The following is a 72,089-nucleotide window of genomic DNA, read 5'->3' as shown; positions in this document are numbered from 1 at the left end:
CCTAAGCAGAGTTTTAACCCTTCTAAACCACTTGATTTCTATATCCTGTTTGTTGGTCTTCCAAGACAACTGGTTGGCCAGAATGGGAAACAGGATGCTGGACTAGATGGACCACCGGTTTGATCCAGCAGAACTCTTAGGGGAGTCTGACTAAGAGAAGAACTGTAAGAATTTTTACTTTATCTGCATAAATATCATATCTGCATTGTTTATATAGCCAGAGATTTATACAGATCGTTATACACAAATTTGCATGCAGATATTTATATAAATTGTTTTTTTACACAAATTGTTTTCACTGGGTTCGTGAGGCAGACATATACCAGCAGAAGCTTGAGAAGAAGAGACCTTCTGGATCAAGACAAATGCTTCGTCTAGGATAGAACCGGTCAATCTTTGGCCTGAATACAACAACAAAAGCAACATTTACACGGGACAATATTTTTTTAAAAAAAAATTGTATTGCTTTCCTTTCTCCTGGAACACAAAGTAAGGAATTGTTGCGCCAGCAAACAAGGGAAAAAGAAGAAGAAGAAGATATTGGATTTATATCCCGCCCTCCACTCCGAAGAGTCTCAGAGCGGCTCACAATCTCCTTTACCTTCCTCCCCCACAACAGACACCCTGTGAGGTAGGTGGGGCTGGAGAGGGCTCTCACAGCAGCTGCTCTTTCAAGGACAACCTCTGCCAGAGCTATGGCTGACCCAAGGCCATGCTAGCAGGTGCAAGTGGAGGAGTGGAGAATCAAACCCGGTTCTCCCAGATAAGAGTTCGCACACTTAACCACTACACCAAACTGGCTCTCCTAAGGAGAAAGGAGGTTTGTACCTAGCCATATACCAAGCCCAAACAACATTGCCCGTACGTGATGGACTTGCTGCTGTTACTTGGGCAGAAAACTGGCCCTGCTATGGTGTGCTACCGTTCAGCAACAGACCAGGTGGTGCTCAGTCCTGATGCATTTCCCACAGTGGCCAGTCAGATACCTTGTACTCTAAAGGCCTCCAAACAGGGAGAAATTGTTGCACAGCAACTCGTTTGAGGAATGTTGCATCCTTAACTGAGAGTTAATCTATCAAAAACATAGTTAAGAGACTTTGGATCAGTTCAGATCTCGGCCTCAGCCTCTCTGTGATGGTACAAACTGGATTCATGGCTACGTTTGAGCTCTTTCACCCTTCTCACTTAGATCTGTGTGCCAAGATTGAAGGCAGAGTTTTTCAGCTAATCAATTAATCATGTTGTATAATTGCAGGCACATTAATAAACTTCTTTCCCACTAACCAGAATTCTTTCCCACAGTTTAGCCTGGTTAAGAATTCCACTTAATGGAAACAAACTATCCTCAGTTTATCAAGGTATTTGCATTGGGATAAACTGACATGGGCTAAACAGTTCCATCTTCATTTTTGACATACTGTGCAAGAGGAAGAGGGAAGGAGATTTACATTTAACCAGGCTCTTGTGACATCTGAATGCAATCTTTGCATGGGACCAGAGACTTCTTGTATGTTCATTAAATATACCCCTCTCCGTTTCCAGCATAATGTGTGGAGTTCATGGACAGCCTTTTGAAAACAACCGCATGACTTTCCTGATGCAAAATATCCCATGGGTGTTAGTCTTCCATCCAGCTTTTCCAAAGCTTTATCTATGAATAAGAGTCAGTTAAAATCTAGGTGCTTATTTAGAGATGAACGCAGGAAATGCAATGTAATATTTGCATGTGGAGGGGCTTATACAAGAGTGTTTGAAAATCTTCCTCAGGTTTTTAAGCCTGACATTACATTACAAACAGCCGTTAGTCTCAGCCTGTCTTGGCTTTGTTGCAGGTGGATTTGCTGAATTAGCACAATGACTACTGTGGAACAATTCAGGAGAGCTTTGCCATATCAGCCCTTGAGCTAGCTGATTATGTGGTTCAGTGGCGCCTTCATGTGGAAACCAGGGAGATCTGCAAGATAGGAATGGTGAAGTAAAGAACAAAAATCCTTCTTTTCTATATCTTAGTATGCTCCAACAGTCAGCCTTCCTTCCTTCCTTCCTTCCTTCCTTCCTTCCTTCCTTCCTTCCTTCCTTCCTTCCTTCCTTCCTTCCTTCCTTCCTTCCTTCCTTCCTTCCTTCCTTCCTTCCTTCCTTCCTTCCTTCCTTCCTTCTCATCATGTCAACCACAGCTCTACTTTCACAACGATTTAATTTCCCTCTTAATATTATATAGAATCAGGGCTTTTTTTGAGCAGGAACACAGTTCTAGCTGGCTTGGCCAGGGCTCCAGTTAAAAAAAAAAGGCCTCCAGCAGAGGGAAGGGACTAGACAGCCACACACTCCCAGACTGCCTGTTCTGCCTTCTCTGCTGCCTCCAACCTCCAATGGACTTGCAAAGAGACTGAGAGACAGAGCCGTCCATGAGCACCCCCTCCCAGGAGAAGTTGGACCTGCTGCTGCCTGCTCCATTGCATGTGGCTCTCTCTCTCCAGCCATGTTTTTTTTGGGGGCAAAACAAGGTCTCTCATTGGGCTGTGTGAGAACACACATCCATGAGATGCAGCTGATGGCACTGCGCTGCACTGTTCTGTGTCAATATGCGGAAAGTAACCTACTGAACAGTCTCTTCCAATGACTTCAGGGGGCGTGGACTTATATGAAAACGAATTCCTGCCGTGCTTTTACTACAAAGAAGCCCTGAATAGAACTCTTACGTACTTTGCTTCAAGGCCATTCGGGGTCTTACTCCCTGATCCATTCCTGTCCCATCTTGCCTCTTACCCTGTCCTTCCTACATTAACTGCGCAATCCTAAACAGAGGTACACTCTTCAAAGGCCATTTGCTTCAATGAATTTAGAAGGGTGCAGCTCTGCAGAGAATTTTACTGCTAGCTTTTGTTTTGCAGTTCCCCGTTTCTAATCACAGTGTTTTCTGCCCTCTGACATTGGAATATTTCATACAGAGATCATAAGAATATAATGATGCCCAAAGCTCTGCCTTCGTCCACTAGCCCAAGTCTCAATCCACTACCACAAAGGATTTTTACTCAAACACCACCTTCCCAGTCTCTATTGTGCCCAACCACTCAATACACAAAGCACATTACCTATTTTCGTCTCTGCAGTGTATGAGTCCTCCACCCGTGGTCCTGGCAGCCTTATCCCTCTAGAAGAGCACACTTTAGCTCCATTAACACAATTGATAACTTCTTGGTACTTTAGCAAACTTGGTTCACTTTCATACTGCAAGCCTGAGAGCTTAGGTTTCCAATCATTATTGAACAGGCAGTAAAATAATCATAAATACAAATCATCGGAGGCCTACAACAATAAAAATAAAACTTCATGTTTTGTCTGATACAATCAGAAGTTAACTTTGCCCAGGTATTCTGCAGCCAGGACGCTGACTTTAACGTAGGGAAATGACGTTCAAATCCACACTAGAGCATCGTCCGTGCACTTGCTCAGTCTTTGTCTTTGAGATAAATTTATTTTACTGGATTTTTTTTTTTTGTCGTCTAAATTTGACTTTGAAGCTGCCTTATGAAGAATCAGGCCACCTAGACCAGTGTGCCTACTTTGATTGGCAGCAACTTCCCAACATCTCAGGTAGGGGGCGTTCCCACCTAAGCCATTTGAGATCCCTTTAAACTGGAGATGCTGAGGACTCAACCTGGGACTGGCTGCATGCAAAACATGTGTTCTGTCACGAGACTATGGACCATTCCCTCGGAAGCAGGGAAAGAAATAAATGTGGCAGAAACATTAAATGAATGGCAGTGGATGTCACTGCACTATAATGAGAACTGACTTGTCCAAGACAGGTGACCTAAATGGGGTGCATCCTCTGGAATGCCAGTAAAAATGGCCTGTGCCTGATTTCCAAGCAGCAAAACAAAGGACAGCCCGGATCTTCTTGGCAGCCTTATTCCCTTTCCCAGTTGCTTTAGAACTTTGTCTTCCCCGACACCACCCCCCCCCCCCCCAGTATCCATTTTGTTCATAGGATCATGTGAATTATTACAGTATGGGCTGTAAATATGTTTGGCAAGATAAATAAATGCACTGACTTTTTAATCTTCTTTCTCAAGACTAATTTGTTAGTCTTAAAGGCACTACTAGACTCTTTACTATTTCTCAAGGCAAGCTGATACCTTGGAAAGATCATCATTTTAAAACTGCTATTCCTACAGTTACTAAGTTTAGTGGAAATTACATTCTGGTAGGATTGTCTTGCTAAAATGACTCTTATTTCCCTTCCATTTTAGATTAAATGTATGCCACAGGGTCATTTTTACAGCGCTGTGCTGGTCCAAAAGGTGCTCTCCTCAATATTGCAGCAAGATGGCGATGGAGAATAAGGAAACAGATGATTCATTCTAGAAAAACAGGAACCGACGGGACAGTGGATGCTATATGACCATAAATGTAATAAGCAATGGATATTTCCATCGTGCGGATAGAAATATCTGCAAGGGAAGGCCACCTGGGACCAAGATATGTTTCTGTAAATCCTTAACAGTAAAATATTGGAGAGAAAGTTTGTGTGGTTGTGGGGTAAATACTACCAAAGCAATAACAGTGATATCTTAAATAAGAAAGGAACAAAGATAGACACTGAGGCAGCACATTGGCTGCTATAGAAACTCAATATTTTGTGCACAAACACAGCACGTGCCACCTCAAACAGACAATGGAGGAAGCTTCTCAACTGCCTCTTCACATATCCTTTTAGGGTTACGAACCTCCTGAATAGGGTTGCCATTGGAGGCTCTCAGGGTTACCAGAAAGCAAGGAGGGAAATGTCCACTGAGCATTCCATTATATCCTCTGGAGACCAGTTCCTCATAGGATATAATGGAGAATCAATCTGTGGCTATCTGGGGCTCTGTTTTTGAGGTAGAGTCCACACACTTAACCACTACACCAAACTAGCTCTCATTTTGGGGATGGAGGGTCCCCCCCACCCACTTTCTGGGAGCAAGTAAAGCACAGCTAGAGGTTGATTGGCAAACTATGTGATGGAAGAGTGGTTAAACTCCCTCTACCCTGCACAGTGATTCTGTTCTGAATCAGGGCCCTGTACTGGCCTTTGAAAAACACTGGAAAGATTTGTGGTTTCCCAGTGTGGTGCCTGTCTTGGTCCTAAAGAGCTTGTTCACACAGCTCTTTTGCTTTTGGCAAGCGATCATTTTCAGTACAGCCTGAAAAGGAGAGTAAGGAAGTGTGGTGAGTGGTTCATGATAATCTCAGATTATCGGTGTACCTCTGAATACCATTGCGCGATGATTGGCTATTACATACTGGGTCAAGACAAGGCTAACACGAGCCTATTGCTAAGAATAAATCTTCATTTTGACTAGGTAGCAAAGGATTTTTAAAGCACTGATAACAGCTTCTAACAATTGGAATGCAAGAGATTACTAGGTTATCATGATGAGAGCCTGGTTGTACAGCTATAGTTAGCAGTCCCAGTGTTATTGTTCACCTGAATGGAGAGCCTTATCATTCAGTCTTTCTTGGTAATGAAAAGACAGAGACATACGTTTCATAATATATATTAGAGGATTTTGGCATTTCATTCCACTTTTCAAGAATTCCTCCCTCTCTCCAGTCTTCTGTTCTTTATTCATTTCAGTCCTCTCATTTTGATATGTGTGTCCGTCTAATGCAGAGGAGGCTGTGGAAGATTTCCAAGGAATGGGACAGTTGCCGGGTACTTTAGGAAAGATGCCATATTTTCCTGGCAAAGGCCAATATTTTTGCCTGTAAAAGACAAAACCATAATGAAATCCTGCCAGTCATATACTTCCTTTGCCTCTCACAGATTAACAGATACGCCAGGATACTGGAGATACAAAATTGGCCAATAATATTTTTTTCTCTGTAATGTAAATCTGTAAACCTGTCGTCATTGTGAGCTGGGAAGTGAAATGTGTGCAATGTTTTTTTCTTCTTTAAAGTTATTTGCTATTGTAGCGTTTCATCTTGAAGTCTGTTATGTATTGAACTGGGATATGTAGTTCCTACCTGGCTTATTGGAGACAGGAGAGCAGAGCTTGGGGACTTGGGGACAATGGGCAGCAGGATCCAAAATACCTGCTGCCCTAAACCAATCACAGCCCCCCTGCCTGTCTGAATGGCCCAATGGCACGTTAGCACGGGAACCAAAGCTGTATATATGTTGGGGCCGCAGGCCCCTGAGTCAGTCTTGTTGGTGTAGCCAGTTACCATGCTATTTCCAATAAAGTGTTGTTCTTATTGTGGCTTCAATGCATTGAACCCACAGGGGTGGCCAACGGTAGCTCTCCAGATGTTTTTTTGCCTACAACTCCCATTGGCCATTGGCCATGTTGGCTGGGGCTGATGGGAGTTGTAGGCAAAAACATCTGGAGAGCTACCGTTGGCCACCCCTGCACTATACTATAAAGTCAGTACCCACCCCGTTAGACATGCAGCTGGAATTTTGTTAACAGAAGACAAAGGAGAATTGCTTGCCCTTTCTTAAAGCCGGATTAGCTTCTTGAAAGTCTGAGAGAGGTAAATCAGCAAATAACTTTTGTTTATGTAAATGTGAAGAGTTGGTCCGACATAGAAGAGAGTCAATCTATTTTTACCTAATCTTTTCTACTGAGTGGAAAGTAGGTCTGATGAATATTTTTACTTAAGAGGAGCCTGCTTTCTGGAACTGGGCCAAAAACAGGGCCACATTTGTAGTTAAGTGGCTTACTCCAAGTTATGCATTTCAAGGTTTCCTTCCTCCACTTAGTCCTTTCTTATATTTCTCTATGCTGAATGCTCAGCTGCAGCCGCTGGTCCGTATCTCTCAGGTCTCCAGAGCCTGAGCTGTGGTGTTATGTTCAGCCTCTTTCCTGTCCTCAGGAACTGGATCTGTCAGCAAAGAACAGCTAAAAATACCCTCATTTCCTTAAGAACTCAGGGATGCACGTTGCTTGAACCTGGGATCTTCACACTTCATAAATGCCTAATCCTATCAACAGAGCACACTTCTAGTATGATAGCATTATTTATTTATTTATTCCACTTAATGAATCCCCCCATCCCAGCTGGTGCCAGTCTCTGGGCAACGTAGAACAGATGGATAAAAGGAAATTCATTTAAATTGATAAAGTTAAATTAAATTAAAACAAATTACAAGCCCCAGTGGCATCTCATTGAAGAGCTATTACAAGATGTTGCATAGGGGTGGGGGGCAAAGGAGAGAGGTGCCAGCATGGCAACCATCACTGTCCTTATACAAAGGCTTGAAGGAACATCTCCACCTTACAGGCCCTGCAAAAATGTTATGTCCGGGCTTGTTGTATTGAGAACTGTGCGAGCTTCAACCCTGTAGACAATGGAGACGTAGGATTGAAACCGCTGCAGTCTGGTTGTCTGGGCTGCCATGGACTACCTATACGGGGACTAAGGTGAAGTTTGAATGCACCTACGGGTCTACAGTGGGGTGGAGTCTCACAGTATATAACCAGGCCTGGTCTGCAGGATTACTATTATTATTGTTGTTGTTATTTTAACTTGATAAATACAACATAAAACTTGATGTACAACATAAAAACAAAACACATATATTGATACCGATAAGATCAGTTACATTAAAAAAAAAACTATAAACCCTGATGGTGTCTCATTTAACGTACGATTGTTCAATTTCAAGTTCCAGTCATTACATGAAATTACATTTCAATTTCCAGTCATGCTTGTACATAGTTGAAATCCCTTGAATAAGAAATGCTGATCGCTACTCGGAGAGTCCTCGTTCTTTCCACTGAACCCAGTATTTAATACAAAACTGTAAAAGATCTCGCAGGGCCCTGGTGTCTTCCAGCAGAGCATTCTGAAAAGGTCCTGGCCCTCACTGAGGACAGCTGGACCTCTTTAGGGCTGGGGATCACTGGTAAACTCTCTCTCTCTCTCTCTTTTTTACTGCATGGTAAACAAAACATTCGAGAACTGGAAATAGGCTGCGAGGCTTTTGCGAGTTTTTTTGCAGATAAAGTCTCGTCGCTCCGACACGACCTTCCCGCCATAATTGATACAGTGAAAGAACTTGGGGCACCGAGCGCGTCTTCTGGTCTAGTTCTAGATTCCTTCAGTCCACTCAGCCTGGAGGAAGTCGACAGGATCCTTTTAGCTGTACGCCCTACAACTTGTAGGTTGGACCCATGCCCGTCCTGGCTTATAAAAGCTAGCCAGGCGTTGCTAAGAGAACCACTATAAGGTATTATCAACAGATCCCTGGTAGAAGGGATCTTCCCCACACCTCTTAAAGAGACTGTGGTCCGTCCCCTCTTGAAAAAACCATCTGCAGATCCGGCCGTAGTGGCGAACAACCGGCTGGTATCAAAACTTCCCTTCTTGGGTAAGGTTATAGAGCGGGTGGTGGCAATTCAGCTACAAAGATTCCTGGAGGACACTTCTGCACTGGATCCATTCCAGTCCAGCTTTTGACCAGGTCATGGGACGGAGATGGTTCTGGTTGCTCTCATGGATGACCTCCTGCGACATCTGGATCGGGGTGGCTCAGAAGTGCTGTTATTATTAGACCTGTCAGCTGCTTTTGATACGGTTGATCATCAGCTACTGACTAGCTGCCTTGCCGACGTGGGGATTCAGGGGTCTGCCTTACAGTGGTTGACCTCCTTTCTCCAAGATCGGGCACAAAGGGCGGTGATAGGGGAGGAATCATCCCAGAGGCACTCACTCATATGTGGTGTGCCTCTGGGTGCGGTTCTGTCCCCGATGTTATTTAACATCTATATGTGCCCCCTTGCCCAGATTGTCAGGAGGTATGGACTGGGTTGTCATCAATACGCAGATGACACCCAGCTCCATCTATTGATGGGTGGCCAGTCCGACTGTACCCCCGAAAATCTGGACCTGGCTCTTCAAACTGTAGCATCTTGGCTCAGGCTGAGTCAGCTGAAGCTGAATCTGACGAAGATGGAGATTCTCTATCTGAGCCGGGGTGGTCCAAGGGGAGGTGTCCATCTGCCGGCTCTTGACTGGGTGCCATTGATACTGGCCCCTAAGGTCAAGAGCTTGGGCGTGCTTCTTGAGTCCCCCCTTACAATGGAGGCCCAGGTAGCAGCCACTATTAGATCCGCCTTTTTCATCTTCGGCGGGCGCGGCAGTTGGCTCCTTTCCTGGAGCACAGCGACTTAGCAATGGTGATCCATGTTACGGTCACCTCAAGAATATATCACTGTAATGCTCTCTACATGGGGCTACCCTTGACGCTGACTCGGAAACTACAGCTAGTGCAGAACACTGCGGCACGGCTGTTAATGAGGCTCCCCCGATGGGAGTACATTCAGCCAGTGCTGAAAGAGCTGCGCTGGCTACCTATTGTGTTCCGAGTCCGTTTCAAGGTGTTGGTATTGACCTTTAAAGCCCTCTATGGTCAGGGACCTGTCTATCTGTGGGACCGCCTTTCCCCATATATTCTCCAGAGAGCACTGCGTTCAGGGACAAAAAATCTGTTGTCCATCTCTGGACCAAAGGAGGTCAGGTCGCGTTTGACATGAGCCAGGGCCTTCTCGGTGGCAGCACCAGAATTATGGAATGCTCTACCAGAGGCCATAAGGGCCCTGCAGGACCTTCCTACATTCCGCAGGGCCTGTAAGACCGAGTTGTTTCGACAGGCCTTTGATGTTTAAACTGAGAGAGAGCTGCCACCTGACATAAGTAGAGTACTCGGTGATCACCGTCTGAAAAGCAGAACCGACAATATAGTAATGATACAGCACCATGAAATAGTTTTTAAAATTTTTTAAATTGTATTAATGTTTTATAGATTTTATTGACTTATTGTTCTTAATTTGTGTAATTGAGTGTTGTAAACCTCCCTGAGTCCGCTTACGGAGAGGGCGGGATAGAAGTTTAATGTAATAAATAAATAAATCTCTCTCTCCTTCAAACAAGAGCATAACACCCTTCCAGGGACATAGTGGAGGAGGCAGTCCCATAGATATGTCAGTCCCAGACCGCTCAAGGCTTAAAGGTCATAACCAAAACCTTGAATCTGACCCCTTCTCACAGCTGGTAAGTATAATTGCTGTTGCAGAAAATTCCAGCTCTGCTTAAATTTATACTAAACTCAATGATGAGCTATATTTGCAAAGATTGTACATGGAATAGATACCAGGAGTCTTATTAGGAGCATGTTTCCCGTACAATGTACTAGCTTCCAAAGATATCAGTAGTAGCATTTAAGGGACTGGGATAAAGTATGTTAGAATCTTCTGTGCGTCACCTGGGCTTCCTGACAAGTTGTCCTGCTTCTGAGCAGACAAGAATCCTTACTGTGTTATCTACAGGAGTGTTGACATGGTGGTGTCTTATGCATGGCTTTAGTATCAAAACTGGAAGACCAGATAAATTGTCTGAAAAAGTAAGTGTAATGATGTGGGAGTAGTCTCAGGTCAGAATTATATTTTGTCTACACATAGTGGAGAAGTGAAAGCCTTATTGGACACTGTCCTTTGTGACTTCACTAAATGCATCTCCTAATGAGCAAGGGTCCAGCTCCATCTTGCCGAATAATAGGCTGAATTTGTTGTTTACTGAGGTTGAATGTATGTTGATTTCCACTTAGCCCCTTAAAGATGTAAAGTGGTACCAAGGATATAGGGACTATTTATAGGCCACTTAGCCTGTTCTGCTCAGAGCATCTGAAGGGGGCGGAAAGTCTCAAAGATTCATAGCCAGCTAGCAAAATGCCTGCTGATATAAAAATTTGGTAGCTGTTGTCTGTGGTTATCTGAACAAAATTCTGTGAAGCAGAAAGAATATCTCCAGATAGTTTATATGCATGCCTACCATAGTCCAATGGCAGGGAGTTACAAGGGGACCTCCAGTACAAGACAGAGAAGAAGAAGAAGAAGACTGCAGATTTATACCCCGCCCTTCTCTCTGTATCAGGGACTCAGAGCAGCTTACTGTCTCCTATATCTTCTCCTATATCTTCATGGTGTGCATTGAGCATCTTGGGTTGAATGTTTATGAAGACCACAGTTGGAGATATTGCATGCTGAGAAAGCCTCAAGGAACCATGAATGTGACTGCCACCATTAGGCCAAGATGAAGATAAATGACATGGAATGGATAGACATCTCTGATGCAATTGGCCCACCTCAGTGAGTTGAATCTACTGAATGGATACCACTCCACTGACTGGAGGAATTCTAGCGGATTGACGGAGGAACACTGAGGAGGCTGTTGCAATTATTTGCCGCAGGAAGACAACCATCTTATGTGAAGAAATACTATAATTTCTAGATGACAAAGACAGGCTGCCATGACTAGTGCATATTCTTTCACTGCCATGGTAAGACAACCAAGGAAACTAGCTTGGTCTACAAATCTTTGGCTGTTTCAACGAAAGTTGCAAGCATAAGCAATATCCTGAGTTCATAATCTCAGAACATGAAGATTGTGTGGTCCATTCGAGGCATGGCTTGCTGCATCTCAAGTCCAAGTGACACAACAATTCTCTGTAATTGCTCAACAAAAAGATGAAGCTCCTCCCTTGGAGAAGGCTACCACACTAGCCAAGGAGGGCCGAAATTGTTCCATTTGGCATGGTATACTTTTTGGGGTGTCAGTTTTCCTAACCTTATTCCGAGTCTGCATTTAACATATTTATTTTAGCCACTGAATTACAGAAATGTGTTATAGCCTCCATGTTTATATGGTAGGTATTTCTGCATCTTAAGAGATAGCTATATATCCCCCGTTGAGGTGGATTAAAATGCTGGTTTTCTCAATAATACAAGAACGCCAAGATTCCTTAAACGGTGCTGCTCTAGACCACTTTCCCTTTTTGTACTGAAAAACATCACAACAGCTTTTTGCAAGGGAGGTAGCCTCTGTTTTTAATTGAACTTCCAATTCAGTTCCAAACCACAGTTTCTTTAGTAAGAGGCCTTGGTTTTTGTAGAAAATGTTATAATTCAGGGCTATCGCTTTGACAGAAGTAGGAATTCCAGTCCCTTGTGGCTTCTCCATAATGCCTCATCTTCAGTTCCCAAGTCATGCTTTTCAGAGTTCTTGGTTGTGAGGTTTGGATTTGTGGGTCATATCATAAACTAGCACAGATACTTCAAGACTACTTTTTTTATAGCAAAGAACGGGATTTTACCTATTCTTTGTTTTTAGGCAACTAGGATATTTGAAATATTTATATTACTCCAATTTTATTCAATTTCCCAGGTAGAACCAACCAGTTTTATATTTCTCTCCTTGGAGACTTTGTGCTCAGGCATGTTTAATTAGACAGAAGTGTATGATCTAATGTCATGATGCTAGGCCTAGTGAGGCCTACCAGATCCAGGGAAGCCTGTATCAGAGTAGCTACGGGGCCTAGATTTCCCAGGATCCCTTCTGTGCCTCTGATTGGGTGGGCACTGGTTTTGGAGGGAAAAGCCTGCCCAGTGGAGACCAGAGGGATGGGACCTGGAAGGGAAGAAATAAAAGGCCAGCTAGAGAGGGAATTTTGTTCTCTCTGGAGAGTCTGCAGCTAGGAGGGTTCCCTCATCCAAAGAGTGGTGAGTCAGTAGGAATTAGAGGAAGGGAACGTAACGTTAGTTGCATCAGGGCTTTTATTTTCTTTGCACCACCTTTACCTTTTTTTTCACTTTCACTGTTGCACTAATAATTAAAACCAATTCTTTTTCTTGAGCACTTAAATAAACTTATTGTTGTTATACTGCCTGGGTCCTCATGTCTCTTCAGACATGGACAGAAGGTATTTATTAAGAAGGAAGACACAGTGGTTGGGTGGGTGCTCTGGGCTCTCCCAGACAGACTCAAATAACAGTGGTGGCAGCTAGTAGAGGTCCCCCCGGTCTCCTACTTGTGACACCCAGTCTTAATATAATAACCCAGTGTCAGATTTTTTGTTTAGTGTATTTAGTGTATTTAAGATATGTAACCAATGTAAATGTTTGCTGAAAACTTTGATTCTGAACACTGATCTCAGATCACAATAAACTTAGGGCGTTTTCCCACAGAGCTTACCTCAGAGCGATGTCCCTCTTCACCATGCAGCATCTGCGCGGATTTCCCACCAACTGCTCCGCATAACCAGAAAGTGCCGGACCTTTTGTGTCGCAGATGTAAACTGCTAAAAACCAGTTTACGTTAGCGACGCAAAAGCTGCGGCTCTTCCTGGTTATGTGGAGCAGTTGGCGGGAAATCCACGCAGACGCTGTGCGGTGAAGAGGGATGTCGCTCCGAGGTAAGCTCTGTGGGAAAACGCCCTTAATTTAACTTGACTAGGCAGCCCATTCTTTCCCCTAGCATTAGCTTCCATGGCACTGAAGGAAAGTCTGGTATTTTGTAATTGTTAGCCAGCTGGAGCCCATGACTTTACCACCGTTAGGAAGAGCAAAATAGCTGTCAAGAGCTGCGATCACACACACTAAATAATGCACTTTCAATCTACTTTCAATGCTCTTTCCAGCTGAATTGAAAATGCATTATTTAGTGTGTGTGTGTGATCGCAGCCAAGATATGGATTGAAGGATGACAGTGGTGAGCAGATGTACATCTTGGGGAGCACCCATGGTAGCTGATTGCTCAGAGACCTGTCTGTCCACTGGATGGATTTTCACCATTCCTTATTCATGCCTTTGAATCGGTATATTAAGGGCACTTCTTCTATTTAAACAAATGAAGTTGCTTTATATTGACTCAGCTCATTGGTCTATCCAAGCTATTATATTCTATGCTGAGCATCACCCACCATCCAGGATTTTAGGCAGAGATCTTTCACTTCCTACTTAATTGTTTTACCTGGAGATTCCAGATATGCCTGAGACAAGCAGATTTCCTACCACTGAGCGATGGCCCCTCACTAAATAGAAGAACAAAGTGCATGTGAAAATCCCACTCCATTTGTTGGCTTGTGTTAGTTTGGGGGGGGGGAGAGAATTGGAGAGATTTGGAGAGAATGTGATGTCACTTGAAGGTTATGGTCCATCTCCTCTAGTCTCTATAGCCTTTACTACAGTCACTAGGAGAAACTCCGACCTAGGGCATCACTATGTGGAGACTATTTTTTCCTGTGCCTCAGTTCCTTGTAGGTAGAAAAGTGGGGCTGGAAGTGGGTATTTCTCACTTGTGCTGGATAAATGGAAGGGCTAATTAATGCTTTGAGGTGACAACAAAGTACATTAACATTGTTGCAGGCTTATAGAGTCAACAGACAAAAAACCAGGTTGCTTACCTGTAACTGGTGATCCTCAACCCATGAGATTAGGGCACCTGGCACCAACCTCAGTTGGTAGCCTACTAAACTAGAAGGATTTTTGCACCTTTCCCAGTGACATGTGCAGGAACCTCACCACACATCCTCACTGGGTCAGGTGTAGACATCCTGCCTGTTCCTTCTGACCATGTTGTGATCTCCAAACAAGTCTGGAGGACCAACAGCAGAGGGGGATGAGGGTGGTGTGAATGCACAGATGACCACACAAAGATCACCAGTTACAGGTAAGCACCCAGTTTATCTTCTTTGTGGTCTTTGTGCATCACACCCATGGGAGAGTAGAAAGCTGGTCCTACCTGTAAGTGGGTGTTGGTATGTGCTCAGATGCAAGCAGATTACAGAATGGACCATCCAACCACTGTTTTTTGATGTAATCAAATGTTCAGGGCATAATGTTTAATAAAGTAGCAGCCTAATACTGTGTACAATTCTGGTCACTGCACCTCAAAAAAGATATTATAGCATTGGAAAAAGTGCAGAAAAGGGCAACTAGAATGATTAAAGGGTTGGAACAGTTTTCCTATGAAGAAAGGTTAAAATGCTTGCGGCTCTTTAACTTGGAGAAACGTCGACTGAGGGGTGACATGATAGAGGTTTACAAGATTATGAATGGGATAAAGAAGGTAGGGAAAGAAGTACTTTTCTTCCTTTCTCACAATACGAGAACTCGTGGACATTCAATGAAATTGATGAGCAGTCAGGTTAGGATGGATAAAAGGAAGTACTTCTTCATCCAAAGGGTGATTAACACATGGAATTTACTGCCACAGGAGGTGGTGGCAGCTACAAACATGGACAGCTTCAAGAGGGGATTGGATAAACATATGGAGTAGAGGTCCATCAGTGGCTATTAGCCGCAGCATATTGATGGAACTCATGTCAGTGGCTATTAGAAGAAGAAGACTGCAGATGTATACCCTGCCCTTCTCTCTGAATCAGAGACTCAGAGCGGCTTACAGTCTCCTATATCTTCTCCCCCCATAACAGACACCCTGTGAGGTGGGTGGGGCTGAGAGGACTCTTGCAGCAGCTGCCCTTTCAAGAACAACTCTGCGAGAGCTATGGCTAACCCAAGGTCATTCCAGCAGGTGCAAGTGGAGGAGTTGGGAATCAAACCTGGTTCTCCCAGATAAGAGTCCTCACACTTAACCACTACACCAAACTTAGCCACATCATATTGATGGAACTCTCTGTCTAGGGCAGTGATGCTCTGTATTCTTGGTGCTTGGAGGGTCACAGTGAGAAGATTTCTAGTGTCCTGGCCCCACTGATGGACCACCTGATGGTGTCTGGTTTTTTTTGCCACTGTGTGACACAGAGTGTGGGAATGGATGGGCCATTGGCCTGATTCAACATGGCTGCTCTTATGTTCTTATAAGAAACCAAGAGTGTAGGGTCCTTGTGGTATGGCTGAATCCTCTGCAGGAAGAAAAGCAAGGCCATCTTTACATCAAGAGAATGCAAGTATCTCTTGTGTTTGTCCTTAGGTGGGGGCAGGACTGGGAGTGAGATGTCAGTCTGAAGGTGGAATTAACTACTTTAGGCAAAAAGTCCATAGCAGGTACCAATGACACACCATCGTCATGGAATCTCAGGTAAGGAGGGTCACAATGAAGTCCACAAGTTCCCCCACCCTCCTGGTGGAGTGATATCTACTAAGAATGCTGTATTCCAAGACAAATGTTGAAGAATACAAGTAGCCATAGGTTCAAAGGGTTTCCCTGTCAACTCATGTAGGACAAGGGGAAGATCCCAAGGTGGAGCAGGGTGCTGCAATCTTTTCAAGAACTGCTTAGTGTCTGGATGAGTGAACATGAAATAATCATCAACCATACAATGATGTACTGAAATGGCAGCCAAAAAGACATGGAGGGATTAGTGGCTCAGGCCTGAATCCACCAGAGAGAGAATAAGGTCAAAAATAATTATCAGGTCAACTTGATCTGGGGGTAGCATCATTGACTAAAAATGTTGTGTAAATCTAGTCCATTTATAAGAATATGAGCAATGTATGCATAGCTTCCTACTAAACGACCACATAATTCAGATTTGGGTGAGAGAAAAAAGGAAATCAGCACCTTCCACTTGTACCTGGTACTTGTAGTTGAGCTGGTGTGAAGAGACAGGGGTTGAGGCTGATTTTGTCCAGGAAGCTTTTGCCATTTGTAGAATGACATTTGTTATGAGGAATGCCATGGATGTATCCAACTGGACTATGTCAAAGACAGTGTCATTGACAGTGGCTGTGATCACACACTAAATAATGCACTCTCAATCCACTTTCAATGCACTTTCCAACTGGATTTTACTGTGTGAACTGGCAAAATCCAGTTGGAAAATGCATTGTTGTAAGCCGCCCTGAGTCCGCTTGCGGAGAGGGCGGGATATAAATTGAAAGTAATAAATAATAATAAATAAATAAATAAATTGAAAGTGGATTGAAAGTGCGTTATTTAGTGTGTGTGATCGCAGCCAGTAGGCTGAAGCTGGATGGTAGACAGAGCTAGAGTATGTGCCATATGCTTAACCAACTCAAGATAGGACTTCAGATACTCTGAGGGAGAAATAGGGAGATTGTCAGTGACATCTTGTGAAGGGGATGTATCAGTGTTGAGGGTTCATTGGTCCAAATAATCATTTTCAGAATCCCCATCTGAGGCACTGGCAGATTCATTGGCATCAGAATATTCTGATAAATGTGGTGTTGAACATCCTGAGTCAGAATTGGAGTTAGGGGTTGTGACTCATCTGATGGAACTCAACTGGTGTGTCCTGTTGAGTGATTGGGGTGGTTCTACTTTGGCTGAGCAGTTGGTACTGATGGCTTGGAGATAGTGGTCAAGGTCGAGTGGTGAGTACAGTGCTGGAATATTCTGGAGTTGGACCTATGTGAAATTTTGGAATACTGGTCCCATTCTGAAGGCGGCTGAGGTGGGAGTTAAGGCATAGTTGACTGTAGGGGATATGCCCTGTATAAATATTGCCATTGACACTGGTCCCAAGGGATGGGTGACAGTAAAGGCAGTTGGAATGATGGAGATGAATTGCAATCATGCTCTGGAGTAACTTGACATCAAGGAGAACAGCTCCAATCTTGGGGTTTTGACAATTGTCTCCTATGTGGTGTTGTTGAGATGGTGTTAGATGATGGTCTAGTGGAAGGCTGCATCTGCTTTGAGATCAAGTGCAGGAATGTGAAGATCTCTGAGTGAGGCCTATTTCTTCCATCTCAGACTCCAAGAACCTGATTGCCTGAGATGAGAGAGTATTCAGTGCCAGAGGGCTCTCTCAATGGATGAGCGATGAAAGTAATTGTTGCAGTGTTTTTGTCTGTGTATATGTCAAGTCTGGTACTGATAACTTCAGAGAGGCAGCCCCTGATTGTTGAGACATCATACCACCGGCTGTTAGGCTTCTCCACATTCTTCCTGTGGTGTTTAACCTTTTCTGTTCTTGTACCCTTTTCCTCCTGGTGTTTTTTGGCAGGTGTTGAGGATTCTGATTTAGAAGCTGAACCAGAACATTTTGAGGAATAAATGGGATAAGAATGGGTCTGAGTTTGGGAACACAGTTCCCCTGATGTCAATCTCCCTGTCAATGTTGATGGTTGGTCTGAAGCATTGACTTCGGTGGATGAGGTCGATGTCATCAGTGTTGGTGAGAGTGCCAATACTACCAGTGCTGATTGAAGATGGGCTGCTAGGTTTTTTTCTTGCTTGTTTTGATAAGTTCGTTCAGTGCAGGCATGAGTTGGTCCGGTGTGCTTTTCTGAGGCACAGCAAGCAAAGAGAGTGGCCATCAGGTGGAAGGACTTTACTCCCAGCATGTTCCCATAAACCAGGCAATGGGGAAAAAGTAAAATGAAGAGAAGGGAGGGGACAAGAACTATGCCTTGGCGGGTGAGCCCTAGACATGGTATCTACACCCCCTGGTCAAAAAATAAACTACCCCTTTCTCCGTTTTTTTTGAAGAACAAAAATAAAAGTAAAAAAGAGAAAAGGGTCATTGAAAAAGATGAATAACTGAACGGTTAAAGGCCAAAATGGTAGGAACACTGACCATTGTGATGAGGATCGATCAGTGCAGTGGTCAGAAAAGAACTGGCAGGATGTCCGTGCCTGTCCCAATGAGCATATACAGTGGGGCTCCTGCACATGTCACTGGGAAAGGTGCTAAAACCTTCTAGCTTGATAGGCATCTGACAGAGGTTGGCACAGGTGCCCTAATCCCATGTGTGTGAATGCTCAGAGGCTATTAAGGTCTCTTATTTTTCCTTGACCACAGTGATTTTCCTACTCAACTGACTCATCCCCCCTCCAATGCACAAATTATCTCTGCTCCTGTGTTTGCCCTGCCTATTTATCAGCTACAGCAAACAAAGTAGGCACATGAAGATGATCACCATTTGGGTAGCACATTAAAAAAAAGATGGTTCAGTTTTTGCCATTTTCCCATTCTGTCCACTAGATGAGCGGTTTGGGCACTTGTCTACATACAGCAGAGGAAGGCAGAAGGTCACTCGGGAGCTTTTGGTCATTCTCCAAGCAGTTAAACTCAGTCTATCTTTCATTTTAAAGCTACTACAGCAGCTTCTCTCCTCTTTCTCTTTCTTGCAGAGGAGGCACATGTGTGCACACACACACTTTTGCTCTGGATGGGAAAACTGCAGCATCAGTATCCTTTCTCACCTGCTTCTCCTCCTCCTTGCTCTGGAGGGGAAAGGAATTGACTCTTTTCCCTTGAATTCAAACTGCTATTTGCCTTTTCTAGGGAAAATATAAAAGTAACTATGGCTGATTCCGTATTAGCCTTTGCTCTGGTTCCAGCGTTGTGTTTCCCCCGGGGCAGATGTTGGTTTCCGCATATCTTGACCCGGAGCGGCAGTTTGATCTGCCTCCAAAGCGGTGTCGCCCCGCATTTAGGAGATCGGCAAAATGTGAGAAGTTTATTTTTGATGTGGTTTCGGGGCTCGAAATTTATGTGCGGAACTCACACCAATGCGCTGTCAAACTTCTCGCATCAGTAGAACACACCCACATAACTCCACGCCCATGATTCTGCTCAGTTATTTCGTCATACTTCCTTAATTTTACTCCCTTTGAAAATTATCCAATATTTTCCTGAAATAAAGTAATTTTTTTAAGCAAATCACGTTTTGTATTACAATGCGAAAAATATATAACGATGTAATGCGATTTTCTTTTACTGAATACATCCCTTGCTTCCACTAACCCCCATTCTTTATGGTATTCCACGTGATTTTGATAATGTGTCATTGCATTGTGATTACTTTCTTCCCCTCTCCGATTAAAATCACTTCTATTATAATTTTTTTTCCAAATAAGATCGTTACAACGCAACTAAATAAATAGCAATGTTACACGAACTACTTTAAAGATGCACAATTGCCACCTTTATCGATTTCCCCCCCTCCATGGCCTCAAACGGGAACGGGAATTTGATTATGTTTATAGGTTTATATTTTTGATAGGTTGGGGAAACTTTCTCCCTTAACCCCTCTGCATAAATCTCCCCCCCGCTTCATGCATCTGTTTGTAATTCGTTATAGCTTTTAATGGAAAACTGTGTGCTTAACATTCAGCATGTGTGGATAAAAATGGTGGATTGCCAACTCAGATTTCCTGGGGCTTAGATAACCTGCCAATGGCAGGGCGAAAGGAAAACACGTGACTTTGCCAGTATTATGCCTCTGGCATTACATTGTAACGCAAACAAAGACGATTGTGTTGTAACGCAAACCCGCATGCATGTTTAAAAAAAAAAAAGGGAAACATATGAAGGACGGGAAAATTGCTATGATTGTGGGGGAAACTCTGGGAGCAGCAGTAATGCGGAATCAGAACACATGGAACAGATTGGGAATTGAATCCGGGAGAAATCCTCTAGTGCGGAATCGGAAAATCACGCCTGCATGGAACAACCTCGGAGAAAAAGGGAGGCAAACGCCAAATGCGGAATCAGCCTATATTTTTTTCCTGTGCAAAGCCAGTTACAATTTGGGGTGGCGGGTAGCAATCTTGTTCTAGGTGATGAATAGTCATTTAGACATCCTGAAGCCAGTGTAGTGTAGAGGTTAATCTGTCAATCTAAGAGGTGTCCCCATTGTGCCACAAATCTTGCTGGGTGACCCCGGACCAGTCACTCTCTCTTAACCTCACCTATCTCACAGAGTTATTGTAATGTTAAAATAAGTAAGAGAGAACCATGCAAACAGCCCCAAGCTCCTGAAAGGAAAAGAATGATAAAAACACGCTCAGTTGATATCCAAGAATATCTATTGAGTGCATTTTTATCCTGGGGGAGCTGACCTGTCCTGAGTAATGCCCATTCAAGATCCCAGTCATTTTCTACATAACCCAAGCAAGGAAATATGCCTCTCTTTCCATGCTGCTGGATTTGCATAGGTTAAAAAAAAAAGTGTGTGTCTCAGCAAATCTTATCTCTGGAAGCAATAGGAAGTGGAGAAGGTTGCCAGTTCTGATGACAGATTTGAACAATTTCAGTCTTTTTTACATTTTCGTTTCCAGGACCATAAACCTAAGCAGGGAAATTTGCTATTCTCTCACCAAATGTTTATAGCTTGGGAATACTTTACTACACATGTTCCCATATGCTGGGCTGTTAGCAGTGCAAATGAAATAGATAGATGTATATTCTAGGTGCTTTACAGTTGTACTAACTTGTGTTAAACGCCTAGTACAGACACCTTGATTTTGAGTCCTTGATAGTATTTATTTATTGCTGTATTCCCATTGTGCCCACTAGAGGAGCTGTTTGTGCATTTGTCTGCATGCTGGGCTTGTTTTAAGTTCATTATTATTGAGAGGACTGGAAGGAATAGAATAACTGCTTTAACTAAGGTGTTGTGAAAATATATGATCAATCAAGGCACTGAAGATATGCAGTTGCTCTACTAACCACTGATCCAGCCAGCTGTGTATTGTCTGCACTGACTGGCAGCTTGCTCTCCAAGCACAGGAATTCCATGAGATTCCTTTTTTAAATCGGAGAGATCAAGTGTTAAACTTGGTCTTCTGCATTCAAAGCATGTATTCCACAGCCCTGCCCCATCCTTAGCAACAATGACTACATTGATCTGTCCTGGAGATACACCCCGTTTTGTAACTCAGAAAAAGATTTTCAAAGACGCTTAAGACATGAGAACAAATTTTGAAAAGAGCTGGTAGAGCAAACAAACAAGCAAGTAAATAAATAAACTGTTAGCTCTGGGAGAGACTGAACTATGATTCATTAAAAAAAAAAACCTGGGCAGAATCTTTCATCTGCCATGAATGCACTAGGTAGCCTTAAGAAAACCATTCCAGTTTGGCCCCCTTCCTACCCATCTGTGATATGAAGATTATACTGATTTAATAATTCCAACAGGGTGGGATAATGGTTACGGTACTGGACTAGGATATGAGAGACCAGGGTTCAATCGCTACTCCACAGTGGAAGCTTACTGGATGGGGGACATTGGGCCAGTCTCTCTTCCTCGGCCTAATATCTCATAGGGTTATTGTGTGGATAAAATTGGAGGAATGACATGCAATGCCCTGAGCTTCTTGGAAGAACAGCAGGATAAAAAGATACCAAATAATCCATTTAAAATACCCTAAATACTTACTATTATAATCAGGGCTTTTTTTTTGTAGCAGGAACTCCTTTGCATATTAGGTTACACCCCCCTAATGTAGCCAATCCTCCAAGAGTTTACAATAGGCCCTTAAGAAGAGCCCTGTAAGCTCTTGGAGGATTGGCTACATCGGAGAGGGGTGGGGGGTGTAGCCTAATATGCAAAGGAATTCCTGCTACAAAAAAAGCCCTGATTATAATGTTATTTTAAAAAATAAACTGTAAATCAGCCATCCTGACTAGAAGATTATTACTAAGGACCTCTTTTAAAGACACATATAAACTAAAATCATCACCCACTTACAGTGACAAGTGAGCTGGCCTGGGAAGCCCTCTTCATCAAGGAATTCCACATAGAAGATCCCATCCCCCCCAATCTCAGACAGTGATAGCCTTGTAGGGTAACCTTAAAGTACATGGAGCCACCCATGACAAGCAACATTCCATCCCCCCAGGTAGGCCATTTAGGGCTTTGAAGGTCAAAACCACCACTTTGGATTTGCCTGAAAACTATTGGAAGGCATTGTTCTTGTACAAACAGAATTCAGGGAATGAGTTCCCAGTGAGCACTGGCAGTCACATTAAAGTTGTGAATCCCTGGTGGCAACTCAGTCTATAAGTACCTCAGTAAACCAGCTCAGGATAGTGGTGTGATGGGAGGAGCAGTTCCTGCCTGCTCCATTGTACCGTCTTCTGGAGCTGAAATGGTCAGGGAAGTGTTCTATGCCCCATTAGGGGGCTGCATGTACAAACACTGAGTGCCTTTTGACAGAATTTTTTGCATTTTCACTTACAGACTGGGCTTCTTGGAGGGAAGCGTGGGAGGGACGGTGGCTCAGTGGTAGAGCATCTGCTTGGGAAGCAGAAGATTCCAGGTTCAATCCCTGGCATCTCCAAAAAAGGGTCCAGGCAAATAGGTGTGAAAAACCTCAGCTTGAGACCATGGAGAGCCGCTGCCAGTCTGAAAAGACAATACTGACTTTGATGGACCGAGGGTCTGATTCAGTATAGGGCAGCTTCATATGTTCATATATGTTCTTATGAAGAAATGGAAAATTCTCTTTAGCAATGCAGCATAGTCAGTCCTATTATGTAATGCATATGCAGACCATTTCCCTGCTTGTTTTTACAAAGACCATTTGAGCTGGAATGATTTATTTCTCTCTACCTCATACTGCTTCTTAATTTATTAGTTTTAAACAGATTATTAAAATATAGAAAAGCTAGACCCCATTTGAATGGCTGGGAAATCTATCACAGATGCATAAAATTTTGCAGCTAAAAGAGTCATAGGTCTGCTATTATCCTCTACTAAAAGAAGTAATATCTCCATATGATCTATATTTTGGGGCAAAGGAAAAAAATTGAAAGATTTCTAAGCTCAGGGAAAAAATTTCATTCAATAGTCACGTGATACAGGGTGTTTGCACTACCTGTACCACAGTTTCATACTGGACGGTGGCTCAGTGGTAGAGCATCTGCTTGGGAAGCAGAAGGTCCCAGGTTCAATCCCTGGCATCTCCAGGCAAATAGGTGTGAAAAACCTCAGCTTGAGACCCTGGAGAGCCGCTGCCAGTCTGAGAAGACAATACTGACTTTGATGGACCCAGGGTCTGATTCAGTATAAGGCAGATTCATATGTAGGAGGGATGGTGGCTCAGTGGTAGAGCATCTGCTTGGGAAGCAGAAGGTCCCAGGTTCAATCCCCGGCATCTCCAAAAAAGGGTCTAGGCAAATAGGTGTGAAAAACCTCAGCTTGAGACCCTGGAGAGCCGCTGCCAGTCTGAGAAGACAATACTGACTTTGATGGACCAAAGGTTTGATTCAGTATAAGGCAGCTTCATATATTCATATGGACATATGAAGCTGCCTTATACTGAATCAGACCCTTGGTCCATCAGTCAGTATTGTCTACTCAGACAAGCAGCGGCTCTCCAGGGTCTCTATCAGAGTATGGTATCTTAAGATACCTCCTTTGCGGAACTCTAGATCAGAGGTGTCAAACTCATTTGTTATAAGGGCCAGATCTGACATAAATGTCACTTTATGGCCATGTGTGCTATAAAATGTAACATGAGATACCAAAGATATTTTATAAAGGTGATTTCAGATGCCAAATAGTTATAGCAGGCTTGATTGGATTAGGTGTGATATGCAAAGGAGTAGACTTTTCTTGATTATTCTTAGGGCTTCATGTCATGTAACTAAATAAAGAAAATCCAAGGAAAGACAGAGGATCTGTAGTTATTGCTTGACAGGTTTATCCCAGTCGGAAACTAAGCCGAGGTAGCCCTCTTGGATTTTGGAGTGTAAAATTTTAATTTTAAGGGGGAAAGCCTTCAACCAGGCCTGGGCTTCAAAAGATGGTTGTCCCAATTCAGCTCAGAAAACTACCCTCACTACAAAATTCGGAATTTCACATATGGATTATAGGAATTTAAGAACTGAATCAAAGCACTCCCCTATTTTGTCAATCTAGATCCCAGACCCATATAAACTTTGTGCAGTCACCTTGATGTTTGATGGCAGCTAGGATATATAGAGCCCCAGATAAATAAAAGAAATGACAGATAATATTTGATACCACTGTAGTTAATCTTTTAACATGAGGAGCTTGGACTGACTGAATTAATTTCTGGCCAAACCAGACCCCTAAGTATTTAAAATAGGGGACCTCCTCGTATAATTACCATGAATTTTCCACTTGTGGTTACATGAGATCCCCTCCCCCCACAAACCCCCCAACAATCTTGGATTTTTGATAGTTAACTATCCAACATTCTTCCAGACAGAAGACAAAAGACAAAAGCCTCTATCAGAGAGGGCAGTCCTGATGTTGTTCTTGACAGAAGAACTGCCCTATTAGCAAGAAGTAGGATAGAAACTCTACCATTAGCAATGGATGGAGAATATCAGCCCTGGGCAGAAAGAGCAAAAATCATATCATTGATATATAAATAAAACAATAAAGGGGCCAGCATGCACCCCTGATGCACTCCTGCTGTGGGGAAATTATGTTGGAAAGTTGTCCGTTTAACCCACTGCGGACTTGTGCAGTGGGATTATAATACAATAAATCAATCCAACAGTCTCTTGTCGATAGATGTTAGTTTTAGCTTGTGCCACAGTCAAGCATGGGGTATGGTATCAAAAGCGGCCTTCAAATCCATGAAGGCAGCAGCAAGGATCCCCTGACTGTTGTATATTTATTAAGAACTGTAATGTCAAAAGATTATCACCTGTACCAGTCCCTTGCCTAAATCCAGCCTGTTTCCTTCTCAGGATTTTATTAGTCTCCAGCCAGTCCTCAAGCCAGTAATAAAATTTCCTGGCCACTGAAAATAGACTGATTGACCTGCAGTCGGATGGGTCCACTTTATCTCCCTTCTTATAAACTGGTATTACAACAGCATGTCTCCCAGTGAGTGGCATAACCTGTCACATTAATCTGAGTGAATACAGTTGCCTATACATCCTTCCTCCATGAGATATTGGCTTTGAAGAGATCTGGGGGAATTAAATCTACACCAGGGACCTTCCCATTCTTTACTTGAAAAATTAGAAAAATAATTTCAGCTAGCTGAATAAGGGGCCACTCTGGTAGTTCATCTAGGTTCCAATTACTCTGTTAATCATAGTTACTACAAGAGCTAGCGAAGATATAAGCAAAGCGTTCCTCCCAGGAATGTGAGGAAATATGAAATGAAAGTGGGCTCCTAGTATGTAAAACAGAGTTAACCAGCTTCCAAAATTCACTGATTTCTGCTATTTCTGGCAGCTCTGGTTAGCTTTTTCCAATTAGTGAGGCAAGCTTATTCTTTGCTCATACGTATAACTTGCCTATAAATTTATTTTCAGAAAAGAAATGCTTGTAGTGTAGTTGAAGAGTTAGCACACCTATATTCCGTAAATGCCTGGTAGCAAACTTTCTTTAGCAGGGCTTTTTTTGCAGCAGGAACTCCTTTACATATTAGGTCACACACCCTTGATGTAGCCAATCCTCCTGGAGCTTACAGTAGGCCCTGTACTAAGAGCTCTGTAAGCTCTTGGAGGATTGGTTACAATCAGGGGATGTGGCCTAAAATGCAAAGGAGTTCCTGCTACAAAAAAAGCCCTGATGTCATTTATACTCAAGATTAAGCCAGGTTTTTTTTGGTAGGTTTCAGGGCTGTATCTCAACAGATTGGTTCAGAGTATGCAGGCAAAAAGTGGGAGTAAAATTGCTCTAGCCTACAGCAGCTATCATGCACACAAGATCCTAGAGTAATTTATCTCTTAAGAGCATCACATTTATCTGAGAGCATCAAGGTTCTGTACAAAGTATAGCTTTCAGAACTCCATTTTGCTGCTCTCAATTTGTTATGGCCTTGGGCATCAGATGACTATTTTGAGCACCAAAATCATTAGTCAAACTTATTAATAGAAGAAAGGGCATGTGATCCGTAGCAATAGTTTTCCCTACTTCAAGACAGTTTATCAGATCAATCAAATCAGTGGAACTAAGAAAACAGTAGATAACACTTGCCGCAAAATTGTTTGAACAGGTAAACTTCCCTTAAGACCATTTTAAATAATCAATTTTCTGTAGTCTATAAATGTGGCCTTATGTTTGCTAGATAAATTGATCTTGTTATCCTTAGAGGATCTATAAGGATGGTTAAAACAACTGTTAGCCCTGAACCCCCTTTGCAACCCCACTGAAGTGTTAGTGACTGTGACAACCTAGCACCTGTGAAAGGTCAGCTATGGGTGCTTGGCCCTCATGGACCATACAGCATTAAGACAGGTTAAGTACAACATGCTCCTTGCCTAGCCTGCTATATTGTGGATAGCCTATACCCACAAGACCATGTGGACCTCAGACAGTGCTTCACCTACTAGCTGCCCAATCCTACAGACCAGCAACTGCACCTCTGTCTCCAGAAGACAGGACCAAAAGCAGCCCCGAGAGAAGCCATGTTCTGGAGGTGTTCCAAGAAGACAACACACTCTCCTGCAAGCAGCCTTGCAGAGAAGGTTTCGTCCTCACGCACTACATTCCATAATCCTGCATAAGCTTTGGAAATGCAGATACGAATGCCTGGCTGTTAACAATGCTTGGCTGTTAACAAAGGACTGTTGCAATGTCGTTCTCAAGACAAAGGAACCTTCCTGCCACTCATCAAAGAGAATCTACTTCAAAATTCAATAAAGACTTTATGTGCAAACCCATCAGCTAGACTTAGAATAAACAGTTCACTAACGGAATCTATTCCCCCCGACAAGTATGCCCCTTGTCACCACTACTTTTTATTTTGGCCATTAAACCCTCGGCATCAGCAATTAGACAAGAAAAAGGCATTCAGGGTTTAGAAACAGGTAAAAATACATTTAAAATGGCACTATACGCTGATGATGTATTTCTTTATATGGAAAATCCTTCTCAATCTCTGTTAAATTTAGGTAACGTGGTTAGGAATTTCATTGCAATTTCTGGCCTTTCGTTTAATAATCAAAAAACAATAATTCGCCCGATAAATATTCCACAGACAGAGGTACAGAGACTTCTCTCCGAGCATGACTATCACCTTCCAAATAAACTTTGGAGATATTTAGGGGTGTACATTCCTAATAAATCAGATTTATTTTTAGCGAATTTTGAGAAACTACAAAAGGAAATAGAAATTATTCTTAATAAGCACAATTCACAACTGGGCAGAAAGAATTAATATCCAAAAATCCTTTATACTACCCAAATTTATATTTTTATTTAGAACCTTGGCAATAAAAAATTCAGCCAGAACGTTTAGAATATGGCAAGGTATGTTTAGCACATTTTTCTGAGAGCACAAAAAAACAAGAATTGGCATAAAAATACTTACTAGATTGACTTCCAGGGGAGGAATTGATATTCCAAATTTGAAACTATATTATGAGGCAATCAACATAGGCTCACTTATTAAAGCAGCCACAGCAAAAAGTCCACCTGAACAGGCTTTGATAGAATCACACCCAATGGGTAACCCCACATTATATGATATACTATGGAACCCAGATTTGGCTAAGAATAGGGTTAATAAATGTAAAAACTTTTTAGACACTCACTATTTCTATGGTACAAATGACAAGGAAAGTTAGCTCTGCAAATATCCCCCTTATTCTCCTACACCAATCAGCGGTGGCTCATGCCAAGTTTAAGTTCAGTAGAGCTAAGAAATTGGGAGATAAGCGGGTTTCACTTGCATTAAACATTTTTGGGACAAAGGGACAATTACAGCAAATACAACCCTGGAACAAAAACTAAAACAAAAGGTCATTGGTTTCAATATATGCAATTGTGACATTGCTTAAATTCTAAAATGGTGAAACAAGCACTTACCAGAGATTTAACACCTTTGGAAATGTTGTTATATCAAGGTAAAGAGCAGCAAATAAGACTCACCAGGTTCCTTTATTCATTATTAAGCACCCTAGAGGAAGAAGACAACACAATATATAAAAAACATTGGTCTATAGCTTTAAACAAAGCAATACCTAAGGAGGACTGGGAAAACATCTGGACCTCCCCTGGCTACATTTCTAATATCTTTACTGTTAGATTTCAAATGTTTAAACTTATGGCAAGATGGTATTTTATGCCTTCTACACTGCACAGATTTAAGGCTTCAGATACTCTAACCTGCCCCAAACAATGTGGTTAATTGGCCACATATTTTCATCTATGGTGGTCATGCCCTTATATACAAGATTACTAGAAAATGATTGTAACTGAACTCAATACTATACTAGGCATCCACTTACCGTGCAATTCTGAAGTGCTGCTGCTGGAAAACTGGACTCATTCGGGTGTACCTAAAAGAAAATGGGAAATTACATCAATGTTATTAGCATCTGCAAAAACACTTTTGACATATAACTGGAAAACTCCTAGTATAGCATCCCTAAGCACATGGAGGAACAAAAGTTGGGATTATTTTATTCTTAGTAAATTGGCATATTCTAGCAAAGATATATCCCCAAAAATGTACAAGAAAAAGATTATAGAACAATGGTACCCAGTTGTTACTTACCTGACTGAACACAATATTTTGCCTAGGAATGTAATGTATCAGAACTTGATTTACTTTTGATATGCTGTTTTATTTTTAGTTAAGCAACTTGTCTGTATATGCAATTTTGGAGAAAACTTGTTAAATTTAATAAAATTAATAAAATTTGAATTAAAAATAATCAAAGAGAATCTCTCTCTCAATAGAACATTGTTGGAATGATCGCCCATCTCTAGTCCCATCCTGTCACCCATATCCCCTCTTCCTCATCCCTTTTGTCTTCCCATTATTTCTCCCCAAGGTGTTACAATAGTGAATATCAGACTTTAAACTGACCACTTGTTTCTTTGTGTAGTATATGGTTCGCGGTCGGTGCACCATCATCAACTATCAAGTTCTTTTGTCCAAATCTCTGGGAACCATCAGCAAGCCAGAAAGTATCATCGGATCCAGCCTTGGGATATGAAATTGGCTATATAAGGTCAGCTTTTTGGCCATTCAGGTGTGACTCTGATGGTACCCCTGCCTTGCTGTCGGAGACACCCCCATTCCTGATCATTTTGGGTCCCTTATTGCAAGTGAAGCTGGTCATCTCTTGCTCCCCCTCCCTTCCCTTGTCTTCACTGAGGAATCTCTCTTCTCTACTTATCGGACAGGTTCTAGTATTACTCCTCAATGCAACAATCCTGCTAATGCAAACGTCTCTATTATTTTCCTACCTGTTTGTCTAAGGACCGTATGTGTGATGAGAATGTGTGTTTTCTTGTATGCTTGAGTGTTTTCTAATAAAATTCTATTTTTAGGGTTGTTTTTTTTAATCCCCTTGTTATTTAAAGGGTTCCTGAGAAGGACTGGCTCTGGCATACACAGGTTATCACTCCCACACAATTTTTGCCATCTCTGCCCCCCATACCTATCTTGAGGGCAATTTGGTTAACACAACTTGTCTCCTCTATTAATATTCCCAGAGGCACAAAACGAAATACTTCTAGGGCAGTACCAGCGTATGTGCACCTAATTTAATTCTTATTTTATTTATCTAGGAATGTATATATGCTGCCTCTCTAGAGACTTGTATCAAAAGTAAACAGAACTGTATAGCACTATGCAAAATTAACTATAATGTAACAAATCAATATAGATACATCAATTACAAAGATACAGTCTTTCCACCAGTATAAAGCAGTCTCTCATTATAAAATGTCCATCAGGTGCTTAATTAAACAAATTAGTCTTCAGAGTTGCTATTAGCATATCAATATCAAAATATTTTCATATGTTCCAAACTTGGTAAACTTGAAGCCAAAATATTAGCAGACTTGAAGCTGAAGAATTTAAAGCCAAAGGGACTGGTTTCAGTATTACCTTCCTCAGCCAAAGGCATTCCTTTGCAATGTATTGCATTATGGCTCTGTTTGCTGTTACCAAAGACTAAGCAATAACCAATATATGGATTAATGTCCCCAACTTATAATATAATAATAATAATAATAATTTTTATTTCTATCCCGCCCTCCCCACCTCAGCAGGCTCAGGGCGGCTAACAACATTTTATAAAAACATACAGTGGTTAAAAGCCTTTAAATTTAACAATATAAAACAGTAAACACTAACTTAACAACATTAAAACAATCTAGTAAGTACAATTATTCAGCGGTATAGGTCTTCAAACCGCATTGGCGGATCCTTAATTGCCGATCTTCTTAGCAGTCCAGATGTGCAAGCTTAAAAAGGGCGATCTTGCAGGCCCTGCGGAACTGATCAAGGTTCCGCAGGGCCTGCACCTCCTCGGGGAGTCGGTTCCATAGGGTAGGGGCCGCGATTGAGAATGCCCATACCCTAGTATTCTGATATTTAGTCTCCTTCGGCCCAGGGATGGTCATTAGATTTTTCCCAACTGACCTCAGTGCTCTCTGGGGTTCATACGGGGAAAGACGGTCCCTCAGGTAGGCAGGTCCTTGGCCATATAAGGCTTTAAAGGTAATGACCAACACTTTGTACTGGACCCGGTATATGATCGGCAGCCAGTGCAGTTCACGTAGCCCCGGCTGTATATGTTCCCGTTTTGGGAGTCCCAACAACAGCCTGGCCGCCGCATTCTGCACTAGCTGCAGTCTCCGAGTCCGGCACAAAGGTAGCCCCAAGTAGAGGGCATTACAGTAGTCCAATCTTGAGGTGACCGTTGCGTGGATCACTGTTGCGAGGTCCCGGCGCTCAAGGAAAGGGGCCAACTGCCTTGCCCGCTTCAGATGGAAGAATGCTGACTTGGCAGTGGCTGCTATCTGGGCCTCCATCGATAATGAAGGCTCCAGTAAAACACCCAGGCTCTTTACCTGGTGCGCTGCTTTCAATGGCGCACCATCGAAGACCGGGAGAGCTATTTCCCTTCCCAGAGCGCCGCGACCCACGCAAAGGACCTCTGTCTTCGCTGGGTTTAGCTTCAGCCCACTCAGCCTGAGCCATGTCGCAACAGCCTGTAAGGCCCGGTCGAGATTCCCTGGTGCGGGGTCGGGCCAGCCGTCCATTAGTAGATAGAGCTGGGTGTCATCTGCATATTGATGGCAACCCAGCCCAAACCGCCGGGCAATCTGGGCGAGGGGGCGCATATAGATGTTGAACAACATCGGGGAGAGCACTGCTCCCTGGGGCACCCCACAATCCAGTGTGCACCTCCGGGACCGTTCACTCCCGATAGCCACCCTCTGTCCCCGACCCAGGAGAAAGGAGGAAAGCCATTGCAAGGCCGACCCCTCAACCCCAATGTCGGTGAGGCGGCGCATCAGTAGCCGATGGTCGACTGTATCAAATGCAGCCGACAGATCTAACAGCATCAGCACCGCAACGCCGCCTCGATCCAGTTGCCGTTGGAGGTCATCTACCAAGGCGACCAACACCGTCTCCGTTCCATGGCCCGGCCGGAAGCCAGACTGACATGGGTCTAGGACAGAAGCGTCATCCAGAAACCTCTGAAGCTGCGACGCCACGGCCCTCTCAATAATTTTACCTAAAAACGGTAAGTTAGACACCGGCCGGTAGTTGGCCAATTTGGCCGGGTCTGCTGTAGCTTTTTTCAAGAGAGGGCGGACCAAGGCCTCTTTCAGAGGTGTTGGAAACTGCCCCTCTGAGAGGGACCTGTTTATGATGTCCCGTAAAGGACAACTAAGCTCCCCCTGGCACATTACACCGACACATACAACATACACTCACCCACATAAATCACAGATTGCTTATAGATCGGCGCACCAGTCCGAAATTGTTCATGCTAAACAGTATGGCCGGTGTCCTTCCTCTTTACTAGCACATGAATTCATCCTACAAATAGTACTGCATTGACGAGTTACAGCTGTAAGATTCTCCAGTCCAATTTAAAAATATACTACAAGAAAACAGACAGGTCCAAATTCTGATTCAAACCAAATGGCGCCATTGTCTTTAAGGTGTGTATCCAATAACATTCACATCTCAAAAGATGTCTTTGTATATCTAAACGTACAAACGGATGGGAGTCAAATTTTTCCAAGGCCAGGAAAGTAAAATCATTACTTTGGCAAAATCAGCTATGGAGAAGCCTCCAATTGCAGGGCTGAATCCAGCAGTATCCCTTTCCAGGATAGACTCACTACTCAGTACTCAAGCAGTTTTATCACTGATTGATAGGAACTCAGGCTTGTTTGGACTGAGCTTCAGTTTATTGCCCTTCATCTATTCCATCAACTTTTCTGATAGATAATTTAAAAACTGATAAGTCACCAGGCCCAGATGGCATATATCCAAGAGTTCTGAAAGAACTCAAAAGTGAAATTGTGATCTCCTGACAAAAATAGGTAATCTTTCATTAAAATCTGTCTCCATTCCTGAGGACTGGAAGACAGCTAATGTCACCCCCATCTTTTAAAGGAGGAGATCCGGGGAATTACAGGCCAGTCAGTCTGACTTCAATACCAGGAAAGTTAGTGGAGATTGTTATTAAAGAGAGAATTAGCAGGCACATTGATGAACAAAAATTTTGAGGAAGACTCAGCATGGATTCTGTAAGGGAAGATCTTGTCTCACTAACCTGTTAAGAGATCTTTGAGGGGGTGAACAAACATGTGGACAAAGGAAACCCAATAGATGTTGTTTACCTTGACTTCCAGAAAGCTTTTGATAAAAGTTCTCATCAAAGGCTCCTAAGTAATTTCGAGAGTCATGGGGTAAAAGGACAAATCCTCTTGTGGATCAAAAACTGGCTTATTAATAGGAAACAGAGAGTGAGTATAAATGGGCAATCTTTGTAGTGGAAGACGGTAAGCAGTGGGGTGCGCAGGGCTCAGTACTGGGTCCCATGCTCTTTAACTTGTTCATAAATGATTTGGAGCTGAGAGTAAGCAGTGAAGTGGCTAAGTCTGCAGATGACACTAAATTGTTCAGGGTGGTAAGAACCAGAGAGGATTGTGAGGCACTCCAAAGGGATCTGTTGAGGCTGGGTGAGTGGGCGTCAAAGTGGTCAAGTGCAAGGTAATGCACATTGGGGGAAAAATACAAGTAGATGGGATGTGAGCTGGAGGAGACTGACCAAGAGAGAGATCTTGGGGTCATGGTAGATAACTCACTGAAAATGTCGAGACATTATGCAACTGCAATAAAAAAGGCCAACACTATGCTGGGAATTATTAGGAAGGGAATTGAAAACAAATCAGCCAGTATAAAGCCCCTATATAAATCAATGCTGCGGCCTCATTTGGAGTACTGTGTACAATTCTGTCCACTGCACCTCAAAACAGATATTATAACACTGGAAAAAGTCAAAAAAAGGGCAACTAGAATGATTAAAGGGTTGGAACACTTTCCCTGTGAAGAAAGGTTAAAATGTTTGGGACACTTTAGCTTGGAGAAATGTCGACTGAGGGGTGACATGATAGAGGTTTACGAGATAATGCATGGGATAGAGAAGGTAGAGAAAGTACTTTTCTCCCTTTCTCACAATACAAGAACTCGTGGGCACTCAATGAAATTGCTGAGCAATCGGGTTAGAACGGATAAAAGGAAGTACTTTTTCACCCAAAGGGTGATTAACACATGGAATTCACTGCCACAGGAGGTGGTGGCGGCTACAAGCACAGCAAGCTTCAAGGTGGGTGTGGAGAAACGCCATCTTAGTTGGGAGGGAACATGAAACTGCTAAGCAGGCTTTGGCCTAGCCTCCCTCCAACCCCCCTCCCTTCCAGAGCCAAACCAACAACTCTAGGAGGAAAGCCTCCTAGAGCGGCAGGAAGTTCTTTTGTTCTTGGTATGTGAGTTAGGCAGGAAGAGATGGAGTCCTCAGCTGGCGCTCAAAGGAGGAGGTTGGGAGCATGGGGGCTCCTGACTGTAATATAGGCCTACTCAGGAAAAGAAGGCCCCCAGGCAGTCAGACCAAGTAAGTCATTCTCAAGGCAGGGCAAGTTTAGACCAGGGACAATACGATGCGTTTATAACCACCTTTTCTTTGTCATGATGTTTGCTGTGCGGGTGCTGTGCTGTGTTAACGTTTTACATGCAACTGTTTTTGTTTTGTTCTTCTTTTCTGTTCTTTTTCTCTTTTAATTAAATATTTTTACTGTTTTGAATGCTGGCAGTCAATTTCTGTACCACATAGATCCCCAACCGCCTTAGACCACGCTGCTTTAAGAAGGGGGCCCCGGGGAAGGCATGCAGTTGGATAAGGTGCCAATCCTCCAGGGGTTCCCCGAAGAAGTGCTGTGGTCTCTGTGAGACCCAAGTACTGGGTGGCAGAGGGCCTTGAGGCCTGGCCTCATAGCTGGAAAGGGGGATTGGGAGTCCTGTTCCTCTCAATCCAAATCCCTAGACTGAGCAGGTGGTGGCAGCGAGCCCAAGTGGCAGGAGGAGAAATAGCTCCCTCCAGGAGTTGGCGACTCAATAGGGAGTTGACAGGACCGGGTCTGAAGGCAGAATCGGGCCGGTTCCGTCACAGTGGGATTGGTTAAACATATGGAGTAGAGGTCCATCAGTGGCTATTGTATTGTTGGAACCCTCTGTCTGGGGCAGGTGATGTTCTGTATTCTTGGTGCTTGGGAGGGGCAACAGTGAGGGCTTCTAGTGTTCTGGCCCCACTGCTGGACCTCCTGATGGCACTTGGGACTTTTGGCCACTGTGTGATACAGTGTTGGCTTCTCCAGCGGAGAGGGCGGGATATAAATAAATAAATAAAATGTATTATTATTCTTCTCTTGTTCTTATGTTCCAGGCATTTGTTTGGGACCCACCCAACCCAATTCTAATGGAGGAAGCTGGGTATAATCTATATATTGGTGGTACCTCATTCCCAAGGGTTTCCTATTAAAACAGCATGGGGTACAAAATGGAACTGTACAGGATCCCCCAACATAAATGGTATGGGGCTGTGCAGCAGTCCCTAAGCACCACCTTCTGGAACTGGTCAACCATGTGAGTGCAAAACCACTGAAGTGTGGTGCCCACCAGTCCCAACCCAGCCAGCCTCTCATAATTTTGTTGGTATGGAAACCAGCTGAGAGGTTCATGAGAATCAATCGGGACACATTCCTCCTATCACTCTCCTGTCACAGACATCAATCAGGGCAACCAAGCCCAAATCTGAATTGACATGGGTTAAGATATTCCATTTCCTCTGAGGCTGCATAACCTCTACATGGTTGAGCACTCTGCCCATTAATGGAATGTTGGCCATTGAGCAGCAAGTATTTAGGTAATTTGGATCCAGAGACACTTTCTTCAGGATTGTGGGCGAGTCTTATAACTATTTCTCTGAGGTCAGAACTATACCCTGCTGCAATGAAGTATTTATAACTAGGCCTACTCAACCAATCCATCCCAGCTAGATATTATCAGCAACAAATGTGAGAGGTTAAATCTAGATATAGTGAGGGGCACTTTTAAGCAGCTTGTCCACTTCATCAGTCCTCACCAAACGAATGTCATCCATGTTTAGGATCAGATTCTGTGTGTGATTAACACTAGGAAGTTGTTGTGGCGGTCTCCCAGCTTTGAAAAATTTGGTGCAGTTTGAGGCATGCCGTGGCAATCAAACAGTGCATGCATGGCTGCTGAGACAGGCATGGACCGCAAATGCACCAGAGTATTCACACAGCTCCTGCACATGCATGGTGTTTCCATGGCGTTCCCTGGCCATTCTGATGGCTGGAAATGTGCCACAGAAGCGCAGTAAGGTGTTTGCTACCAGGCAGTTCCCAGTGTCTATTCATTCCATTCCCAGCCAATCCTACAATGAGGTAAGGACAGGTGGGCAGATGTGAACGGAAAATTCTGTTCACTTACTGTGAAGTCTTCCTTCTCTGTGGTCCCAGAGTGGGTCAGTCCTGATCTATGGAATATAGCTCCTCCTCTCTGTAGGCAGGGCCAGCAAGTTCCTTCCAGGAGGGGGTGCTATGCCCCTTAACTTTCATTTCGTCTTCAAGCCAGTCGACTCCCAACTAGAAACTAGAAAACAAACTGCAACCGAGGGAAGAACACCACAGTAACATCTGTCGTCCCCTTCCAGACCCGGAATCAAGGAAGCATACAGAGAATCATCCAACTTCCTTTATTCATAACGGTGGAACTGGATAGTTTGGTACAATCAAACCAGAACGCCCGTAACCAATAACTCCCCATGTGCAATTACATGGTCCACAGTAAACTCAGCAGAAAGACAAATGCCCGAACTCCTGGGCCTCCCAGTGTATTGATGCAAAGACTGAGTCAATTTCAAACCAGGCGGGGAGGACTGACCCACTCTGGGACCACCGAGAAGGAAGCCTTCATGGTAAGTGAACAGAATCTTCCATTCTCCAGTGGTCCCAGCAGTGGGTCAGTTCTGATCTATGGGACTTATAACAGCAGTTCCCAAGGGTGGGCCCACTCAGTCCTTTGGATCAAATAGCAGCCTGCAACACCCTCCTACCATATGCCGCCTCAGCTGAAGCAAGCTTATCAATATGGTAGTGCTTTGTAAAGGAATGAACGGAGCGCCAAGTGGCCGCTCTACACACCACCTCCATAGAAGGGAAAACTCTGTAAGCTGCCGAAGTGGCTGCTCCTCTTAAGGAGTGAGCTGTGATGCCTGATGGAGGCTCCAATCCCCTGGCCTTATATGCCTCGATGATGCAGCCTCGCAAACAACTACTAATTGTAGATTTAGAAATGGCTTTACCCAGGGCTCTGGCACTAAAAGAAACATATAAGGAATCAGAAGACCTTAGAGGCTTAGTTCTCTCCAGGTAAAAGCTTAAGGATCTGCGAACATCTAAACACTGCCATAGTCTCTCCTTTTCATGCTGCAGATTGGGACAAAAGGAAGGAAGAATAAACTCTTCCAATCTATGAAACAGTGAATTAACTTTTGGAACAAAGGCCGGGTCAGGTCTCAAGACCATCTTACCTTGGTGGAAAACACAAAGATCTTTGTGTATAGACGATGCCTTAATCTCAGACATCCTGCGTGCGGAAGTAATCTCCACCAGGAAAATTGTTTTAAAAGTAAGCATCCTTAAACTGCATGAAGCCATAGGCTCAAAAGGCTTGTGACTTAATGCCTCAAGCACTGCATTCAAATTTCAAGAAAGGAACCTGTGTGCCTGTGGTGGATTAAGGAGAGACACCCCTCTTAAAAAGCGTTTAATGTGTGAATGTTTGGACAGCAACTTGCCCTTCCTATCACCTCTCAATGCTGAAATAGTCGCTACCTGCCTTCAGAGGGTGTTGGTACTAAGTCCCTTCTCCAAACCCACCTGAAGAAAGGCTAGCACGTCTGCTATCTTAGCAGCCATTGGATCTGCACTGTTCTCCTGACACCAGGATACAAAGGTCTGCCAAGTGGCATTGTACACTCTATTAGTGGACATTCGTCTAGAGGCCAGCATGGTAGCTACAACCCTTTTGGTACCCCAACTCAGTCAGTTGCCTCCGTTCAACTTTCACGCTGAGAGTCTTTGCATCTCCAGTCATGGACACAGCGCCTCTCCTTGTAGCAGAAGATCCTTCCTTAGCGGAAGTATTCAGGGTTTGGCTACCCTGAGACGCATCAACTCTTGGAACCAGACCCTTCTCGGCCAAAAAGGTGCTATTACTATTACCTCCACCCCCAATTCCTGTACTCTGAGTAAGAACCTCTGCAGCACCTGCACTGGGGGAAAGGCATAAAGAAGAGTCTTGGGCCACTCTGTGTGCAACGCATCTGTGCCCATGGCCTTTTGAGTTTTTGTTCTTGACAGGAAGTTTGGAACTTGATGGTTTAGTTCCGACATGAACAAGTCCACCTTTGGAAACACGAAACTCTGGCAAACTTGATGGAAGACCATCTTGTTCAGCAACCACTCCGCTGGATCCAGGGTCTGATGACTGAGCCAGTCCGCTAACACATTGTCCTTTCTCGCAACATTTGTCACCTTCAGGGACAGATTTGTCTACGCCCAGTCCATCAGCAGAGTTGCCTCTCGCTGCAAGAGTTTCGATTGCATCTCCCCTTGCTTGTTCACGAAGGCTTTCGCCATCGTATTTCTATTTGGACTAGAACATGTTGGCCTTTCACTATATCCGAAAGGTGGAGCAGAGCTGGTCTGATTGCCCTCAGTTCCAGGACATTTATACTGTTGGATGTCTCCTGACTGGACCAGTGCCCTTAAACCATCTGTCCTTTCGCATGTGCCCCCCAGCCAAACAAGCTGGCATCCGTCATCACGATTGTTCGAATTGGTTCTCGCAGAGCCTGTCCAGCTTTGAATCACCATGGCGACAACCACCATTGCAAGGCCACTTTCACCCGTTTTGGCACTCCTACCTGGAGTGGCTTCCTCTGAGCAATGGCTGTCTGGAAGGGACATAGGAAGAACTGGATGGGTCGTGTCTGGGAACATGCCCATTGCACAAGGTCCTGGCATGAGACTAAGAGTCCCACTAATTTTGCTAGAGTCATCACTTGCGTGGTTTTGGCCTGCAACACTGAATGGATCAGTTGTGTCAGTTTCGCTTGTCTTTCCTGTGTGAGGAAGACTCTGTCTTCCCTGGGATCGATCTGTACCCCCAGGTGAAGGATGGATTGAGTCGGTGTGAGGGAGCTCTTCTCCCGATTTATGACAAACCCATGGGAGGATAGAACATCCATTGTCTCCTTCAGGGTCGCCTTCGCCTGCGTAAATGATGGTGCCTTGACTAGGTTGTCATCCAGGTATGGAAACAATGACACTCCCATGAGACGCAGGGCTGCCACTAGAGTCACCAGTATCTTTGTGAAGACTCTGGGTGAGGTCTTTAAGCCGAATGGCAATGCCTTGTATTGGTAGTGGCTGCTGTCATAAGAGAATCTCAGAAAACAGTGGTGCCCCTGCCTTTCCCGCCTAAATTTTCCTTCCCCTTCCACACCCTGTAGGCCCTGTTCATGCCTTGCTACTGGGCTATGGGACTTCCTTTCATTCTCTGGACCTCCTCTCCACCTGGTATTCCTTTATGGAAGTAATCAGCCTCTGGACTAGTGCTGTTGTGCCTTCTGGAAAAACCCTGGCACTAGGGGCTCTTGAGGCTCAGTTATGCCAGCGAGAGGAAGCGTTGGGGGGGGGGGGCAGACTATTCATTAAGTCCTCCCCCAGGCAACTTTGCACAGGCCGCCCTACTTTCCCCCATTCCTGAACTTTCTCTTCCACCAAAACCCCCATTCCATGAGTCTCTGGGACCCTACCTGTTCCTCAGGAGGGAGGAGTTCGTCACCATCCTGTCTGCCCTGTGCATGCTGCCAGGTCCGGACAGAGGCTCGGGATGTCTGCGGGGCCACCGACGCATGTGCTGCTGTCTCCGCCTCGGTCATCTGCAGTCTCCGCTGCTTGCCGCCGTGTTCAGGGAGGCGTGGGGAAAACTGCAGCCACGTTCCTGGGTCTCCTGGCTTCTGCTGGACTCCAGGAAGCTTCAGGTGCCGAGGGAAGTGGGGGGAGTAAGCTGCCCCATCCCTTTCCTCGTTGCTTCTGTGGTCTTATTATTATTATTATTATTATTATTATTATTATTATTTTTTGCAAAGTTGAGCCGAAGCTCAGCTGGCACATCCTGCTCTGAAGGCAGGGCTAAGCAAAACTGAAAGTTAAAGGGAATAGCACCCCCTCCTGGCAGGAACTTGTTTTGCTGGCCCTGCCTACAGAGAGGAGGAGCTATATTCCATAGGACTGACCCACTACTGGGACCACTGGAGAATGTGTGATCATGCCTGTTTGATACAGAGAGCAGAGGTGGATAGGGCAGATCAAATTGCTTGTGTGATTGCACCAAGTGTCTCAACGGTATTCCAAGAGTGAACAGGCAGACTTTTGGACAAGGGTTAAAGTAGCTGTTGTAAGGAACCCAGAATTTTTGCTGCTGCTGCTTGACCCCTTTCCCCCTTCTTGCAATGCCTGACACAAATAGCACATGATATGACAACATTGTGCTGGGCACCCTCTCATCACATTGGCCAAAGATATCACATTACTTGACTTTTCAAGAAAGGAAAAGAGAAGACACACTCCGTTGGCCAGCTGTGTCTCTCAATGTCTCTTTCAGTCCTTACATCCAGCACAACTAGGTCAAGTTTGCATCGTGTTCCAAAAATCTCAGTTTGGCTCAAGACAATTTCCTACTAAGATCTGTCACCACACTCCTGGCAGGAAGCATTCCCTTTCCTCTTTGCCCAGTGGCTAGAACTAATTCATGGCAGGATTAAGCACAAGCTATGGATGGTAGTGTACCTTAAGCAACAATATCACAGGCCATAGATTCCTGCCTATCAAATTTAAGCTTGTGAAGTCCCATCTCATCTGAGGGTTTAAATTGGATTAGTTATTTTTAAACCTCACAGAAGGGGCATTAAAATGTGCTTTTCAAGCAGCAAGCAGTCATAAGCAATTCCTGCCACAGGGCATGGGCTGCTCTTTTTGTAATTCTTCTCCATCTCCTTTTCTCTTTAAATAACTCTGAGTGATGAGACAGACTATCATATGCCAGGCCCAGCCTCCTTCAAAAGTTTTGCTGATTGTTGACTTTACAGAAAATTCAGATTTTGGTTTGGGGGGGGGGGGATTTGCTGTTCTCTCCCATTTCAGCTAGATTAAAAATAATTAGAACGCGTTGCTCCTTAGAGCGGTTGTTGGTGGAATGAATTCCTCAGTAAGTTCAAGATGGCATGCATTTCAACCACCCAAGAATTGTAGCAACGTCAAGTCAACCAATTCGTGTTTCTTCTTTTAAGGCATTCTGTGGCTCCTGGAACCAATTGACTGGACACAGGCACTGTTAACTTTGAAACACAGTATGGTCCAGCTCTCTGTCAGCATTTGCTGGGCAAGTTTTGGGAGAGCTTTAGTTTGAACGATGCTTGTGTTTGACCATTTCTGTCCATGATGCAACCACACCCTTGCAAAGTAAAAGGACCATGAAACTTGGACATTTTGACAAGTGTACCATTCATGTTTTAAAAGTAGCTTAATCCACACACACCTATTTCTGATAGGCTGATAGGGAAAGTAAAGCTGCGAACTCTGTTCTTTGTAGGCATTTGAAATTGTTTGAGAAGCCTACAGATACAAGATAATCTCCATCTTTATTAATTTTTTTTTTTTAAAAAAAATGCCACCAGTATTCTTAGTCTTAGTTCAGGATGTGGAAGGCAAATTCAGGTACAGTTCATAGAGACAATCCCCAAAGAAACAAATTCCACCAAATGCCCACAGGGCTACAAGGCTTTTTTATGATATGTCAGTCTCAGTCAAGAGTTCTGGTTTGTACAGACGAACATAAGAGCCCCGTTGGACCAGACCAGTGGTTCTAGTCCAGCATCCTCTCTCACACAGTGGCCAACCAGTTCTTCCGGACAGCCAACAGGGCACAGAGGCTGAGGCCTTCTCCTTCTCCTGAAGGCTGAGGCCTTCTCCTGGCTCTGAGATTCAGCGGATTAATGCTCCCGAATGTGCAGGTTCCCCTCAGTCACCACGCCTAGCAGCCACTAATAGACCTATCCTCCATGAATCTATCTAATCCCCTTTAAAAGCGGTTTATTCTTGTGGCAATTACTACATCTCTGGCAGAAAATCCCACATTTGAATCACTCTCTGCGCAAAATAGTATTTCCTTTTGTCCATCCTGAACCTACTGCCCATCAGTTTCATTGGATGCCCTTGAGTTCTAGTATTGTGGGAGAGGTAGAAAAATGTCTTTGTCAACTCTTTCCACCCCATGCGTAATTTTATAAACCTTTAACGTGTCCCCTCCTTAGTAATCTTTTCTAAACTGAAAAGTCACAGACTCTTCAGCCTTTCCTCACAGGGAAGGTGCTCCAGCCACTTAATCATCTCAGTTGCCCTCCTTTGTTCTTTTCCCAGCTCTGCAATGTCCTTTTGGAGATACAGCAATCAGAACTGTACACAGTATTCCAGTTGAGGCCACATCATAGATCTATGCAGGGAGGTTACAATATTGGCTGTTTTATTCTCAATCCCTTTCCTAATAACTGTTGACATAAGAGTTTGCCTTTTTTTTTCACTACTGCAGCCCACTGGGTTGACATTTTCATTGAGCTATTCATTATGACCCCAAGATATTTTCCTCTGTCGGTGTCAGCAAGTTCTGACCCCATTAGACTATATTTGAATCTCGAAAACTTGGTATGCTCACTGATGACGACACTGCTCTCCATTTCAAGTTGATAACCCAGCATGATACACTCATCCTTTTTGGAGGAGGGCAGGAAAGTACACAAAGCATTCTTTTCATGACAACTTGACCACTGTTTAATTTGCAGAAAGGAGTATTTCAGACAAAAGTTGAATTTAAAAAAAAATCTATTTTCATTAAAGCAAAGTATAGTTTCTTATAAATTATTGCTGTGTGTTTTCCAATGTTTCCACTTTGCCTTTGGAGTTCTGGGCTCCTGTGGAACAGAATGTTCCTCTAATATTGAATGAGGGAGAGTATTTGTTATGCAAGCAAAAGCAGCTGAAACCTTATGCAAATACATGGATCAGTACCAACAGGGCAATATTTTGGAGGTCAAAGGTGTCATTCTTTACTCGAATTCACACCCTGGAAAATTCAAGCACAGCACTGAAAACATGATTTAAGATGTGAATTCTCAAATTGCTCCTATCTTTTTTTGAAAGAGAACTCAAGGTGGATGTAAATAAGAGTTTGGCTAGAAAAGTATGTTGTGGTTTAGGCTCTAAGAAATCTTGTTAAATCAGAAAAAGCAGACAAGGAACCTGGACCAAGAGACTTAGGACTAAATTAAACAGAATACCAGTAAAGGTTGTGACAAATTTTGCTGTATGTGTGCAGAATTTAAAGCAGAGACAAGTGGAAAGATACCATCTCTGGTTACTTCTCCAAAACTCTTTTTGTAATCAGCAAATGCAAAGTTGTGTTAGTTACGGTATAACTGAGTGCCTTAAACAGACAGCTGATATTTTTTATTTTAAATTTTCAAAGAAGTAAAGCTATACAGATGTCTTGATAGAACTATCAGGTTAAATGCACTCTTATCTGTTGGGAATGAAAGTTAATAATAAATAAATCATCTATGCTGTCAATAACATTACAGAACGTATAAAATTATATTTTCCTTGCTTTTAAACAATAAATGAAAACATACTAGTGGCATGAATATATACAACACAGGTCCTGACATATTTAAATTACCTTAGCCAGCAGTGCTCAGAATTTTTTAAATGGAGACACTATAATAAATAAAAATGTTAAATATTTACAATAAAAGAACACGTGGAATCAGTAGGTGAACACATACATCCAATTTTTACAGAGGAAAAAAATAGGCCTTTTACAACCCCCCTCCATTACCTTTGCTCAAGCTAAAGGGGAAACATATATTTACCTCTCTAGAATCAATGAAGAGAAACTATATGCATGCTGAGGTGATCCGTTGACAGAGACATTCAATGGTGTGTGTGTATTTTGGTTCCCATATGATCTAATGAAAGATCAAACTGGAGTAAAGGGAGAAAATGGACCTGCTGGCAGGCCTTCTTAGGTTTTGCCTACATGTGATGGATGGCACGGTGAGGTGGTCATGAATGACCTTCCAATCAGGAGTCTACAGGTTAGTAAGGGGACCATACACTGTTCCTCATCTAGTTGGTCGTTTCAATGGGAACAATGATCTCTTTAGAAATAATGTAAAATTCCTTGGCTGATTTTAAAATTCTGTTGTTCTCAGAGCCTTTTTCTATTAAGTTTTACAAAGGAAGAATGGCTTGGCATCCTGTGATTCTTGTTTCCAAAGGTGCCCCAGGGCCTGTTCCATGTATGTATGCTCAGTTTCACTGACATTAAACTGGTAGGGGGTTCACTTGCACATGAGAGATCAATGTGTACAAGAAGCCTGTGGACCGTGGCTTTAGTCTATGAAACTGGATTTCTGCTGTTGGGAAATTACTGATGAGATGCAGAAAATCTGCATGTACTTGCTTCTCCCCATTATCTGCTTCTTAGGATTCAAGACCTACTGTCCATCCTTTCAGGTGAAGTGGCTGAGGTCTGCAGCACTCTGAATGATCTTAGGAAATGATAAACAGATACATTTAACCGTGAAGGTGGAGTGTGTTGTATTAACTCTGGATTTAAGATAATGTAATCCAAAGCACTCTAACTGGAAGTAAATCTTAAAAAAAAAATAAACGTCTTTATTTTCAAGAAATTGTCTTTAGGACTAAATGTCAGGAAGACTAAGCTTATTTCAGTTCACTAACCTGATTAAATAATTTTGTAGTGTTTGGGTTACCAGTGTTACCATTTCTTTGGCACTTCAGTCAGGCTTCGAACACTGTCCCCCCCACCCCCCTCCTGCCAACCTCCATGGTTGTGATAACAAGTAGCCAGAAAAAAGAAGAGATTTTCATAAAACCTCCAAAAATTACTGCATGTATATACAAACATGCATCCATGTTTATACGGCATGTATAAACAAGCATGCATCCATAACCCATATTTAGAAACATGCTTTTGTCAGAAGCCAGGTGGCATTTCAAAGATCTGCTGAAAAACAGGCTGACGTGAAAATTAGGGCAGCTGAAAAGATCCAATCACCTTGGCTATAATTTGTTTATATAATCACCTGATTTCCAGAGGAGACTGTAACAATAGGGAGAAAAGATGAGCAGTGATCCACACAAACCAATTAAAGTGACACTTAAGGCAGGTGGTATCACCCAGGCAAGAGCAAATGGCTCAAAGAAACTGTTTTAGTTTGAAGCAGAAAGCTCCTCAATATAGAACTCCATTTTAGTAGCCCCCTTGTGGCCTCCGACAGACAGCAAACTGATTATTTTCTGCCTAGAGACTAAATGCTGAACCTACCATAGACATCAAGCTAATAGTGGACAAATGAAAATTCAGACAAGTCCATCCTCTATCCCTGATAAACAAAGAAATAAACCACCATGACTCCCTGCGTCCAACCTCATGTCCTCTTTTGAAGGGATAAAATAATTTAAATGAAGACAATCTGTTGCACCTACAGACTGAATTTGCTGGATACAATCAATAACTAATAGCCACTGCTGTTCCTCTGTTGCTTAGAATACCTACACTGACACAGTCATACTTCCCACAATGCCCTGTGCCTGACACCACCCCTCTATATTGTAAATATTTTTGGAATGCCCCTAGATAAGAAAATGGACTCAATGGAGGAAGTTTCTGGTGGAGGAGGAAGGAAGGGCTGTATTCCTCCTTTCACCTTCGGATGTCAGAGAACTCAGACAGTTCTTCAGCCTGTTCAATGATCCCATGGGCCATTTTGGGATTGTGACTCCCAGCTTTAGAGCGAGTGTGAGCATTCATTGGGATCCTGCCACCTCTTTCCCCTCTGGTGCTTCGGGAGTTCTCTCTGGGGTCAGATTCAGGGTGGATTATGATGTCCCCTTGGCTGGCAGGCAATCTGAAGATTTCATTTGGTTTTCTCTCAGGTTCCAGGGTAGAATCTCCATGTGGGACTGAAGTGCAGAAACTCAAGACAGAACACAAGCTACCCCAATTCTGTTCACACTGTGCTTGGATACTCTGTGTGATGGCTTCTCTGACCTCTTCTCCGCAAGTAAGCAGGATGTTCACTAAGTCGACATATGGTCTAAGGGGGAAAAAAATCAAAGAATGGAAGGTGGTTACAGAGGAACAGCAAGTTATACACCAACATGTAAGCAAATGGTCATTTTTACCTCAGACCTAACAACACACAAAATGACTTCAGCACATCAGCCAGACATGGCCTCATTCCTCATCTGAAGAAGTGTATGTACATGAAAACTTACATTCTGAATAAAACTTTGTAGGTCTTAAAGGGGCTACTGGACTCCTACTTTGTTCTACTGCTTCAGACCAACATGGCTGCCCACCTGGATCTATCATTATGGCCCTCAGTTTCTTGGAACTTCCTGCCTCTGCAGTCTCAGGCAAGCAGAAAAATCATGAGGTATATCAAGGCCCCTATGGATACTTGTGGTTGCTTTTGGCCACTGAGCGCCATCTGTGTAGGATTGTTCAACCTTATATTCTCCTCCATTACTCACACCAATACAATTCCATTAAGATGATCACATTTGTTGGCTAGTGGTCAACAATATTGCTAATTTTGCTGGCATACAAAATTATCAACTTCATCTTGCATTTCCAAAGCATGCGCATATCTAGAGATGTAAAAGTTACTTTTGCTGAAGATGTGGATACTTTGTGTGCTATATTAATGTCCTGCTTTGAAGCAATGGTTTTACTAATAGTACTCAGGAAATTTTGACTTTGTTTAGTTCTAATAATAATAATACCGGTACTTTTTATTTATATCCTGCCCTCCCCGCCGAAGCAGGCTCAAGGTGGCTCACAACACAAATGCTGAGTTTCCTGTGCGAAGGCTAATGTAGCTCTCTGTGTTGCTTCGTCTCCTATACTTGCTGACATCCTTAGACCGGAAACATATTTAGGTGTGGATCCAGGGCTGGCACCTCCACTAGGCAAATTAGGCATTTGCCTAGGGTGCCGGGAGGGGGGGTGATGAATTGGGCTCTCCCCCCATGGCACCCAAGACAAATGCCAAACTGCTTTGCCACGGTTGCCTGCTTGCTGGCTAGCAGCGGCAATTAGGCGGTGGGCAGGCCACCCCCCCCCGGCAAGTTCAGAGGAGCGACACTAGCCTCCTGCTTACCCGCTTTGGTGGGCATCTCTGTAGAGTGTACTGTCTGAACAGGGAGCAGAAAGAGACTTCACTCCCCCCTCCCTTCCTGTTCTGGAAGGGAGGGGGGAGCAAAGCCTCTCCCTGCTGTCTATTAAGAGAACACAATGCCGGCCAAAGCAGGTAAGCAGGAGACTAGCCTCGCTCCTCTGAGCATGCCAAAGGGGGGGGGGCAGAAAAGGTGGCCTGCCCACCCCCCCTGGCACGCTCAGAGGAGCGATGGCGATGCTAGTCTCTTGCTTACCCTCTTCGGCCAGCATTGCATTCTCTTAATAGACAACAGGAAGAGGCTTCTCTCCACCCTCCCTTCCAGAACAGGAAGGGAGGGGGGAGTGAAGCCTCTTCCTGCTCACTATTCAGACAGTACACGCTACAGAGATGCCTGCCAAAGTGGGTAAGCAGGAGGTTGGTGTTGCTCCTCTGAGCATGGTGGGGTGGGTGCAGCGCGGCACCACATTGCAGTGGCACAGAAAAAGGGGAGGGGGCAGCCTGGGGGTGACCCTGCAGAGGCCATGGCCCTGAGTGGATCCAGACTAAATTTCCCAATAGCAGAATGGGATTTTCTGTTTCCTCCCCTTTCACTGTATCTCACTGATTACCACAAGATGCTGTTCCTGAGGGATGGGGTCCCTCAGGAGGATCTCCAGCAGGGAGGGGGGAAACAGCATAAATTGCCACTTTAGTCTAGCTCCAGCCCCTAGTTATTTTTATAGAGCCCCGTTGCTGCTCTCATTGAAGAAAGCAGAACTGAAGAACTAAATGAAGCTGCCTTATACCAATGCAGAATTACTGGTCCATCTAGCACAGCATTATATATTACATTTGGCAGAAGCTTTTCAGGATCTCAGGCAGAGGAAAAAGTAATCATTTCATTCTCCTTAAACTGGAAAATCCAAAGACTGCATCTGGGATCTACTGCAGCCAAAATATGTGCTCTATCTCCCATAGCCAAAAGTGTACCTACACTTTAAAAGGAACATGGGGTGCCACAAAACATGGCAACCTGTGCCCAGTTTTTTCCCCTTTTGCTTCATTACATTGATATTGTTGTATAGTACACATCCTTGCTTCCATTCCACATTACTGGATGACAATGGCAGACGCAGGTAAATGCCCACACAACAACATCCAAATAGTGATAATTTGTACCACATAGCATAAAGGAGATGAACTCAATGTGCAGTTTCGCCCTTATATGGAACATAGTGGTTTGGCTAAGTACTACGCTAAATTGTAGATTTGTTAGGAACCACAATATGGGTTTTCTAGAAACATGATCAGATCACATTTGAGAGGTAAGAAGTATATCGTTTTGACCTCAAACTTAGAGACTTGACAAAATACCACTAGTGGTGAGGGAAAAAATTAGTGGGTAGTTGCCTCATAGCATAGTTATTTTCAACGTTTATGACTGGTATTAAGCCTAGTTAACTGGCACAAACTGTTAACATTTATTTGCGCTACAAGAATGTTGTTGGTTCTAGAAACTCTCCCCTATCTCTAACAGTATTATAAACATTACCAAAAATTCATATGGAACTGAACTAATCTAGTGACCTTTCTGAGTACACTGAGTCTTGTGGAATACACACTAGTAATTTTGTAGTTGTGAAAAAAGTAACCATATCCTCAGCTGAAGGCCTTGGAAATGGAAGAGCTGAGCTGCTATTCTCATTTGTTACCTAGACAAGTCAGTTAAGGACTGTAGAAAATATACTGTTTTTATTTCATTTTAGGGTGTGGGGATCATAAACAGCATTAAAAATAACTAGTAAGCCATCTTCAGCCCTAATAAAATGGCTGCAGTATTGTTTTAGAATCAAGGTCAGACCAGGTGAGATTCTGGAAGATCTTTGGATCTTCAGCACATTTTAATTGGTGAACAGAAGTTAAGGACAGAGCTTCAAGGCTGCACTGAGGGGATGGGGTTTTAACTCTTTTTCCTGACCTCTGACAGCCCTTTGGAGTTGCTGTTTGGCACATGAGCGCCAACATACAGGTAATCTACTTATTTCAAGCAATATCACTGAAAGTGGCTCTAGGAGCTGTTTGAATACAGGAAAAATGGTGTGACACGCCTACACTAATCTGATTAGTGGTTGCAATTGAACAATAAAAAGGTGTGATGGAAATCTTCATACACATTTCATAATCTTGTCCTATTTGAGTATTGTTTCAAAAAGCTTTTGTGCAGAGCGTTTTGTACAGCCCAGCAGGAAGTTATTTGCATATTAGGCCACACCCCTGACATCACCATTGTTTCACACAGGGCTTTTTGGTAGAAAAAGCCCAGCAGAAACTCATTTGCATATTATTAGGCCACACCCTCTGACACCAAGCCAGTGTTCCTGTGCGTTCCTGCTAAAAAAAAAGCCCTGCTTTTAGGATGGCAAAACCAGATACACATGTGCATCTCAAGTTTAACCAACCAATTTGATCCTATGCGAGTTTCTTCTGAAACACACTTTGTTCAGTAGGGCTTCTCCTACAAATGCTTCCTTCATTCACATCTATACACTATTGCCCATCTGAACTAGCATGGTATTGTTTTTGAGTCACGAAATTGCAGATTATTGTATCCTGCTGAAAATGTGGTGATAGAAAGCTCCATCAGGAAACCAAATTCCTTGCAAATCCTCTTGTGGGGAAAAATATAACTCCAGTCACTTAACAGTCACTTCCCCACACTTTTACAATCCAAATTCAAAATTGTAGAGTCTGTGCTTGCATGGCCAATGTGCCATGATTGTGGAAATATTTTGTTTGCTTCTGGAGTTGAGAACTGCATTACCATCGGTTAGCTCATTTACAAAGCTAATTTTGGGCTCTTCACCAATGTTCAGTGTTTAGCTCAGAGACGAGGCTCAGAAAATGACTTCCTTGTGTCTCTGGGCTTAACTGTAGCGAACTCTGGGTCACAAGTCTTCCCAATGATGCATAATTCAGCTCCCCAATAATACTTGTACCTAGTAAACTGGATTAGCATTCTGTGACTATCCAAGAAATCAAACAAAGAGTTATCAGCCAAGCCATTTCTTTGCTAGCCACTGCTTAATTGGCTGTTGGAAAGCATCACTTCCAAAATTTGAAAGCAGGTTAGGCTATACCCTTACATGCTATGGCACCTTAAATACACAGCACAATACTATAGGTGGAAGGGTAAAATTTTACTATACTGGTGTGCCTTGACCACACAATTGTGGCTTGGGGAAACAACTGCTGGAAAATCTGGACTCAGCAGTACTGACAATCTCGGTAATTGTTCTAGTGCATGCTTTGTGGGGAGAAAAGAGTCCTTTCTGCTGCCAATCACCTACTCTCATCGTTAACCTTTTCCTCTGATTTATTAATGAAGACAAGGGATGCTAAATATTAAGCAATCCTCTTCCCATGTGAAAGGAGACAGTTTCCTACAGAGCTGAAAGCGCTGCTGTATATGGATTCTTGTGAGAACATGTAATATGTACTTATGGTTAACTTGTACTCTATGATTTGATCTCATTCCTCAGGCTACAAACTCATCACTGGCTGGCTTGGGCCAGCCAGAAAATCCCCCACACTTAAGCAAAGCATTGCACAACTGTCTACATGTACTGTTATTTAATCCAAAGGCCTAAACAAAGGAGGAAGAGAAGCAATGCTTCCTCGCCTGTCTAGAAGAATAGTAAGAGAATTCTGAGAATTTAATGTTTGTTTTTTCTTTAATCATAGTACCTAGTTCTCACCGCTACAGGGAAAACGCCCAGGGCTAGGATCTGTGCAAAAGTGCCTTCCTGAGGATAAGGACACTTGGAAGAAATCTATGTTGGGGGGCAATGCCTTTTTTTAAATACATCTTGAAAATATCAAGCAGTGCAAGTTATATGCAACTATTTACCTCTACATGGAGAACATGGACAATGTTTTTCAAACATTCTATTTTCACCATGTTGTCAACCTCTAGGTGGAGGATTGGAGATCTCCTGGGATTACTACTGATCTCCAGACAATAGAGAAAGTGGCTGCTTTGGAGGGTGGACTCTTACTCTGCTAAGCTCCCCCCACCTCAATCCTGCCTTCTCCAGGCTATCCCCCCACCCCCCAAAATCCAGGTATTTCCCAACCCAGAACTGGCAACCCTAATTGGCCCTGGTCCAGGCTGGCCCAATCTTATAAACTCTCCAATGCTAAGCAGGATCAGCCATCATTAGTACTTAATGGAAGACTACCAAGAAAGGGCTGCTATGCAGAAGCAGGCAGCAGCAAACCACCTCTATACATCTCTTGCCTTTAAAATCCTATAGGGTTACCACAAGTCAGCTGCAACTTGACGGCACTCTTCAAGACCACCTTCAGAAAGCCCTTTTCATATCAACATCTGCTGAAGAATCCTTGCTCACAGAACTCCAGCTCACTGCACAGGAATCTAGCTTGTGTCCTAGGATGCACACAGCCTATGTGCAGTGGTGGCCAAGCCTACTGAGCCTTATCACTGTCCTACCTGAACTGAGAACATGACTTGTCCTACCTGAACTGAGAACATGACTTGTCCTACCTGAACTGAGAACATGACTTGTCCTACTTGAACCGAGAACATGACTTGTTGTACCTGAACTGAGAACATGACTTGTTCTACTTGAACTGAGAACATGACTTGTCCTACCTGAACTGAGAGCAAAAACCTATGCCCAGCATTTGCCTGCAGCTGCCCACCAGAACAGGAACGTTGGACATGGTGTCTTTCAAAAAAACTTTCCAATCAATACTGATTAACTGAAGTATCCCTGATAACCTTTGGAGGAGCCTAGGGCTACCCAGAACAAAGTTCTGGCAGATGTGTACCTATTACCCATTTACAATCGTATTTATTTATAGATTTAATGACAGGAGCACAAAAGAATCTGAGACACACAGGGGTCGATCTGCTAACAGAACATATTTCTGACAGAAGGAGTGGAGGGGGATTTTTGCCAGTTCCCACTGCAGACCCCTTGTTATTTTAAAACATCTCTGCCCTCTCCCTTACATCCTTGGAAAGGTGGTGTGCAGTGTAGCGACCAATTGCAAAGGAAGAAGAAGAAGAAGATATTGGCATTAATTAGCTGAAGTGCAGATTAAAATACACAATTTACCAATTTTAAAGGATTCAGACTTAACACAGCACTCCACAGCCAAAACACAGACAGCAAATTCACAGCCATGAGTGCTGGAAAAATTCACCTACCCCCATTTTTGTTCCCACAGCACCTGAAGGCCCCCTGTCTCCCATAAGCAGTATTTTAGGCAGCTTAGTGGGCTACAATGGGAAAGGGAAAGTGAGAAATTTCTCTTCTGACAGACCTCCTCTTATGGTACTCTGAATGCAAACCCTACTCCTTATCTCACTCAGCGTGCAACAGACTTGCGACTCCAAAGCAGAATGAGTCAATAAATGTTTTGTGCCAGTCTAATCCAAAGACAAAACCTTATCATACCTGGCACTATGCCATCCTCCAGCAAAAAATAACAACAATAGTCATATCCTGTATGGCTGTGGCATGATGCAACATAGTCCAAAATTGGCTGATATTTTGCTCATGCATAAAACATTTAGAAATACAAGTAAGGATATGTCTGTTGCATTTGTGTTACCAGAACAAGCCCTGTAGGCACTGCTATAGTAAATATAACACTAATATTACAAAGCAAATGGCAGCTAGACTCATTTTCTGATGACACATGGACAGAATTTCAAATGGAATATGGCGTTTGATTTCTGTGCTTATGGGTTCCTGGAAAAATAAGCTTTTAGTTTTAGAAAAATCAAGTGATTAGATGTTATGGCTATGGGGAGATTTTAGCATATTTATTTTTTTCATTGCACTTTAATCGTCTTCCCCTGCCAAAGTGGGGCTTAGGGTTATGTACAACATAATAATTCATAATTCAAGATTAAAAATTTAAAACTAATAAAAGCACAATAGCTAGCCTAAAAAGATGGTTTTCAGATTTACAGCAGTGCCACTGCCTCATGGGAAAAAACAGGGGGAGTGACAGTTGGATTCAACTGTCACTGTCCTTAATCAAATGCCTGGTGGAACATCTCTGACTTACAAGCCCTGTAGAACTGTAACAAGTCCCACAGAGCATAGCTATTATTCAGCAGAAAGCGTCACTAGACTGGAGCCTGGTGAAAATGCCCTGTCTCTAGTCAAGGACAGTCAGACATCCGTTAGGCCAGCACTCTTCTGGGGGTATATTAGGAGACTAGAGATGTAAAATTTCTGGAAATTTTGAAGCTCAGAAAAAAAACCCCAGTTTTTTTCTGGGGAAAACCAGAAATTTTCGGATAAATTGAAAAAAAAAAATGCTACATTAGCACTTCTTTTTTTCTTTTCCGGATTGAAAGTCATTCTGTTGCTTTAGGAACATAAAATATTACTATGGACAATTTTACTTGGCATGAAATTATCACAACTAGCATATTACAAATATAGGGTATCCAAACAATTATTACAAGCAATTTACTTTTTAAAATAATATTTATTTGTAAGTGTAACAAATGGAGCAACACTCTCCTGAACAGTTTACTAGTTTATGTGGAACAGACAAAAAAACCCCTCCACAAAACAATTTTTAAAAATCCAGAAGTAACAATTATTCATATTTCCTCTCCACAGTATTAAATAAAAAACTCATTCTCATAAAAAGAACTGAAGGGAAGGGAAGTGTATAGAAGGGAGTGTAGGACTAAGTTTCAATGAATGGGCATGACCTAGGACTTGCTTGTCCTCAGTGCACAGAAATTAGAATAATCTGATACCATACATATTTTTTAGAAATGATTTGGAAAATATTTGAAAACCTTGTCTTAAAATATTTTATTCATCATGTTAAAATAAAACATTCCATAATCAATTTCTTATCTTTTTTTCAATTTTCCAAATTTTTCGGAAAAAAACAAAGGCTTCAGGAAAAAAACTGGAACTTTCCCGGTTTTTTTCCGGGCCTTCACATCTCTATAGGAGACATGGTTCCAAGAATACATGGGTTCCAGGCTGTTAAGGGCCTTGAAGGTCAACATCAAGACCTTGGACCTGATTTGGTACTCCACCGGAAGCCAGTGCAGCTCACACAGCATTGGATGCACATGTGCTGTATCCAGGCAAGGACCTGAGATGCTACATTCTGTACCAGCTGGAGTTTCCGAGTCAGTCTCAAGGGTAGGCCCATATATACAAGTTACAGTAGTCTAATTTGGAGGTGGCTGTTGCATGGATTTAAAAAGATTCAGTCTCAGCCAGCTCTGTTTCAACCATTCCACCACAGCCTCCAGCCCCATAGCCAGATTTGCTAGGGTGGTCTCCATCTGTCTGTACATCAACAGATATAGCTAGGTGTCAACAGCATACTGGTGACATCCCAGCCCAAAACTCCTACCAGTCGGGCAAAGGAGCACATGAAGATGTTAAATAGCACTGAGATGAGGACTGCCCCCTGGGGAACCCCACATAGAAGGGGTACCTAGGGGACACCCTCTCTCCCAGTGCCACCCTCTGTCCGCAACCTTGGAAAAATGAGATAAGCCGCTGCAAGCCATGGTTCCATGGATTTCAATATCAGCAAGGCAGTGGGGTCAGAAGATCATGATCAACTGTGTCAAACACTGCTGTCAGATCTAATACTAATAAAAGCAATGACTTGCCTTGGTCCAACTACCTACGGAGTTCATCTGTGAGGACGACCAATGCTGTCTCTGTCCCAGGGTGGAAGCTGGGCTGATGTATCCTCCAGGAAACTCTGAAGCTGATCTGCAACCACTCTCTCAATTACCTTACCCAGAAATGAGAGATTCGAAACTGGGTAGTAAATGGGAGGATCTAAAGGAACCAAGGTTGGCTTTTTAAGGAGCGGTACCTTCAATCCCTCTGGTAGACCCCAAAATCCAGGGACAGATTGATAATGTCTACCAGGGGACCCCATATCCTCTCACTGCTGGTTTTCACTAGTTACGAGGCAAGTGGTTGGCCTAACAGTACCCAGGATCCTGTCAACATCAGCCCAGGAGAGCTGGCTGAAGCTGTCACATACTGACCAAGGAGCCTCCAGTTCACTTACCATATCAATGTCAGCTAGGAGGTCTTGGCAGAGCAACAAGACTTTCTCCACATAAAAGCTCGCAAACACCTCACAGCTAATGGCCAAATTCCATGTAGTTTTAAGTTCTCTCTGTGAGAGACATCAAGGATCCACCCTAAACAATTGTGCTGGGCAAGAGCTAGTGGACATGATGGAGGCTATATAGAACTCCTTCTTAGCAGATGCCACTATGCCACTTCATAGGATTTCATAAATATCCTATAAGATGCTCTTGTAGCTTTATTATGAGTTCGCTGCCAAACTCACTCTAGTTGTCTAAACTCCCGTTTCATCCTCCTGAGTTCTGAAGTATAACCGGGCTATAATTTAGACAGGAGTGAAGAGGATACTGGAGGGCAATTTCATCAAAGGCTTTAGAGAGACAGTAGTTCCACTCCTCTAACAGCTCACCCAGTAAATCACTGGGGGGGGGGGGGTCAGATCCCACAGAGCATTCTGAAACCTGAGGCCATTAGTCTCCGTGGGTGAACATAAATCTGCTCGCTGCCTACGTGGGAGGAGGATGGAACACTCAACCAGCCTTGAGAGCAAAGTGATCTGACCATGTCACCTCATCTTTAACAATCAGATCCATCCCCATCCCTATACCAAAGATCAAATCCTGTGTGTGGCCTGGTACAATCAGGTAAAGTCCTAGTGCTGCCATGGATGACACTATGTCCAAGGCCTTCAGAAAGGCAGCATCATCAACATGGATCTTGAAGTCTCCCAGGACTAACAGCCTTGGAAACTCCAGAGCCCTGCCTACCACTGCTTTGAGCAGGCTTGTAAGGCTGTTTGCTGGGGTGCTAGGTGCTTGGTACACCAGACAAACAGCCCAAGTCTCCTCAACACTGCGCACCAAACCTACACAATCAATACCAGTGATCTTTGGGATGGAGAGTGCCCTGAAGGAAAAACCCTCATGGATGAGTATGGCCACACACACACACACCGCCCTTTGAGACTGTTGGAGCACTGAGAAACCTGGTGGGGACAGCTCTTTTAAGGCAATTGTCTTGCCCTTCCATGTCCAAGTCTTGGTTATGCATATTGCACTGTGATATAATGTGGCATTGGGAGCATCAGTGTCAAAGGAGGGTTTAATTCCTAGCCCACTCACCTACGTATCTTCGGATGGAATGAAGGTTGGAAGGGAACTGAGCATTAGCATATTCTTACATTTCAAGACCTTCTACCACCACCATACCTCCCTTCACCCCTATTCACTGGGATCCCCAGTCTGGTGCTGGCACTCCCAAATTCAACCAGAGCCTTTTAGTGCTCCTGCCTCTACTTACACCCATGAGACAATGACACAGCATTACAATAAGCACCAAAGATATTAAGTTCTCAAATTAAATTCAACAACTCTAGTAACAATTCTATAACTAACATATACACATTACTTAACAGTTAATCCACCCCACTATATCTAACTAACTTCCTCTCTGATCTAATTCCCACCCCCTCCCGATAGCATTCAATAATACTAACAGAACCTCTAGTTATTATATAAAACAACACTAGAATATAACACACATCCACCCATCAAATTAACAGTATTGTTCTGGGGGGTAAGAGTCTGTCAATCCCACAGTGCCACCTCTATACAACAAGGGGCAGAAAAATAGTTCCCTGCACCCAGTTCCAGCTTCTGGAAAGGAATCCAGCTTTGGAATTATTTTCTCTTCCCTGTACTCAGCCCTGTGAGTTGAGTAAGTTTTGGGTAGAAGAGTTCCAACTTCTCTCCCAGCACATAAATTATTAATTGTATTACAAATGCCAGATGCTGAAGTGAGGCTGCGGAGGGCTGAGAAATGTTAACAAGTCACTTGAACGGCTAAAATCTGAAAGGTAAACTAAACACTCACAAATCAGAGTTCTACTTCTGTATGAAAGGAGTCACTCTACAGGTAAATGGCCTGATGCAAGAGGGTGGGGGCAGTTAGGAACTTCTTGAGAATGGGGGGGACCATCCTTTTCTGGGCAGCACCAAATCATAGTTTACTTATGCAAAAGAGACTCATACATGGAACACTCTCCAATACAGACGGAAACGGAGCAGCATCTGCTTGCATACAACAGTGTGTGCAATGCAGCTTTCGAATTGTGCCCGCCAAACTGCAAATATCACATATCATTTGGAAACATGAGTCTCTCCCACATTGATTCAGTGACTGATGTGCCTAAATTGCTATACAATGTGATGAGCCTCTCTTTTTAATACCGGAGCAAATTAATGCTTCCATGCCAGTCTCACCCCTAAGTGATGCAAAGGCCTCAATCAAAAATTTAATCATGGAAGGACTAAAGGGCAATCTGGTAGTGGGGGGAGGGAGAGAACTGTCCCTTTACAGTTAATTTTAGTAAGCAGTAACAAATGGATCCACAGTTTAGGATGCAGAAGCTGTCAAAACCATGCTCCTTTTAAGTGTATCCTGGTCTAACAACCAGCCTCCCTCAGAATTTACTAGCTCCAAAGAGGATCAGTCTTGTAACCCTCTGTTGGGTTGGAGTGGGGAAAAGGAGGTTTTATGGAGATTCAGAAGGGTAACTACAAGTATTTATACCCATACCGTGGTATGTTAGAGAACTGGGCCAACTAGTCGCAAAACGTTTGCCTCTCAATATGATTCTGTGTATGTACGAAACTTGGTATAAAGGATTCAAGTGTTTGCGAAGATGGCCATTCTCGCCCGCCTCCATATTTGACAATGATTATCCTGTGCTATAGCAAAAAGGAGGATAAGTATGATCCGTTAGTGTTCCTATTTCACCTAGCAGCATTTCCCTCAATGTTTGTATGTTTCAGAATGCTAGAAGCACCATATGCAACTTTTTGAAGATGGAAAGTATAGCTTGATTTTTCTTTGATATACCAAAAATACCATGAATAATACCTAGCTTGACTAGAGAGGTGAAGGCACGTAAAAATACATTTTTTTCCTGAAGCCTTTTCTGAAAAATTGAAACAAAAAATTGATTATGGAACATTTTATTTTAACATGATGAATAAAATATTTTAAGACTAGGTATTCAAATATTTTCCAAATCATTTCTAAAAAATATGTATGGTATCAGATTATTCTAATTTCCGTGCCCCGAGGACAAGCAAGTCCTAGGTCATGCCCATTCACTGAAACAGTCCTACGCTCCCTTCTATACACTTTCCCCCCTCTTCAGTTCTTTTTATGAGAATGAGTTTTTTATTTTTATTTCATACTGTGGAGAGGAAATATGAACAATTGTTACTTCTGGATTTTTAAAAATTGTTTTGTGGAGGGTTTTTTGTCTGTTCCACACAAATTAGTAAACAGTTTAGGGGATTATTGCTCCATTTGTTACAATGACAAATAAATATTATTTTAAAAAGTAAATTCTAATAATTGTTTAGAAACATTATATTTGTAATATGCTAGTTGTGATAATTTCATGCCAAGAAAAATTGTCCATAGTAATATTTTATGTTCCTAAAGCAACAGAATGACTTTCAATCTGGAAAAGAAAAAAGAAGTGATAATGTAGCATTTTTTCCCCCAATTTTTCTGAAAATTTCCGTTTCCCCCCGGAAAAAAACTGGGGTTTTTTTCCGAGCTTCAAAATTTCTGGAAATTTTACATCTCTAAACTTGACATGTACCTCCCCTGTTCTTAACTACACATCCAAGTTCCTGTCTGTGTAGTGTGTAACAATTATTCCAATGAACCCTCAACCAACTGTTTTTGTATATATACCTTTATCTCTTATTACATTAATTAGTTAAGAAGGTGAAATTCTGGAGATGCCAAACTCCAACAGTGGGGTGGATTTATAACTAAAGTTATAAAAAAAAATCTATTAACCAATATTTTGAGTTAAGGTACACCAGGAACACCTGTCTCAAAAGTATTCATATTGATTGTTACAGTTAACCAGGACTTGTGTTTACAATGCTTGTAATCCTGGGTATAATGTGAAATTATCTGAGGGCTATTGATTCTTGTCCAAAAATATAGTTTTACATACTCAACGGAGGCCCAGATCACAAATGTTGCCAAGCTGGCATTCTTCCAGCTATGCAGGCAATGCAACTGACCCCCTTCCTGTCTTGCCCTCACCTAGCCACAGTAATCCATGCAGCAGTTACTTCCAAATAAGACTACTGTAACTCACTCTATGTTGGCTTGCCCCTAAGACTGATCTGGAAACTCCAACTGGTCCAAAATGCAGTAGTACAGGTCCTGACTGGAACATTATAGACAGCACATATTCAGCCTGTGCAACACCAGCTGCACTGGCTTTCCGTGGAGTACCAAGCCAGGTTCAAGATCTTAATATTGACCGTTAAGGCCTTGAGCCGTTAGGGACCCACATATTATTGGAACCGTCTCCTCTGGTATGTCCCCCAAAGAGCATTATGTTTTGGAGAGAACAATCTACTGCCTTGGCCCCGACCTGGCGGAACTCTCTGCCAAACAACAACTGTGCCCTGCGGGACCTAACACAGTTCCACAGGGCTTGCATGGCAGAGACATTCCGCCAGGCTTTAGGGTGAGGACAGTAACAGGTACCATCCTACTGGCACTCCTTCCTCGCCCCCCTTTTCTTCCTGCCTCTTCCCCACCCTCCCATGGGGCAGTGACATAACTGGAATGCAAAGTGCGAATGCTATCTGAGAATGTTTTTATCTATGTATTTAAATCGTTTTATTATCTATGAATTTTTTTATTGTTCACCTACCTGAGCTGTGTGTATTCAAGGGTAGGGCAGTCTATAAATTTAAATTATAAATATAATCCATAGTCACATGGGAAGCCTGTAGGATACTGATTCAAAGCCACTTCACACATTACCTTAAACCTCAGTGCACAATGAAAACTTTACTGGATTCTGTCCTGCAGTGTTGTGAGGCAACTACATTTTCTGTCTTTTTCTAACCTGAACAGTATGGAAACACATCCAGGTGGGCAGTCGTGGTGGTCTGAAGCAACTGAACAAAGCAGAGTCATGCAGCACCTTTAAGACCAACAAAGTTTTACCCTCTGTAAGCTTTCGTGTGGTGGTAGACAAAATATGAAATTGGGAAGCCATCTAAGATGTGGATGTACCTTACCACAATGTATGAAGTAGCACTCAGGTTGGAAGGGGTAAATCTAGATCTGAGAATGGAAACCTTGGACAGGTTCGAGGTGGGAAGGCTGTTGATAACCTTTCTGCAATGCCATTTACATTTGATATGGCGGAGTTCTTAATTGCTGTGAATGGCATTCCTTTAAGCCCTCTCTGCTCTGACCAACACATTATCTTACTAGTACAGAGCCCACCCCATGACCTATTTATATGAATAAATTACACCAGTGGTTTGGAAACAGCATCTGTGGTATTTAGTCCCCACTAGCTCTATGTACATTTTCCGATCAACAAGCTGAGGGGATCTGCAGTTTCACCTGGAAAGAGAGAAAAATAATCCCCGCAGGAATGCCATCAGTATTCAGTGGAGCCACTGGTGGTAGAGGAGGTAGGTTTTCCATGTGAGACTCCCTCCCACATTCTGCTATGGCCCCATGCTCTACAAAGTGCCTACTTACTCATGTTGCAGCAAGTCTTTGAAGTGAATCATCTCCACAATGACATGGACGTTCTCTTTAGCTGCAGAGCAAAGATTGTGCTTCTCATAGCAGTCTCGCTGTAACTGGAAGACCATGTCCTTGATGGCGGGGCACTTGCGACTGATGCAGCTGAATCTGTGCCGTAAGGCATGAGCCTTGCATCTCAGAGCATCTTTAATGAAAGACTTCCCCTGAAGAAAGGTGGAGGAAAAAACACATTTGTACTTCATCTCCACTGAACATGAGAAATGATACACAATTGTTCACCTCTGGAAGTTATGCTTATGTGTGAATGGCTGGAAAGCTTGCTCCAGGTAGGAATGGAAGGAGGGAGGGGTTGAAATATCTGAAAGCCATTCGGTCACAAGGCTTCCTAGGTGCAATACAGGTTCTCCATGTCAATGTCAGTGACCACTAGTAACGTATGTTACAGGTGTGGAGACTCCCGCTGGTTGAACTAGACAGGAAGTTTCCCTACATGTAAACACTGCCATGTCACATGGAAGCCCTTTCAGTAGCCATTCGGAGATGTGTGCATTGTTCAAATTGGTCCCTTCCATTCTGTTGAAGATGTAGTTTCTCCCATTCACTCTTTATGTCTGTGTGATTTCACAGTCACAGGCATGGAATGACAATGGAGTAAATAGTACTGAAGACTACATAAAAATATGGAGCTATATAACCACCAAAGTGGTCAGCAGATACTGGAAGAGGGCAATAATGTGTGTGTGTGTGTGTGTGTGTGTGTGTGTGTGTGTGGAGGGGCTATTGTGATCTATGTGGCAAACAGCTTGAAATTCTCCTTTGATTGTGATTACTTGGCTGATCTATTCACTGGTTTCAAAAATATTGCCAACTGCATTCTGGGATACTATCACAGAAGGCTTGCAGTGCATAGTGAAATTATTCCTGAGAATATTAATTTGGCGTTGAAAGATAAGCCTCTTTGGCAAGATGATTAACCACACAAACCACAAACATCAAACTAATGACAGCAAGTGTTTGCTACAAGATAAAACATTTCTCCCTGAGCCTTAATTCAGCTATTGGTGGGTTATGAATCTCCCCTTCCTGAGCAAGATGCAGAAGGTCATAGTGGTAGCCAGTTTATTCTGGAGGATCCCAGCTATCGGGACCTGCTTTGATCCATCTTTCAATGCAGATCTGGTATACATGTCCTTTGGTCACTCAACAGGGGAAGTGAACCGTGTTAATACTCCTGGACTGCTCAGCAGCTTGATGCCAACCTTTCAGGAGCGCCACAGGCATTGTGTTTGTTTGGTTCTGATCCTATCCGGAAGATAAATTACAAGATGCTCTCACTTTTCTCTTTGGTATGTATGCTACCAAGTATCTATCTATAGGGCTTCATTTTGTCCTCCAGGCTACTGAACACCCCATATGAATCACTGGCTGAGGTCATTTGAAGATGCCGAGTAAGATGACACATCTATTACCTCCTCCTTATGAGAGGAGTGGTGGATGTGCTGATAACTGTAATCAGTAATGGCCTTCAAGTACGCTAATAAAATTGAAGCTCAATTCAGACAGAAAGCTGATGGGAGGATTTGCTTGACCATGACAGGATGGTTGGCTTGTATTCCCACAAAGGATCAGATCCATAGCTTAGTAATACTCTTTGATTCAGCCTTATCACAGCATGACCAAGTGACATTCATAACATGAAGAACCTTTCACCAATTTGAGTTTGTGTGCTTGCTGCATTTTTCCTTTTTTGGGGGGGGGGGGAGAGGATACTCTGGTCATATCAGGGTTAGATTACTTTAATGCATCACTGCATTAACAACCTTGAAAACTTTATCTAGTGCAAGATCAGGGAAGTGCTGAAAAAAACATGGCTAGATGCAATCTGTAAAATCTACAGTGGCTTCTGGTTTGCTTGACGCTTGGAAGTCTTGAGTGGCCCGAGATACCATCTTCTGTATGAACCTGCCTGTTCTCTAGGACAGGGATCCACCAACTCTTTGAGCCTGTGGGCATCTCTGGAATTCTGACAAGAGTGTGATGGGCATAGGCACAAAATGGCTGCTGCAGAAGGCAGAGCACACTGCAAAATGGCTGCCATAGCTCCATTTTTACAAATCTGTATAGCTCAGGAGTGGCCAACGGTAGCTCTCCAGATGTTTTTTGCCTACAACTCCCATCAGCCCCAGCCATTGGCCATGCTGGCTGAGGCTGATGGGAGTTGTAGGCAAAAAAACATCTGGAGAGCTACCGTTGGCCACCCCTGGTATAGCTGATCAAATCTCCATTGGCCAGACAGAAACCTTGCTGGACAAAAGCCTTATTTGGCCCCAGCCACTCTCTAAACATACTTGGTGAGCACCAGCAAAGGGGTCAATGGGCAACATGGCACCCACAGTCACGACAGTGGGGACATCTGCTCTAAGATCTTCAGCTAAGGCCTTGTCGTTTCTTGATCATCAGAGCCAAGGCAGGTGGGACTGCTGTGACAACACAGTTCTACGATGCCTTCCTCAGAGAGGTTTGCCTACCATCATTTTGAACCCAAATGTTTTAAACTCTAGTTTTGGTTGTTATTCCTCTACTTCAGTCTACCTGCTTCTCTATTGTTCTGCTGTGGATTTCTTTTGAGACTGAAATGGTTATTCTGATGTTATTTTATAAACATAATGTGATATAGTGCTTAGACTGTTAGACCAGGTTTGAGTTCCCGCCTGCCAAGAAAGCTCACTGGGTGACCTTGGGCCAGTTATACACTCTCAGCCTAACCTACCTCACAGGGTTGTTGTGAGAATAAAATGGAGGAAGAAAATGATGTAAGCTGCTTTGGGTCCCTCTGAGGTAGAAAGGTGGGATTCCAGGGATACAATTTATTTATATATTTATACATGCACACAGACACTGCACAAAAGCAGAGGTTGGTACTGGCACGCAGTAGTGAATAAGTCTTCTAGGTCTTAGAACAGTAAGATCCTGAAATTTCAAAGTTTAGAGAAAACTCAGAAACTGGGAGGAGAGAGGCGTTAAGCAGGTTTTCTACTGGGGATCTGGTGCTTTACATCATTTTTTAAAATTTTCTTATGGCTAAATGAATCAGTGTGCAATTTTTAGTATTCAATGATACATATGGAAACACAAATTCAATAATACATGTGCAAACACAAATTTAAAATGTTTTAACTGTATTTTACTGTTTGACGTTTTGAACTGTTAGCCGCCCTGAGTCTGCTTGCAGAGAGGGCGGGATATAAATTAAAGGTAATAATAATAAAAATAATTACCTTCCCTCTTAAAATTAACCTTTGAACAAACCCTCCTTCTTATACCAATCTAGACAGATCTTCTGTCCATATGACAAATCCAATCCTCAGAGCAGTTTTCCCACAGCGCTCTGCCATTAGTATATACATTACAGGCAGTGTGTTTGCAGTTCTAAGCTTCCAGAAAGGACTAGAGAAAAAGTGAGGCTGGGCAAAAGAAACAAAATCCTTGAAAGATGCAACTTTTGTGGTGCCTGTGATCTGCCGAATGCACACCAGATCGCATGCTCAAAGAACAAGTCCCTATTTCAGCTCCTCTCTTCCATAAAGTAGGAAAGCCAGTCATGCTTCACTAATGTGTTACCATTCTCCTTGTAATTGGTAAGCTCTTCTTCTCCCTGGTGAATGACAAGCAACTGGCAATGCTCCTGCATTCCTCTCATTCCTTGTAAGCTTCTGGTCATCCTAGCTGACCGGCACTTAATGGTCAGTGCTCCATATGGGTTAAACACTTGTTCTTACTTCTAACCATGTTTTTACACAAAGGTAACATAATTCAGTTGCAATTATAATGGGCATGAGAAGGCATGTTCCTTTTGTTTCGCCTTTCTTTGCAACAGAAATAAATAGAATGAAGTCTTAAAGAACATGGAGGGAGCAAGGCTCACTGCTGACCAAGGCATCAATATTCAGTTCTATTATAATGCCATCCTTTGCAAAGTTACGCCCTTCTAAGTCCATTGATGTTAATGAACTTAAAAGGGTGCAACTCTGTATAGGTCTGCACTGCCAGTTACCTTTTACAACAGCAAAAATTAGAACAACTTCAACAATAATGAGGATGATGCAATCTTCACTTTATGAGACAGCCTGGCAGCATCCTAATGGCATTTGAATGCACAGAAAAGACCTCAAATCCTGTAATGGAAAATGAGCATTTCCTATTCTCTTTTTTAAAAAAATGACCAAGGAAGGGACCAAGTCAAACCTGTCTGAAAAGCAGTGATGGACAGCTTAGCAATTGTGAACAAAACCAGACATCCTCACATGTCCAGAAAATACGGCCTAGTATCTCTAGGAAGAACTGTTTTCAAAGCAAAGGATCTTTTTGTACCCCTAATGAACAGAACACCACCGTCTGCAAGACAGCTCTCCCTCCTAATACTCTAAGTAAAGCACTGCTAACCTAAGACTGCAATCTTTAGTAAGCGCACACATATGCACATATTCTGCAAATGGCCTAGTGAAGCCAAATGCCACTGGCCCATCGTAATGTTCTCCTTCCCTCCTGGTTGAAATGGGAGTGTAGCTGTGTAAGACATAATAATAGGATGCTTCAGTGATGCACAAATGGTTTGGAGAGAAAACAAAGAAGGCAAGCTTAATACCACACACTGCCTAAGGAATGTACTTTGACACTGGTGGAGAGCCAAGGGAAAGCTTGAAAAAAGCAGCACTAGAGAGGGGCTGTTTCATATGATGCCTTTACGGTCTAATATTCACCTGCTGAAATTTATTTGACCAATCATAGAAAGTGTGCCAGATTTAAACTTCGGCAAAACATAACTGATGCAGAAAAAAAATATTTCTGGTTAACATGCTGTGTTTGGACTGAGAAGCTCCACTTTAGTAGAACATACATCCATGCCCGGAGAGACACTTCACCGTCTTCAGTGATGTCAGCAGCTATGCCTTCAGGATCAAATCCTTAAGATAAACTGGCACCCAGAACTTCTAAGTGGTTCCTATCAGAAGTGGCAGATTTCGGATGGTATTAAAGGGCAGCATGGTAGTGGTTAAGAGACCTGTCACGCTGCAGCTGATTTATGGTGACTCTGTAGGTTTTTCCTGCTCCTGCGTATCAACCCTGAACTTCCTTGGTGGTCTCCTATCCAAGTATTAACCAGTGCCAACCCTGCTTAGCTTGCAAGACCTGACAATATTAGGCTAGCCTGGCCCATCCGGGTCAGAACAGCATAGTTAGCCATTTAATTTACTATTAAGTTATTCACTAAGCTAGAAGGTGCCATTTGTCTCAGGAGGAGTCAAAATGCTTTGGACCATTCTGTTCGTGCAGTGCTAAGATCCCTGAATCTGGGATGAGATCCAATTAAATTACAGGTTTTGATACTGGTTTTACAGTAGTTCCCACCACTGAATAGATAAGCAATTAAAACAATATTAAACAATGGCTTGTGTCTTCAGCAATGGAACCTCTACTGTGTGTATCTGGTTCTCTCCTGCACACTTAAATCATATTTAGATTGTGAGTCTCATCAATCAGAATTGTTCATGGGGACAAAAAAAGGTCATCCTTCAGCATATGTATCAAATGCACTTTTGTCTATGTTCTCAACAAGCAATTATTATAAGCAATAGTAGCCAAGTACATGTGAAATGATGGGTTAGTTTATTAGTACAGCAAATCTTTAGTTTTATAAGCTTTAATAACATACCTTACAACTAAGTACTCCTCTTTGGTCCCATTCAAAAAAACTGGTAAAGCCTCCCCCCCCCCAAAAAAAAATTTGGTAAGACTTGATACGGATCTATAGCACATGTGTTTGGGCATTTAAAAAGGGGAAGATTGAACGATAAAGTCGAGATAGAATGTTAGAAAGACATTTCTAAACACTATTTTAAGACAGAAATGAATTCACATAAATGGAGACAGGGAGTTGGGTCAAAGAAAGAAACTCTTTTAATTAAAAATTAGCAACTTCTAAGCCTTGTCTCACTGTTACACTTTTCAGTTTTGTTATGCTTACCTGGGCGTCAAATTTTCCAGCATTGTGAAGGAATGTCATACAGATCTCATGTAAACCTCGGATCTCACAGGAGTTGTTTTCAAAGCACTCAAACACACTGCATCCCACATCACCAGCATTGACCAGGCAGTGCTGGATTTCAGCTGGAAATGAATAACCATCAGTCAATTTCTAAAACGTTTTAATAAGCACATGTCCTCTAAATTACTGAAGCCACTTACAACCCACTCCCCCAGCCCTGATGCAGGACAAAACCTCTTTGCCAATACATTTTGATGCTCTATTTGCTATCACACTCCTTGGATTTTTACAGCACAGTCATATCAGTGTAAGCATAACAGGAACAGGCTGTGTGATAAAAGGGCTTTGCTACTTGGTGATCGTGTAGCTGTGATAAAACAGCCAACTTTTAAATATTCAGGCATAGGAGCCTATGGTCAATCTGTGTTTCCTTTTTGTGCAATACAATATTTCTAAAGAGAGCAGCTCCACCAGATATTGGATGAATGTGTTCCGATCAAAATACATACCTAATAAACCATTTTCTGAATTAACTTTTTTTTTGCAAAGAAGCCACAGGAGAAGCTGCAGAGAAACTTCAAACTGGGCTATGAGCGACAACGCTGAGTGCCCAAGAGCCAATATTCTCACATTGCCAGCCTTCTTCCTTGGATCGCTTGCTTCAAACACACACCCCCCCCCCCCCCGCGCGAACACTTTTATTTGGATTCATGAAAGACAAAAGAGAATTTAGGACTTACAAAGGCTGAATACAAGCCAGCCTTGGGTTTAATATCCTGCAAAGAAAGCTCATATTGAAAAGTGATAATTAAAGACCACAGACAGAAGTTTTTCTTTTAAAAAAGAACATGCTTGGACCAGGGTGTACAAAAGTCACCATGGATTGTGCTATCTCCTTTTGGTCAGTGGCAGATCATCACTGTGTCGTGTTTCATACACAACACAGAAGCTGCACAAGGAAAATGGGAAAAAAGGCTCTTTGTCAAGTGTTGTATAAGTGTGTCCGCTTGGACCTGGGAGCATGCATGTGCATCCAGGAACCCAGCTGTAGTGCTTGCGTTGGCACTGGTGGGACAGGAAGGATTCCGATCACATGTCCTGGCGCAAGCATCCTGAGAACTGCACAGAGCTGTGATTCACACGTGGAGTCTCTAATGGGCAGTTGTGCATTCCTGCTGGTGTGTGTATTTAACTAAAGGATCTGGACAGGCAGCCCGGGCACAGCTGAAGGGTGAGTGTGAGTGTAGGGAGACTACATCCCTCTGCTTCTTTCCCTCTATGCCTTGTAACTGAGTCAAAAGCTTGGCTCTCTAAGGATCCCTTTCCTCCAAGGAAGGGACATTGCATTGTGTCATCTGTGCAAAAGGCGCATCAAAAAGATCACAGAAGGGAGAAGGGAAGAACAGAAACCTTCGTGGTCAGCTGCATCATAGCACGCCTCTCGGCAGAAAAGGGAACTCCGCGGTTCGGCTCCCTTGTACTTACCCTTGCACGTTTAAAGTGTGCCCCTCCCCGCTTCAATCGCATGCTTAACCTGGGTTCCGGCAGCATCTTTTGAACTAGCACATGCTCCCCCTTCCCTGACTTTTGCCTCCGGAATCACGTATAAGGATTCGAGCTGACCAGGTTTGCAACGCGCAAAGGCACACAGGGCGCTCCCGTGCTCCTAGTTATTAAAGTCTTTTGTTTCTGTTTTAAGCACCATACAAAGCAGGTGTTCTCCGTTTTTAATGACCACTTTCACATTGATGCTATATTTCTACCTGTGCTAGGTTTCTTTTGCCTATTTAAGGCACTTGACTGGCTGGAAGAGCGGCCAGGCGCCTGCCTCCGAAGTTCAAACGGGGGAACACGTGCTTGGCGAACTAGAGCTTCCCAAGCAGCCGGGAAGCGTCTCTGTATTCTTACCGATTTGGGGCTTGTCACCCTTCTTTGGGAAATAACGACGCTCATACCAGGGCAACGCATCTCATAAACCACACTCCACAGATATTAATAGTAACGGATTCCTATGGAAAACGCCTTCGGAAGTTCGAACCGCACACCAATGCGCCGGGAAAACACACACACACAAAACACATACCTGTATCTTGCAAAGACAGTCGCCCTTTTTGGTGAGGGGCTCTGTCTTGGGCACCGTCCGGTGGATTGGTGGCTTCTGTGCCCACGGCTGGCTCAAAGCTTGCAAAGACCAACGCCAAGGTAACTAATCTTCCTAACCACTCCGCACACATGGTCCTGGTTTTCCAACCCACACCGCTTGAAGGCCTCGCCCCCTCTCACTTCTCGCCTCTTTGCAAAGAGGGCTAAGCGGTCGAGAGCTCCCCGGATCTTTACAGAAGCACTCAACGCGTACGATCAGAGCGGGTACAAGTGCTAGAAGTGGCCGGGAAAGGGAAAGGATGGTGCCTCAAATATCCCTGGCAGCTCTGGTGTCACTTGAATGAAGGAGTCGAGCAGATGTTGTCCGTCGACCCGACCAACCGGAGCTTCTATTTCGCTCTGACACCACGCTCAAGGGGCGGGGCTTGCACTCAACTACTACAATCCTGCGAGCAACTATATTTTGGGAGCAGAACTCGCTGCAAAGAGCAGCAGGTTGCAAAAGTATGCAAGGACAGGTTGCAGCCAAGCAATCAAACAAAAGCCTTCCCCCAAAAAGCTGTTAAAGAATTGGAGGTGCTAAGCAATTTAATGCAGACGGGAAGAACACCGATGGAGCATTGCAAAGGTCGTTGTTCCGTTTCTGTACTTACTGAACCCATAATGCTGTGGTCGTTCAGCAGACTGTTAACAGTGGCCAAATCGTTTATACTCGCCAACTTGCAGATCTATTCCTTTTGCTGTCTGAGAAATACTTATTCTGCCCCCCTCCCCCCCCCCCCCCCCCATGGTCATCCTTGTAATGCACGACTGAAGGGGGAAGTACAAGAGCTGCGTAGAAAGGCAGGCTTTCGTGCAGGTAGCGCGTGTACATACAATTCGGAGAGCCCACGGTATTTGCAATTTGCACATGTTGCTTGGGGAGGAAACGGTAGGGGCGGGGGTTCTGGTTCTACGCTCCCGAATCTTCCCAAAAGAACAATGCCCACATGCCGAGACTGATATTTGCATTTCAGACTACATGCTTTATTAAAATTGGTTCACATATTTGCATGCTCACATGGAAGAAGCATGCTCAAAACTGTGGGATTCTCATTGCGTTCTCTCTCGCACCTACCTAATAGGCGATTTGCCAAGGCAAACTCAATGATGTAAGGGGGGGGGGAGGGTTATGAAATTTTTGATTCAAATTTCTCTTTTAGGTGGCGTCTCCATCCTGTTCCCTTTCCCCGGTTTCTCCATCCTGTTCCCTTTCCCCGGTTTCTCCGGGAAGGGAGGGAGGGGAACAGCTTTTCCTTGTGCAACCCCACTGCAGCGGTTGCATCAGATTCGGCTTATGTGCATGGGTCAGCCTTTTTTTATCAGGCAGGATCCGAGCCTGCATTCCTTCCTTCCGTCCGTGCTCAGCCATCCGCATTAAGGTATGGCTTCAGGGCGGGAACCCTCTTTCGGGACGCGCAATGGTGCGTTCGGGTCGGGATTCCCACCTCAAGCCTTCCGGTTGAGCAATTCGGCGGCAGCTGGCGACAAAAAAGCTCCTCCCCCCCCCCCCCCCCTCTGCTATGGCGGAAGAGGCGCTGGAAGCCCCCGGCAGGTGATGGGGCTGTGTGGGGTGCTGCTGAGGCCCTTCGGTGCAGCAATCGGCTAGCTATGTTTCATCAGACACCACGCCAGCCTCCTCCGACTTCTTGGAGAGAAGCGTGCCTCGCGGTGCCCTGCGCTGGCTGGCTGGCTGGCTGTTGTAGCGTCGCGAGCCGACAGGGAGGAGGCAGAGGAGGGCGGACCCAGGAGTTCTTGGTTAGGGGCAGCCGGCTTCTCGGGCGAGGAGGAAGGGGGGGGGGGTGAGGAATGTCTCCAGCTGTTGCTGCCGCCGCGGCGCTCCTCTTGCGCCCAGCTGTCAAAGTGCACTTGAGAAAATCCGCTCACAACTCCTGGAGGGAAGGTTGCCCCTGGGATGAAGACGTGACACTCCGCCACGCAGCCATGGAGGACCCCTCGTCTCCCCCGCCCGCCCCCTTCCTCGACGCCTTTCAGCTTCCTTTCCTTTCACTACAGGCTGCGGACGAACACTTAATGGTCCGCTAAGTTTCTTTGTCGAGGCAAGCCGTTGTGAAGGAATAAGGCCAGAGCAATGCAGCGAGATCATAGGAGATGGCCATTGAGAAGGCATGCACACAATTCAGCGTGTAGGGATTCTTATGGCTTGCTTTGCAACTTTAAAAAAAAGCACAACAACCTTGGTTAACAGGGTTTTCTCTCTCTCCTCAAGTGAACGTGTAGCCTGCTATGGGGGGGGGGGTAGGCTCTGTGGCAACCGCCTTCAGGACTGAAGAATATCCACTCCCCCATTCTTATACTTCAACTGAAGAAAAAGTATCAAAATGTTGAAGAGGGAAGTCAAATATTTAATAATTATACAATCCCTATGCATTTTGCATACAGCTTCATTGTGGGAAACGCTCAGATTCAGCAGCTCCACTGTATGTATGGGAACAGCACACACAAAAAAAGAATCTGAAAGTTTTCCCCTGATGAAGCTGTATGCAAAATGTGTAGGGGCTGTATAATTATTAAGTATTCAATTCCTTCTCCACCATTTTGTTTCTTTTTTCTTTGTTGTGCCTTGGTGCAACCCCCCTCCTCTTATACTATAACTGCTTAATATAAAAAAGGGGGACACAAATTTTAAAATGGGTACTGTGTAAACTATGCGCTCCCTAGAGGTCTTTTACTTGGAAACCTGTTATACTAAGGCTGCACTTAAATGTGAGGTAGAGACCCCTTCTTCTTAGATTTTTGACCTGATAGACAAGACACAGATAGACAGATACAGATGAACAACAAAGGGTTATTTAAAAGAAAATAAAGTATTGAACAAAGTATATGTGAAGCCTGGATGACTCAAAATAAAGCTGGTTCTCAAAGTAAATAACTCCTGACAGCAAATTTGATTTCGCATTCTCTAGGTAGGTTACCTCAGCAGGTTCAAGACCACTCTTTTCTTTCTGAGAGCACCCTACCATAGAGCCTGTGCACAACAGTTAGGAATGATGGGCCCTTAACATGGTATTTATTTGTATTTCTTCCCTAAGCTGAG

At 43.5% G+C, this 72,089-nt stretch overlaps 1 protein-coding gene across 1 annotated transcript; it reads right to left on the bottom strand.

Annotated features, from left to right (window-relative positions):
• Window positions 1–45,003: 45,003 nt before the first annotated feature.
• STC2 (stanniocalcin 2) lies at window positions 45,004–69,414 on the bottom strand. Its single transcript, XM_060240572.1, has 4 exons — window positions 68,973–69,414; window positions 66,869–67,011; window positions 60,835–61,046; window positions 45,004–46,072 (listed from the first exon to the last, which is right to left on the bottom strand). The coding sequence occupies exons 1-4, from the start codon at window positions 69,121–69,123 to the stop codon at window positions 45,679–45,681; spliced, it is 900 nt and encodes a 299-aa protein (XP_060096555.1). The 5' UTR covers window positions 69,124–69,414; the 3' UTR covers window positions 45,004–45,678.
• Window positions 69,415–72,089: the final 2,675 nt, after the last annotated feature.

This window comes from Heteronotia binoei, chromosome 5 (assembly GCF_032191835.1).
Source record: "Heteronotia binoei isolate CCM8104 ecotype False Entrance Well chromosome 5, APGP_CSIRO_Hbin_v1, whole genome shotgun sequence".
NCBI lineage: Eukaryota > Metazoa > Chordata > Lepidosauria > Squamata > Gekkonidae > Heteronotia > Heteronotia binoei.
The sequence above is the reverse complement of the archived record's forward strand: the minus strand, read 5'-3'. Positions and strand labels throughout refer to the sequence as shown.

Bases quoted from the DNA above. Each gene is read 5' to 3' on its own strand.
- STC2 (XM_060240572.1), bottom strand. From the start codon at position 69,123: ATGTGTGCGGAGTGGTTAGGAAGATTAGTTACCTTGGCGTTGGTCTTT. The intron at 67,012-68,972 runs GTATGTGTTTTG...ATTCATTTCCAG, and splicing joins ACTGTCTTTGCAAGATACAG to CTGAAATCCAGCACTGCCTG. The intron at 61,047-66,868 runs GTAAGCATAACA...ACCTTTCTTCAG, and splicing joins CTGGAAAATTTGACGCCCAG to GGGAAGTCTTTCATTAAAGA.